Source organism: Saccopteryx leptura, chromosome 10 (assembly GCF_036850995.1).
Source record: "Saccopteryx leptura isolate mSacLep1 chromosome 10, mSacLep1_pri_phased_curated, whole genome shotgun sequence".
In the NCBI taxonomy this organism is placed as follows: domain Eukaryota; kingdom Metazoa; phylum Chordata; class Mammalia; order Chiroptera; family Emballonuridae; genus Saccopteryx; species Saccopteryx leptura.
In genome coordinates, this window is record NC_089512.1 from 80,158,653 (window position 1) to 80,230,741 (window position 72,089).

Here is a 72,089-nt window from a genome sequence, read left to right on the forward strand (position 1 = left end):
AGGGCGTGAGCCCAGGAGAGGGGCTCCGCAGCGCGGGGACCTGGACCCTGAGAACTGACTCCGGCCTGGGAACGCGAGTTGGTGGCAGTTTAGAAAGATGCTGCCCTGGACGGGTCCCTTGCCCAGGGTATGTCGAGGTACAAGGTCAAGTGCTGCCTCCCCCTTCTCTGACTGCAGTGTGAGTGGAGGGACAAGTCCACCCAGGACTGAAACACTTAAATAACTAAGGACATTTGTGTAACTTGGACGTGGCCATGGAACTTAGAGCAATCAGAAATCTCTGAGAACACTGGAAGAACCCCTCCCGCTGCGAGGATTTCAGGTGGACCGTGTGCCTCACTTGTTCCAGGGACTGTGTCCCCAGAACCCCGCCCATTCAACTTTCTGATTGCTTCTCCAGATAGTTCCTTGGAAATAAAAATTTTGAGAAGCATTTATAGCACAAAAATGGTGTTACTGGATCTTCTGGTAAGCTGAGGTAACAACACCAAAATAAAGTTTCTTCTTATTTTTAATTTTTTGGGACTTCTCACTCTAGGGGTTAAAAAAAAAGTTCCTGCAACAAAGGCAGACACTGGTGAGTCAAGCAAGTCCGAATGGCCCATGGTCGTGACCTTGTCAACCACTGAGGTCTTCAGAGAATTCAAATCAAAATGTGTGACTTCTCCTGTTTACAAGGCTTCCACCTGCTCTCCGGGTCTTTCAGGCTAAATGCCCTTCAACACAGCTCGTCAGGCCCCGCTCAAAGGAGAGAGCCACTGGCTTGCTTTTCCTCGCGCAAGACTTTGAGAGCCTCAGCATGTTCCTGCCTGCCTCTCCTGCAGGCTCCAGTCTGACCAGATGTCTATCCCAGCAACACCCATGCGCTCCCTAATGGTGGGCCTTCTACACAGACAGCTCTGTCACCCCTAAATGTCATCTGTACACCTACCCTTGACCAAGCTCAATCCACTCAGCTTTTGGGCCTCTGTGTAGAAGCTGTTTCTTGTAGGGAGCCTTCATGAACATTACATGCCTCTGACGGGCACCTTCCCATATGTGTAGACCCCCAGTGTGACGGCTGCCCACTCTGAGTGTGGCTGTGTGCTTTTCTCGTTATGTTTCCCGCATCCATCATCCCCAACAAAGGCAAGGACCTATGCCAGCTCTCACCTCCATGCCTCCGTAGAAGTTCTGGAATGACTGTAAAGACTGGAAATGGCCCAGTTCAGAGCACCTCTCTATCAAGAATGAAGTCACAAAATTTTGGAAGAAAAAATTTAAAAGACAACAGAAAAGGTCAGAAGTTCAAGTGAGTGAAGGTGCAGATAAAGTAGCTGCAGGTGACCAGTCCAGGGGAGGCCATGATGTGAGATCCCAGGTGTGAAGGGGGGGGGCAGGTTTGGGCGTGACCAGCTTCACCACCACACAGGAGTTCTGCTGGGAATTTCTGCTTTCGAGTCCACGGTTCTCATCATGGCTCTAAGCTCTCTTGATCTGTCTGTCTGTCTGTCTGTCTCCCTAAATACAGCTTCTCATCTTTACTTCCCTCCTACAAATTCACTGTTCTCCTTTCCTGCTCTAGAGTCTGGCCCCTTGGTCTCTACCTAAATGGCACAGAGACTCTACTCTTCCCCAAGTTCACATGATACATGCCAGCCAGATGCCAAGACTGGTGAGCAGATGCTAAATTTCAAATCTAAGTCCACAGGAAAAAGAACGCGACTGGCTCTCTTTGGAACAGATGGTCAAACATGGCTGTAGGTAATCTGGCTGAATGGATGCCAAAGAAGAGGTGATTGTGTGAGAATGGCAAACCCTCTCACTATGGCTGGGCACCTCTGAAAAATGTGTTGAATGGAATGGAAGTCAGCTAATTGGGATATGTAATTTACATTTCATAGTGTAAATTGTACTTTCTTCTTGAGGGCACCTACACATAAGAAACAGAATAATTATAACAGCATTTTAATAAATTAAGTAGTATTAGGCTTAACCCAAGCCATGGCTGAGTGGCAGCACAGCAGGGATTTAATAAAAACTTGTTAACTAGCTAGAACTCTGTTGAATTTAATTTAGCTTGATTTAGCATTTCCTATATTCAAAATACTTGACAACAGTTGCATTTCCTGATATTTGCAGCATTCCTGGGAACCTGAAATGCTGCAATGCTATTTTACCATTTGATAAATGAGAAGATACTGGTTCCCAGAGAGACTAATTTATTTGGGGGAGGGAGGCACTGGTGGTTAAGAAGACCATATTAGGTCCAGATTTTGGCTTCTCCTCTCATCTTGTTCAAGACAATAATCTCTTTGAGCTTCATTTTCTATCTCTTAAACTGATGTAATAGAATTTACCCGACCACAGATTTATGAGGATTAATAGGGAATTTAGGACATAGAAAGTGTTCAACATGTGAGTTTTGGGCATAATAGCAATGATGCACCTTCAACCTGGAGATTATACAAAAGCAATTGGTGGTTATGGTCCCAAATCAGAAGGAAACAAGTGTTCTGCAAAGGTCTAGTGTTCACAAAAAAATGCTGTCTTGAAAGACAGTTCCCAAACTGAGGTTCTCAAATCTGCCAGAATTTACATACCTCAATCCCAGGTGAGAGTTCATGGTCAGAGATATTCTTTATAGTATAAAACAGTGTTATAAGGGGATTAATAGCATTGGACAGTGGCCTTATGATTTCCTATCCTGGAAGAAATGATAATTGAAGCAAACACTGCTGTCCGAAAAGTTCTTTATTCATCCCTCCAATCTCAGCACCTACCACCTAAGGGACCAGGAGGAAGCTCTGAATTATAGCAATACAAGATAATGCCTCTCCGCAAGAAGGAGAGAAGCAAGTGGTCAGTAAGAATATAGCAGAGGGAATTTATTCAGTATGTACCATGTGCCAAACTCTTAAGCTATATAGTTGAGATACTATGTGGACTGAGAACTTTGCCCCTAAAAATTTTACTGAGACAATGGATAAACAAGGATGCCTTTAAAATTAGGAACTGACAAAGTGGTATTATGAGGGATCAACCTGTACTTTATCATTCTTTTCTATTTTGGGAGGAAGCTCTATAATTTTAGACCATGTTTTTAGAAAGAATTCCCAGGCACTACCCATTTTTTATTTTGCAAAACCATTGTCATTAACACCCTAGATGTTGCTAATCACAAAATGCACACAGGTTTACCTCTCCTGGCTCAGTGTATACACAGCACACACTCTGCAACTCCATGAAGCATACTGCATTCCTCCCCTCAATCCAGACCTCAAAGACACTTGTTCAGTATTCCAAATTCTTGGGAAATATTAAAAAGGGATAAGACTTAGAAAAACAAATCATCCCTAATTTGCTTCACAGAAAGAATGAGGACTTAGTTGTTTCCACATTGGTGTTTCTTTTCACATGGTGAAAGAATATGTCATTCTCTGTTTAATTAATGATGGGAAATTTAAAGCACACTGCCAATAAAACAGTGTTGTATACTAATGGGAAAGGAAACGAGACAAAAAATATGCCTGTCCCATTATTCATTTGTATCGATCTAGATGTACAACCCTATGCATCACAATTTGACAAAAGGTTAAATATTAACAAAAGAATCATTAATCTAACAACACAAATTAACACAGCAATAGCTCTCCTGGTTGGCTTTGTATATACCATGAGGCTCTGGATGGACTGAGGAACCCTTCAGAATAGTGTCTCATACCTCTCTTTACAGATTTGAAACCATACTGGACTGAATCATATGATCAACAGGAAGAGATTGTTAATTGCAAAGGTCTTATAAAGATGAAAGGCTGTTACTATGAAGTGTCAGACATATTAACTCCAGAGGGCTCTTACAAATAAAAACATGAAACATCTAGCACAAGGCTTGGCACAAATTTTTAAAAATCATTTAAAATATTTTAGTTATTCTAGTGCTTTTCAGAGAAAAGATTTTTTTCAATGAATTTTATCAGTTCTTCCAATTTTATTTCAGTATACTTCTCTTCTGTTAAACTCATTTTATTTTTAAAAAAGTATGTTATTCTGTGTTACATCACCTTCCTTTCTACCACCCCTTAATCCAGGTTTTGTCAACCAGCAATTGAAAACCACTGCTTTAATCCATTAATTTATCCATACATTCAACCATTCACCCAACCCTGCATCCATCAATGAACCGATCCATGCACCCAACCCTGCATCCATCTATGAACTTACCCATGCACTCAACAATGTATCTATCCATGAAACGATCCATGCACCCAACCCTGCCTCCATCCATGAACTGAAACATGCACCCAACCCTGCATCCATCCATGAACTGATCCATGCACCCAACCCTGCTCCATCCATGAACTTATCCATGCACCCAACCCTGCATCCATCCATGAACTTACCCACACACCCAACCCTGCATCCATCCATGAACTGATCCACACACCCAACCCTGTATCCATCCATGAACTTACCCACACACCCAACCCTGAATCCATCCATGAACTGATCCATGCACCCAACCCTATATCCATCCATGAACTTACCCACACACCCAACCCTGCATCCATCCATGAACTTACCCATGCACCCAACCCTGCTCCATCCATGAACTTATCCATGCACCCAAACCTGTACCCATCCATGAACCGATCAATGCACCCAACTTTGCATCCATCCATGAACCGATCCATGCACCCAACCCTGCATCCATCTATGAACTTACCCACGCACCCAACCCTGCTCCATCCATGAACTGATCCACGCACCCAACCCTGCATCCATCTGTGAACCGATCCATGCACCCAACCCTGCTCCATCCATGAACTTATCCATGCACCCAACCCTGCATCTGTCCATGAACTGACCCACGCACCCAACCCTGCATCCATCCATGAACCGATCCATGTACCCAACCCTGCATCCATCCATGAACTTATCCATGCACCCAACCCTGCATCTGTCCATGAACTGACCCACGCATCCAACCCTGCATCCATCCATGAACTTACCCACGCACCCAACCCTGCATCCATCCATGAACCGATCCATGCACCCAACCCTGCATCCATCCATGAACTTACCCACGCACCCAACCCTGCATCCATCCATGAACCAATCCATGTACCCAACCCTGCATCCATCCATGAACTTACCCACGCACCCAACCCTGCATCCATCCATGAACCGATCCATGCACCCAACCCTGCATCCATCCATGAACCGATCCATGTACCCAACCCTGCATCCATCTATGAACTTACCCATGCACCCAACAATATATCTATCCATGAAACGATCCATGCACCCAACCCTGCCTCCATCCATGAACTGAAACATGCACCCAACCCTGCATCCATCCATGAACTGAAACATGCACCCAACCCTGCATCCATCCATGAACTTATCCATGCACCCAACACTGCATCCATCCATGAACTGATCCATGCACCCAACCCTGCATCCATCCATGAACTTATCCATGCACCCAACTCTGTATCCATCCATGAACTTACCCACACACCCAACCCCGCATCCATCCATGAACTTACCCACACACCCAACCCTGCATCCATCCATGAACTGATCCACACACCCAACCCTGTATCCATCCATGAACTTACCCACACACCCAACCCTGCATCCATCCATGAACTGATCCACACACCCAACCCCGCATCCATCCATGAACTTACCCACACACCCAACCCTGCATCCATCCATGAACTGATCCACACACCCAACCCTGCATCCATCCATGAACTTACCCACACACCCAACCCTGCATCCATCCATGAACTGATCCACACACCCAACCCTGCATCCATCCATGAACTTACCCACACACCCAACCCTGCATCCATCCATGAACTGATCCACACACCCAACCCTGTATCCATCCATGAACTTACCCACACACCCAACCCTGCATCCATCCATGAACTGATCCATGCACCCAACCCTGCATCCACCCATGAACTTACCCACGCACCCAACCCTGCATCCATCCATGAACTTACCCATGCACCCAACCCTGCTCCATCCATGAACTTATCCATGCACCCAACCCTGCATCTGTCCATGAACTTACCCAGCACCCAACCCTGTATCCATCCATGAACCAATCCATGCACCCAACCCTGTATCCATCCATGAACTTACCCACACACCCAACCCCACATCCATCCATGAACCGATCCATGCACCCAACCCTGCATCCATCCATGAACCAATCCATGCATCCAACCCTGCATCCATCCTTGAACCAATCCATGCACCCAACCCTGCATCCATTCATGATTCGATCCATGCACCCAACCCTGTGTCTATCCATGAACTGATCCATGCACCCAACCCTGCATCCATCCATGAACTGATCCATGCAACCTAGCCTGTACCCATCTATGAACTTTTCCAAGTATCCAACCCTGCTCCATCTATGAACTTATCCATGCACCCAATCCTGCATCCATCCATGAATTGATCCAAGTATCCAACCCTGCTCCATCCATGAGCTTATCCATGCACCCAACCCTGCATCCATTCATAAATTTATCCAAGTACACAACCCTGCATTAATCCATGAACTTATCCAAGTACCCAACCCTGCATTCATTTATGCACTCACCCATGCAGTCATCCACACACCTTAAACTGTCCACATACTCAATCATGCATCTATCCCACCCATGCACAAACTCACACACACTCTCTATTTATCTATTTAGCCATTTGGCTTTTGAGAGGATAAGTTTTAAGTGAAAAATGTGTTAGATTTTGGACAGATGGAGAGGCAGAAACCTAAAGATGTTAAGTGACTTATCTAAGTCACTTCAACCAATGTTCAATCTAGAAAGAAAACATTTGATAAAATCTTTTAGGCATTCCTATTATTTTTTTTACTCACAGCTTGTAAAGAAGATCACATGATTTTGATAAATTATTAAATAAATTAAGTATTCTCTAAGAATGCCTGACCTGTGGCAGTGCAGTGGATAAAGTGTCTACCTGGAATGCTGAGGTCATCGGTTTGAAATCCTGGGCTTGCCTGGTCAAGGCACATATGAGAGTGGATGCTTTCTGCTCCTCTCCACTTCTCTCTCTCTCTCTCTTTCTAAAAACATAAATAAATAGAATCTAAAAAAAAATTACATAAAAATAAAAGTTTCGCTAAGAGTTGAAAGAGAAAGAATAGTCAGAATTTCAAATGACATCTAAGTAAGACCTGACCACCATAAAAATTATAGTTTGAAACTTTGTAGAAGAGAACATGATAATTTTCTATAAAATCTTTCACTGAGATATCTAAACTCAGTTGTTTGAAAAGGTGGTGACACTCACCTTTACTAAGGCATGCAAATCAGCCCCAATCAGTCCAAAGACACCCACTGTGAAAAGGCATTACATTTTTCAATGGTCCTATGGATCTTATTTTGGATTAGCCTTAAAACTCTTGCCCGTATCATCCAAAATTGGATACTCCACATATACAACACAAATACACACCCCAACATTCAGAAGAGAAGATAAGATTATCTACAAAATATGTTGGTAATAAAATTTAAAGGACCACTTCTAACCTAGATTTGACTGTGTATTTTTGCAGCACTGTTCTCAAAATACCTATGTAATTTGAATTTATTTTATTCATCAATATAAAATTCTTATGAAGTTAGTAACTTTTCACTCATCATTTAAACAGCTCTGAAAAATTCCCTTCCCCACAAAGTCTTCTAAGGCAGAGTACACTGTTTTCTCAGGCTTCATCTTTCCTGCATCTGAAACATATCCATGGCTAATTTCTCTACTCTGTAGCCTTAAGCATGCACCTGACTTTCAATATGAAATCCTTCCATATTCCTGGGCAGAGGTCCAAGTTCATTTATATCAATTCTGTAGAACCCCAAAACCTCCAGGACAGAGACTAAATCAACAAGTAGATGATGGGGAAACACAGAATTCTGATAAATCTGTAATGCAGCACAAGTTACCACATTTATTATTAAATCAAAATAAAGAATCTGAGGTTGTATGAGCCACAGATGCACAAGGAATCACAAACCATGACAAAGAAGATTTTTAAATTCTTTGAGACATTTCAGAGGAGAAAGCCAGTTCAATTTCCCAGCCGTGTATATTGGACGGGAGAGTTCTGTCAGAATCTAGGTGTTCTAACAGGTACCTTTCAATCTCTAATTTATAGAGGCCCCTTTTGCTTGCCTTTTGACGCTATGCAGCCCCAGCCAACTTCAAAGATTGATGAAACCTGAGAGTGGTGTTAGATTTAACACCATTTCAAGACGGGCTTTAAGCTGAGTAGGAATGAGTTGGACAGAAAAGAAAATAGAAAGGAAGGGAAAGGCTCTACAGATGAAACTCTTGACCTTATAGCAAATTGGAATATTATTATTGTGATCTTCTCCAGAAACTTCTGAGGTGATCCATGATGCTCTAAGATCAAGCTGCTTCCCAAGTGGCATCTAAAGAAATATTATGGGGTGAGATATATTGTAAATGTATGTGCCATCCAAACAAGATGAGGAATCCCCTAAAATCAGTGTCATTTAATAGCTTGCTCCCTGTTTACCCTGCTGGGAATATCTGGGCTGTGCTAAGCAGAGAACTCAGTTACATAGGTCAGCATCTCAGTATTTTCTGTTACTTTATTCAAGAAGTTCAGCTCCACAGTACAAGGGACCAGTAATAGAATCCTGATAACAGTTTAATGATTTCTCACTTTGCCTTCAGGGCATTATCAAAATCTTCCTGTTCTGATTGTATCAGGAACCAAGATTTTAATAAGTAGCTAAGCAAAATTCTCTATAAAATGAGAGATGCAAAATAAGACTGAAAGTGATAAAATGTTTAGAAGCAGTGGTTGACAGTTCTCAAAACATAGAGCAAGAGTTAAAAATTATGACCTCCCTAGGGAGCCAAAAATGAAGATTCATTTCATGTAAATTCTGTCTGATATGCTGATGGTTCAATGCCAACACCATTTGATGAATAGTGTAGTAGTAATCCCAGACCACTCTTTCTAGCTTTATGCCTGGATAGTAACAAAAGACATATTAACACAAATAGCCTTATAAAGTTCCTAAATGATAGCATTAAGGTTACATTGTAGACTTCTTAACAGACATTTCAGATATAATTTTTTAGATGATGTAGCTGAAAATTATGGGCTATGGGGTTCATAGGCCTGGCTTAGTACATTGACTCAGCTATATATTAGTTAAGCATCTTGTGCAATTTATTTAACCTGTCAGTGTCTCTCTTTAATTAACTATAAAGTGGGGATAGTAGACATGATTTTACAGAGTAATTGCAAAAATTAGAGATAATAAATATATGTAAGGTTCTTATTACAGTCCTAGTCACATGATAGGCTTTTCATAAAGAATAGTTATTTCTGCCAGACCAGGAGGTGGTGCAATGGATAGAGCTTCAGACTGCAATGCAGAGGACCCAGGTTCGAAACCCCAGGGTCTCAGGCTTGAGCGCCAGCTCATCTGGTTTGAGCAAGGCTCACTAGTTTGAGCCCAAGGTCACTGGCTTGAGCAAGGGGTCACTTGTTCTGCTGTAGCCCCACCCCTGTCAAGGCACATATGAGAAAGCAATCAATGAACAACTAAGGTGCCACAATGAAGAATTGATGCTTCTCATCTCTCCCCCTTCCTATCTGTCTGTCCCTATCTGTCCCTCTCTCTCTGTCTGTCACAATAAATAAATAAATAAATAAATAAATAAATAAATAAATAAATAGCATAGAATAGCTATTTCTGTCATTGTTGTGAATTGAATCTTCAAATCTTTCTTCAATTTTTTATGAAATTGAGGTTTTAAATCATTTCAGAAGTTTTCAATTAATTCTTAATTTTTCTACTCTGTTTCCAATATACAAGCAAGATTCAAAAAGTTCTTCTAGTTGAGATGTTCCCTGCCCCCATTTCTGGCCCTTAGTATGTATCCATTGAAGAAACAGTGACCTCTGACCTGTGTTGCACTGTCTGGGTTTTGTTGATTATACACACAGAGGCAATTAAACAAACTCCTCTGTCCTGAGTATTTCTCGCAAGTTGATAGCCACACCCCGAGGCTTGGCCAATCGGGATTGATCCCTTTAGCCTGACTGACTGACGATGGTAGTGTGCTGTTTCCCTTGGGGATGCCTCTTGTTCTGTTTCTGCATTTTGTGGTGTTGGTAGTCATTAACGCTCAAAGCCTGACTCTCTTATTAATTTATAATGCTATGTTAATTCCAGTTTGAGACAACAGGAATTTTACTTCATCTTCCCAGATTACGTCTGTATATACGTGAGTCTTGGAATAAGAATATCACACAACAAATTATTATTTCTGAAAATAGTGAAAACATTTTATCAGTTCTCTAATTTCCCTCATTTTATGGTTGCACTATATCTGCATTATCAGATCAGAGAGCCACTACTTACCATAATTTTCCCATCTTCAGTCACACAATATACAAGTTACAACACATTTCATGTCCATTGCCAGTTTATAGTGATGTCCCTAGTCATTTTGGTGATGTGAAGCTGATTCTCTAGCGGGTCCCTTTTGTAAAAAACTCACAGAATGATATTCTCTAAATGTTTATATGTTATTATTGTGTGTGACTGAAAGATCCTTTTAAGGAGACACTATCGTATTCTTCACATCTTCTTTCTTTTATTCTGGATTACAGTGTGGCTGTTCCAAAGCCTGATGAAATCTAATGTTCTTTTCTTTTCCATGTAAATCATGTTCCTTTTGCCTAGATAGTCAAAGAATTTTTCTTCTTTTCTTTTTTTTTAAATTCTAGACATTCCACTACAATATGCCTTGCTGCTGGTTTATACTGAAAAATGTGCCTTTTCAAGATGTACTTTCATTTTTTTTTAATCTGGAAAATTGTTCTTAATTATATGTTTTAGTATTTGCGCTGCTCCTTTGCTTCAATTTCCTGTTTCAGGAACTCCAATTATTCATACATCAATGTTTGCCTATCCTCAATATTTGTTAATTTCATGTGAATCTGTATTCTTTCTTTTTGATTTTTAAAATTTCCCTCCACTTTCTTATATTTTTCATAAGGCATTATTTATTTATTTATTTTTTTTACTATTTTTTTCTCTCTAGTTTGATCAATATTTTCTAAACTCATTTTCTTTTTGTTTCTAATTCTTCCTTGAGCTCTGTCATCTAATTTGAATTTTTCTAATTTTGATTTTGTTGTGTTCTTTTTCATGATTTGGTATAAGTTTATTACTGTCTTAAGATTGTTTTAAAATAAAATGTTATAGTTTTGACCTGTTTTCTGAAAAGTTATTTCTGCTATGCTTTCATCCTCTATAGGGACATATTCTACTTATTTCCTTTTTTCTTCAAACAACTTTGTATCAGACTTAAACTGGATTTGCTCATTTCTGTGTGAAATAAGTTTCTTTGAAAGAAAGCTTGATTTGGGAAAGGTTTTTAATTTAACAGCACAGTTATACTACAATGTTCACCAAAACTACTACTTCCTGTAGGATGAAGTACTTTCAACTGCTATTGAATATAGTATTAAAATATGATGGTCTGATTTTGTGAGATTTCCTGTCTCTATTTCTCGCTCAAATTTCTATCTGGACATCCTCCTCCTTTTGTATCTATGGACCGGGTCCTGTTTACTTTGGATTCTACTCCAAGAAGTTTCTCCTTGGTGTGGATCCCTGACTCACAAGCCCCCAGGGGCCAGCTCTAGAGTTTCTGGGCAAGGCTGCTCCAGCACCTTCACACAGGTGGTCATGCCCCTGTTGAGAGAAGCAGAGAAAGCACTCTGTGTCTTGGCTGCCTCCTTACAAAGGCCTGCTGTGCGTTCCACCTACTATGTGTTCTGTGCACTCTTTGCTGTGCTCTCAGGTGTGTCGGCTCCTCCACTGCTCTCATCTCTTCTCTCATGTGGACTCTAGTGCCTGCTTGTGTCCTAAGGACTGTGGATACCTTGTCACCCTCTCCCTTCACCTCTCTCGATGTTATGTGAACATGTGGAAAGATCCAGACATTATGCTGCCATTGCCCATCTTTCCCAATCTCCTCATTCAATCGTTTTAACAAGCGACGTTTATAGGTCAGGTCAAGTAGGAGGAACTCAAGCACAGGAACCTCAGGCAATAGAGAGACAGAGAGAGAGTAATGAGAATGAATAGCCCATGAACAGTGATGTAATTCAACTGTCAGAGTGCTTTCAATGATATAACACTGTAGTTTTGTTTTGTTTGGATTCGAGTTTCTTGCTCTATGTGGAGAAAATGTATCTAGAGTCCCACCATAGCTGTTTCACCACCCCTGATAGATTTCAGCTGAGAACTGAAGCCTATTTACTATAGTTAGGGTGAATTTCAGTTAAAAGAAAACCATATTAGTTTGTAGTCTGAATCTCATTCATTCATACCAATTTTATCTAAAATGTTTCAAGGTGACAATGCATGAAACTTACTCCTCTTCAGCAACAAAATTTTAACTGTATAAAAAGGACCGAGTTAAAAATACAGAGTACTTTAGAGCAGTGGTTTTCAACCTTTTTGCACTTGGAACTGGTGAAAATAAGGAAAATTATTTCAGGGACAGCTAAAACAGAAATCACCCTGAGCATAAACAAATTTGACTAAGACCATTGAGTCTGTAATCTTCATACAACATCAGGTGGTGAGCTCTTCCGCAGATCAGCTCAAATTTACTGGCAGAACAGGCCATGGACCAGCAGTTGAAAAACACTGCTTTAGAGAATTGTGTATGTGTCGCTAAATACTGAGATGAATTAATATGAAAATTGGGGATTTTTTTCATGGAGACCTTTCAAACTCAGATGGCACACAGATGTCGGAGTTGACCTTGCTGTCTGCAGTCACTGCTTAGGGGTCCTCATCCTCATCTCTGTGCCCGCACTCCTGACACGACATGGAAAAAACACCCACGTGAAACTATGCACGTGATAGCATTAAAGATTACAATTGTAAACAAAAACAGTAGTTTTAACAAACAGAAATGATTGTTTAATTTGATTTACCATAAAGTGTGTTTTGAAAGGAAGAAGGCACATCAGAAAGAGTGAACCTGGGTGTTTGCCTGAACACTTTGAATTTGTTTTCAATAAGGCAGTGCTAGTGTGAGTTTGAATGTTATCCAAACTATATTGGGAGACCCCAGGTGTGGATTCAATAAAAAATAATAAGAAAATGTTTTTATTACAGTGATATTTGCAATTGATCCCCTAGTCTTCTCTGCTCTCTTGATTCTATTTTCTGCCTTAACCCCCAGTGGATGGTAGGTCCCCAAGCACTCAGCATGCTGAGCCTGGCCCCTGATGATCTGATTCTACACAGACCAGAGAGGGAATCACCAGACCAGGGCAGATTCTGTTGGGGTGTTTGTGTTCTGGGTACTTTATTCATGTTTTCAACACAGGGCAGATACAAATCTTGCTGTAATTCTGCATTAACTTAGAAAGCACAGGTAGGGCAAATTGCTTTATTAGAGAAAAAATTAATTTAGGAGAAAATAAATACTACCAGATACTTCAGAATGTTCCCTTCTAGTAAAATCAGGCAAGCATAGGAAGGCCGATATTGAGCTAAAAGTACATTACTTATTTCAAATTAACAATTTTTTAACTACAGCTGTTATTTTCAGGGCTCCCAAATAAAAGGTGTACACTATCTAGAGCAATTAGTATATATTAATTAAGATACTATTTTCAGTAGTTCTATGTATCCTCATAATGAGTCCATTCCAGCAGATCTTTGGGGTTGGACATCAGCCAGATTCAACATCTTTACTGCTTCACCTGAGAATTCCCATGCCCTACCATCACCCGGGTGAGGGGACATGGTTTGTGTCACCTGCATGGGCACGACTGCTCCCATCCAGCCATAATCTAGCCAACAAGAAACTGAGCTTTATTGGTGCCAAACCAAACCCTTCTACCTTATATTTTTAAAAATAAATTCAGTCATAATAATAACTCAATCCTGATACTTTGGAATGATCATATTTATTGTTATGGTTAAGTGCTTAAGCCTCCCTGGACAAAGATTGAAAAAAATCCATGTGTAGAGCCATGTAGATATAGATATCTACACCTAGATCCTGACCTACAGCACACGATGTCTTATTGTTTACAGGTAAGTATTATTGACTGAGAATTGGGAATCACCTGGAGCTGGATCCAAAGTTTCCAAAGAGAAAATGATTCTAAAATCCTTCTATTTAGAGACCAGTTTCTATAAGAAACTTTACCATAAAGCACCCAGAGGAAGAGACTCCTCTCTTTCTCACCACCCCTTTTTGATCAGAGCACAAAAGATCGGAATATGTTAGGATTTAAGTGATCAAACTATGCCAGATATGAGTTGATAAATCCTAGCCAAACAGGTTTCTGTCTGCATGTGTTATCTGCGAGATGATTCTACTTGAACTCATTTAGTCCTTAAAACAAGACCCCACAAGCTTCTTCCACCTCTGCAAAAGTCACAAAACCTACACTCACCACCCCCTAACATCTGCTCTGCTGCCATTTACGCCTTTGTCCCTGACCAGTGAATGAGGTGCGCCAAGGCGCCACGGGGGAGAGGTCACTTAATTTTCGTTTGCAAAGCCAACTCTCCCGTGTGCTCCATAATTACCAATCAATTTTACATAAATAGCAAAATTAAGCCCCATTATTCTCATTTACCACAAAATTAGAGGAATTAATTAAACATGGAAAAAGTGCTGATGCCTGCCAAATTACTATTCCAGTAGATTGAAACAAAATCAGGAATTATGTACAGGCAGGAATAAAAAGCATCACAGCATCCAGAAATGTGGTGAAGTTGTCTATTTGAAAAGATTGTGTAGGTAGTACATGTCTGCCAGCACCAATGTGTTCCTGAGTTTCCCTATGAAACTGGGATGAGGGAAAAACATGCATCCTTACATAGATGGGATCCAGCTTCTTATAATGCCAGGTGAGGCTCCTTTGGGGGGGGTGTTGTTTTGGGAAGCTGTGGTTTGTGAGTGGTTCTGGGTTTGAACAAACCCAGAAAGGAAGGCGAACTTCAGATGTGCTTTCAAATCTAGATTTGGGGGAGGAATTCCATTCCTGTGACTGTTGCTAATGAGCTCAGCTAAACTCCAGAAAACAGGTCTAGAGCATCAGTACTGCTACATGAAAGGTCAAGTTGTGTTTAAGACCAAGTCCCTGAAATAAATGAGAAGCAGAAAGTAACTCAAGTATAAGAATGGGTATTAGGACTTTCACAGTTTTTGATATTGGGCTCAACAGTGCACAGATGCTAGGAAGTTTAGAAATTAGAGACTGAGAATTGTTAAGTAGATTCATAAACTGGAATAGAAATATTCAAAAATAAAAGTGTTCTTCAAAGATTGTCCAAGAGTCCTTTGCAATTATCTTTATTATGAAACAATGAAATATATACTATTCTTTAAATAAACCCACCAAAATGATACCTATTTCCAGTCTTGAGCTGTAGTAAAAAGCTCTTCAAACCTTCTTTAATGAGATTTTCATTGCTTGTGTAAATTTGTCTACTGATGTATTTTTGTCTTGGGAACTCTAAGTTATGTTACCTTGAGATGTTCCTGGTAAGCATGCAAGCATTCACACAATTTTTGCCGTGAAATGACTCTTTCTGGCAAAGTGAAAGCAATTGCAACACAGTTTAATTAGCTGCCTTCTGCAAAGATAGCATCATTCATTCTTCTAGCTCCTTGCTGGAGTTATATTTACAAAGGGAACAGATAGCAATAATTATTTGAGGTTGTAGTTAGTATTAGTTAAGGCCGGGGCATAATTGAGGGAAAATTAAGACAAAAACAGATTATGAGTACAAAACAGAGGACAAAGGACTGTCTGCTGGAACAGAAACACACCCTCTATGTTCAGGCTTGGCTTGGGAATCTGCTGTGGCAAATGCCAGCCTCCCACCTGACACCTAAGCAAGGAGCACGTGCAACTGACATCATCCACTTTCGGGTGATCCCATGGTGGGCATGCTAGTATAGATGCTCACTCCAATGCCAACTCTTTCTGGTGACTCTACATGCTTTCAAGTCACTCATATTTCCTCAGACTCAGTGGAACCCAGGAAAGGCAAACTCGATTTCACGTCAGCCAGAGCCAACAAAATAAAGGAAGAGAGGTTGCTCTTTCCAAAATATTCAGTGTAGTTCTAGGTCAAATATAATAGGTAAATGAATTAGCTGTTTCACTGGCTTCTCTTATATTATTAAGGGATGACTCATTTTTAAAACTTCATCCTTAAGATTTGTAACACAGTCATGACAACTCAGAAAGGTTTTGCAACCTCTCCCAGTGGGTGTGGCAGGGAACAGGTCACTTGGGGCAGCCTTCCCCAGAGCCCAGAGGCTGGAAGCCAATATTACCCCCAACATCAGTTCTGCAGTTCAAGGGAGGGGAGCAAAATCATTGAGTAAGTTAAGGACACAGGCATGGGGATCAGGCATTTCTGGATAGCTGTTTGGGGCACAGTGTCATCGTGGGTGACTTCCCCTCCTGCTTCTCTCATGTGAAAGATGGGCATAGCACTAGAACAAGAGGGTTGCAGGGACAGAGTGAGAGGAGTCGCGTAAAGCACTCAGCACTGCACCAAATGCAGAGAAGGGACTCAAATGCAAGTTGGGATGACTACATCCTGGTATTATTTCTAGTCTACCATCATCTCCTGAGAGCTGTTTAAAAGCACTGTTTAAACAAACAGGACAGGTTTTTGTGTTGTGTCTGGAGGCAAAGAAGAGTTTGGGTTGGGAAGAAACACCCAGGGGAGGAAGTAGAAAGTGGTTTGTCCTCAGTTGATATAATAGGCCGAGTCTGAGATTCAACTGTCAGAGGAGTGACAGGCAAAACCCTCTTGTCCCTCTGTTTTGTTTTTATTTGTGTACTTATCATTTCACGTGTGAGACTTGGCAAATTTCTAGCTTAAAGCAGAATCTCAGTCCCTGAGATAAACAGAGATGCTCTGAGCATGAGCTGGGTAGCCTTGAGGTACAAGTGACAAAAAAAGACAAGCTCTTATCACCACTGCATGGCACCGGCCACCCCGTGGCATCCCTGGGACTGAGAGTCTGGGAGCATGCAGCGTAAGCCCCACCGGAGTTTCCACAGTAGACCCCAGAAGTTAGGACCTGCACCCGCTTCATGGTCTGGCACTAACTGCTGTGGAGAGCTGGAACCAGGCATGGGCTGGAGGACTCAAGCTCCAATCTGTCTAGAAGAGGCAGGTTTGGGGGAATAGCTGGGTGGCCAATTTCTAATTAGGGGGCACAAATAATCACAGAAATTGAGAGTTTATTTTGATCGATTATGTTTTTATGTCATACTCTTAGAATTGGGAGATCTAAGAATGCTAGGTTAGAATTCATACACTATGTACTAAGGTTGGCATTCATAACAACAAGCATCACTCCCCTGGTGAGGTCGAAGGATTGCCCAGCTCCCAGCAGAGCCACGGCTGTGCATTGCTGACCTGGCTCTTTTCCTCCTCTTTGTTTAGTCTGAGTTCCAGCCATTGGGCCTTGCTCTCCTCTGAGAGTCTCTGGGGAGAGCCTGCTAAGCCCCACTCTGTGAGTCTGCTCTAGATCCCTGGTTTTTTGTCCAGCCCCAGAGAAGGCCCCACAGAGTACTGGGGCTGCCAGTCTGGGGTCTCTGCATGCATATGTGCAACCCAATTTCTGCAGGTTCTCAATTTGATTGGTAGGGGTTGGCTTGTTCTACACAATCAGAGCTGACTCTTGTCTCTAAATACCCTCTGGGACAGTATTTTGAAATAATTTTACACTTACTGAAAAATACAACAAAAATACGAGAACTCATCTACTTGTCACCCAGATTCACCCATCTTTAACATATATTTCTTGAACATACATATTAGTGAGTATTGAATATTCATGTTCCTTAATTCCTTAATGCTTCAGTGTGTGTTCCCTAGACTAGCAGCCCCATGAAATAATCAGCCAGAAGAGATTCCTAAGCTTACAAAACGTGGAAAATCCTTTCAGCCACAGCCCCTTTTTAGAACCAAGGGCTCTGAAAGAAAGCATTTTAACCCAATGCTTGACCAGGAAACCATGTTGCTTTCTGGTGGTAGTTGTGTCTGTGTGTGTGTGTGTGTGTGTGTGTGTGTGTGTGTGTGTCTGTATGTGTGTGTGTGTGTGTGTGTGTGTGGAGGGGTGCACACATGCATGCACGCTCACGCACGTGTGCACGTGATACTCAATAACATCACATGAAACAGAAGAGGAAGTGAATCTGCTGTATCTTCTGTATCTCCTGCATCCTCTGCTTCCCCTGCATCCCCTGCATCCCCTGCTTCCCCTGCATCCTCTGTCCCCTGCTTCCCCTGTCCCTGCTTCTCCTGCATTCTCTGTCCCCTGCTTCCCCTGTATCCCCTGTCCCCTGCATCCTCTGCATCACCTGCTTCCCCTGCATCCCCTGTCCCTGCTTCCCCTGCTTCCCCTGTCCCTGCTTCTCCTGCATTCTCTGTCCCCTGCTTCCCCTGTATCCCCTGTCCCCTGCATCCTCTGCATCACCTGCTTTCCCTGCATCCCCTGTCCCTGCTTCCCCTGCTTCCCCTGTCCCTGCTTCCCCTGCATCACCTGCTTCCCCTGCATCCCCTGCTTCCCCTGCATCCCCTGTCCCCTGCATCCTCTGCATCACCTGCTTCCCCTGCATCCCCTGCTTCCCCTGCATCCCCTGCTTCCCCTGCATCCCCTGTCCCTGCTTCCCCTGCATCCCCTGCTTCCCCTGCTTCCCCTGCATCCCCTGCTTCCCCTGCATCACCTGTCCCTGCTTCCCCTGCATCACCTGCTTCCCCTGCATTTCTTGCTTCCCTTGCATTCCCTGCATTTCCGGCCTCATCAGGCCTCCTTGAGCTCTGGGACATGCTCTGCAGCTTCCTACTTGGAGGACAGCCCTGAACCAGGTCATTTTTCTGGACACAGGACATTCTTGCTCTGGCAGCAGATAGGAAGGAAGTGGCCCATCTGAGCCTCGGGAACTGGGCTGGAGCCACTGGTGAAGTATGAAGGGTGACAGGGAGGCCAGCAACAGCCCATCTGCAGAGCAGCAGGGTTTCTAGCTGGGCATGAGGCACTCTTCATTTAATGATTAAGAGACAGCTCTCTTCTCCAGGTAGAAATTTTTACCAGGCCTGAAAATGAGTCCTTCTGACAAAAATCCATCCCATGTGCCATGAGGTGCTTTCAAAATCCATGTGCCAATGAGAAAAAGTTTGATGGAACATGGGGAGCTGAAACACACCTCACCAGGCCTGTCGCATCCCAATGTGGTGCCATGCATGTGTCTGAAAACAGAGCGCAGGAAATGAAGGAAAGTGGAGCACAGAGAAGAGGCAGAAGACCAAGGAGGAAGGGAGAGAACAAACACGAGTCCTCAGCTGACGGTGCAGAACGTCACCCCCTGGGCCAGCGCCCCTCGCTCCTGTGACAGAGGAGGGTGCTGCGAGGACAGAAGAGCTCTGCCAAGATGAGCACCTAACACCCCACACGCCCATTTGCTTTGCCAAATAATCAAGTTCCTGTAGAATTTCAGAAATCCAGGGTTATCCTGGGGTATTGAGTGTGTCCCAAACACTAATCTGGACTAACCCACTGGGGCTGTATTTTTGGCTCATTAGGCTATGTGTCTATGAGCTAAGAGGCGAATGCCACCTCAAAAAAATCCCACAGAGGCAGAGAACAGAGCTCTGGGAAAACACTTTTATGAGCGAAATCTCAGGCTAATGAAGAAGCTGCATGAAACCAATGAAAACAAGCAAATGAATTAACATGTAACCTGTCCTCTGTCACATTTGCCCATCAACTAACCAGAATATGGGGAAATAGTAGCAGTATTACAGCTTAAGCCGAAGGGGTGGGTTGCCAAGTTTTTGAAAAGATGAGTTTTGCTTCAAGCTAACTCCTGTCTGTTGAAACTGGTTACTTCTGAGGTGGGGAGCGTGAGCCAGCCACACAGTCTCCAGATCTGTCGATGCAATCATGGTGTGGCTCCTGCCTCGTGTTGTTGCTTTATGGCTTTAGCAAGATAATGCCCAGAAAATGCTTAGTATGTAGTGGCATTTAATAAATAGAAGCCATTATTTCTGTTATTCTCATTATCAATATCATTACAGCTATAATATTGCCAAATAATCAAGGGTGGAATGATTCCATTAAAAATCTTACAATCAAATGCAGATTAAGAACTCAGATATAGCCTTCCTATTTTCTGAAAGGGGGTTAGAATCTATTTTAATCTTTCCTTTCTTGGGGGGGGGGATAAATGTAAAAATGTTTTCTAAATTCTAATGTATATTTAATCTGTGTCTGTAAAATAATAATAATAAAAAAGTAAGTCTATCCGAAACTGTGCCTCAGAACATACTGTGTTCACAATGTTAAAGGTTTTCAGCAGTGAAAACACAGCCTGTTGAGAACCTGACTAGAACAGGAGAAATTGCGCCATCTGTTGGCTTCTTTGGAGAACTGCTTAGGGAAAGCTTGCCACAGCCTAGAAACTTCCCCTGGGAGGTAAAGCTGCAATGGGGCTGAGAATCCTCTGCACAGTGGTTTGAGATCCAAGGGGCATGTAGGGCTCAGGCATCATTGAGGGCCTCTGACAAGGCACTGCTTGAATCTCATTGCTGTGCTTCTGGACATGTGGCATCTGGTCCTGGCCCATCTCTCAGGACAATACCTGCCTTTGCAATCCCTGAAGCAGATGACAATTCAGCAGGGAGTGGGCCTGCTGCACAAATCACGCTGCTCCTTGGCATTCTGTCCCATTCCTGGCCTGGTGGCTCATCCTAGCCTGTTGCTTCCTGGCCTTGACTTGGGCTCAGGCCACCACGGGCATCAGGTCTTCTCTGCTGTTTTCTTTCCTCCCCGAGGGTCCTCAGCCATCTCTCAGACCACACAGCCACCAGGAAGAGGCACGTGAACATCACGGCCAGTGCCCTGCCCACAGAGCTGGGTGGAGGGAGCCCACCCCAAGAGGCACTGCTACTATTATCAGAAGCTAGATCACTACTCCTCCACAGGGAGCAGCTCAGGCCACGTCCTCATTTAAACAAACCATTACAGGTATAAAGACAGCCTCAGACATAGCAGAAGGCTCCCAGCACCAGGAGAGAGTACTCTAGGAAACTGTTCCTGAGCCGAATATACAAATACACGAGTGACAAAGAAGCTGACTTGTGTTGAGCACCTACTACTATATGGCCGGTATTGTCCTACATGCTTTCACATATCATATTATTTAATCCTCACAGCACTTCTATGAGGAGAATACTGTTGCTATCCAGAGGTGGATTTAACAATGGGCACACCAGATGCACGCCCTGGGCCCTGACTTCTGAAGGGCTCCACAAAACCCAACTTTACACTTTTTTCTAATGACACTAAGTTTGGTTTCATATATGCAATTTTTACATTAATAGTACATAATATTTTTTTATTTATTTAAAAATATGGTTAACATGTATTTTTATTTTCCCTGTCTCTCACTTCTTCTTAAGGGGCCCAATATTTTCTTCTGCACCCACCGCCTCAACCAACCTTAATCCGCCTCTGTTTACAGGTGAGGAAACAGAGGCACAGAAAGATTAAGCAGAGTACATGGGACTCGCAGCTAGTTAATAGTGGATCTGGGATTCAAACCTGGCTGCCTGACTTCAGAACTCATACTTCTAATCTCTATGTGTGATTTAAATATTTGCCTAACATTGAAAGACCAAATAATGCAATGGGATGGAATTGTCATGGACATGATGAAGTCTCAGAGCATTAGATGAAGAGTCCCAGATACCTGGCTGCTGGGATGATAACAGGGACTCAGCATCAGAGATCATGGGCCAGGGGTAGCTGGGGTAAAAGGAGGGTTCTGAGAAGAGGGAAGATGCAGAATGCAGGGAGAATGAAAGATAAGTCACTGAAGTAAAGAGCGTGAGAAAAAGAGAACAGTAGGAAAACAAAGAGGAAGGCACAAAAGACTTACAGAGTTCTGCACATCCAAACTCTCAAACTGAGTAAGCTGAGCACAACCGTGGACCCAGGAGACAGAGCTGCTGAGCAAAGAGCATGAGGAAAAGCATGGGGTTAATTATTAGAACAAGTGGTTGGCTTTGGTGTAGAAGTACTTCCCAACCTGTCATGGCCACGCACTATCTGAAAGCTCTCAGATGTTGGGGACAACTCACAGACATCCATCCACACCACCAGAGAAGACTGTCACTCACACACATAGGATCTACTGGACACTAGGCACTGAGGGTACTGGGGTAACCAGCTACATGTAGTCCACTTTCAGGGAATTTGCAATCTTGTGGGAGGAAGAAATAGAATACAAACAGGTAAACTAAGTAAAATCATTACAAATCAGAAAACATTCTCTAAGTAAAATAGACAGGATGCCATGCTGAGGAACAGTGGCAAAGATGGAGACATACTATACTGGTCCCAGAGAAGGATCAGGCTGCTCATTTCAAAGGGCCTCACGTGTCCCATGCTGATGGCACCTCCAGATGAGGACCCCAAGGGAGGGCCAGAGTGAAATGGACAGGACTGAGCGGTGATGACATCTGACAGCTCTGCTGGCACGCTCATGCCGGGACCCCCCGCCAACCACAGGACTCACTGTGCTGCGCATTCTTTTCACAAAACGAATTCTCCATCATCTTGTGAATAAGTGAATTTGAGTTTCATTGTATTTTACATTGTTATATATAAATAATATAATTTTAAATATTTTAAATATTCTGGAATCTGGCCACTTGTTTTGAGGTTTTGTTTAGGGGGGTGCTGACTGGGAGCCTCAAAAACAGGCCTGGCCAGCACCCAAAGCTGAACCAAGGCCCCAGGGATGGGGGCAGACAGACTGTGAAGCTGACCAGGCAGAGGGAGGAAGGGCATTGCTAGCTGTATACGGAAGCAACTGCGCACTGGGAAGATGAAGCCACTTCTCTGTGACTTCAGTTAAAAAGAAAATTTAAATACCATTAGGAAATAAAAGATCCTGGTAAGTTTGGGCAGGAAGGCTTAGCATTAAGTCCCACACACTGATTCTAATTTAGCCCAAAGTGGGAAGAACAAAGACCTCCTATCTGGTTTAATGCCACCCTTAAGCCTGATTCCTTGAGTCTCACCAGGAGAAATTTTGAAATGAATCACTGAATTATAAGAAGTTCAGTCAACCAGTAGATTGAACATCTCAGATTCACCCTGTGTCTGAAAATAGGCATTAAACTGCAACAACCTGGAAAAAAAATACAAGGTGAGTCAGCATTTCAGCTGATAATTGGTATGCCATGCCGTGTGGTGAGACGGGGTGGCTGGCTGCTGGTGGCTGACCGTGGGCTGAGCCCTTTATGTGCCGGTATCCGCAGCCTCCAGCCGATTCCTGAAGAGTTTCCATGGACCGCACAAGACAATAACCTTTCTCGCTGAGACTGGAGTTGGGGTTGCTAAAACATTTTATTTTGTCCATTACAGCTGAACATTGAGGACAAGGAACTGAGGATTGACTTAGAAGAGATGGCTCTATCTGTGCCTGAGGCAAAGATAACTGGCACACTTGGGGAGGACTTACCTGTCACTTGGGGAAGGTATCTGTGTGCTGAGAATATAAAATTAGAGCACATGCTCCCTTTCGTCACTTCCTCTCCCCACCACGGAAGAGGTGTTGAACTTTCACCAACATCTGTTCAGTTTCTCCCCATGTTAAGAAGTGCTTCCCGGGCTAAAAACGGCTACACTCTCCCTTCCCCCCAGTGGGTTTTCAGAGGGAAGCATTCCACCAGTAGCCTTCCCAGGCACTTAAACCATTGTCTAAAACATCACCCGTCCTCACTAATTATTTGTTAAATGGCTGAATTACCAGATTATCAAAATCTGTATCTACTCCCATAGAATACCTCTGGTGGTTATTAAAGATTGGTTTCTCTTAGCTCAACCAACAATCACTGGGACTCAACCATCACTGAATAATACATTTACACTACTCACAAAATTGGGGGATATTTTAAAAGGAATATGAAGTGATAAAAAAAAGCATTTGATTTTTTTTTTTATTAAACAAGCAAACAAGTCAAAGAAAGTTGTTCAATTATGCATATGCAAATACAATGATCATGATTGAGCAGCAAGTGACATATTGGGGGGGGGGTGAACAGAAGCATGTCAAACTGGACGAGAGGGCCACACATTGACTGTTCAGTAGGGTGTATGGTCACCCAAGACTGCCAAAACACTGACAGCGATGGGGCAGGACAGGATCAGATTGTCCAGCAGTTCTTGTGGGATCATCTGCCACTCTTGCTCTGGGACAACCTCCAGCTCAAGAAGTGTTGTGGGAGGCACTGGATGGTTTGTCAGACATCTTCCCAGTGCATCCCAAGCATGGTCAATGGGATTCAGGTCTGGAGAATGTGAAGGCCAGACCATGCATTCAATTCCTGTCTCCTGAAGCATGTTGTTGATGAGATGTACACGGTGGGACCTTGCATTATCAGCCATGAAAAGAAAGTAGTTTCCAACTGCTCCAGCATAGGGTACCACTATAGGGTGCAGGACCTCATTTCAATATCTGACAGCAGTCAACCATTTCTGATGACATGGAGGTCAGTAAGACCACCAATGCTGATACCACCCCACACTGTGATTCCATCACCACCAAAGGAGTCCCTTTCTCTCATGAAATGTGGATTCTCCCATCTTTTTTGTTCATGCCAGATCAGGACACGATGACTGTCAGGTTGCATACTGAATCGTGACTCATCAGAGAAGAGGACAGTTGACCACTCGTCATGCGTGCAATGATGGTGCTCATCAGCCCACCTCCTACGGGTTCTGTGGTGTTCAGCAGGTAATGGAATGCATATCACTGATTGCTGGGCATGCAGTCCAATACAATGGAGTTGATTTTGTCTGGTCTGGGTGCATACACATCGTCTAGTGGCATCAAGAAACTGTCCCGCAACTCTCTTGCATTGCGTGCCTCTTCCTTCTTGCCAATAAGGTCAAGTATCAGTCATCCCTTGCTGTTGTGGCAGATGGGTGACCCTGTCCTTGTCTTCTTCATACTGTGCCAGTCTCTTGAAAGCGATTCCACAATCTGCTAATCATACTTTGGGATGTTCCAAGTGCTGTTGCCACTGTCGTCTGTGTTTGACCAGCTTCAAGACGTCCTATGGCTCTCCACGCTTCCCATTTGGGCAAATTGTGTTGCAGGGGCATTGCAAGGGCTGGGAAATTGCAGGATGTGCACTTTCAAGATCAGAGAATGTGCAGATACTCCAGTACTTTCAGCCTTTTGTATCGTGCATTTTCACCAATGAAATAAAAGTTGGTCTTGCATCTCACTTGCATAATTGAACAACTTTCTTTTACTTGTCATTTGCTTTTCTGAAGTTCTTGTTTAATTTAAAGCAATCAAATGCTTCTTTTTTATCACTTCATAATCATTTTCAAATACAGTACCCCTTAATTTTTGTAAGTAGTGTATTTTACTACCATATTATCTGCTGGGGAAGTTCTAGCTGGCAGGCACCATGTAAGGTTCTCCAGATCCAGCAGTGAATAAAACAGATAAGATCCTGGCTTTCAGGGAGCTAACAATGACAAGAGCAGGGCCCAACAAACTTTCTAGAAAGAGCCAGACAGTAAGTACTTGAGGCATGGCAGGCCCTGTGTGGTCTCGGTATCGTATTTTTCTTTACCTATTTTTTTCCAATCCTTAAAACTATATAAATTATCTTAACTCAAAGGTCTTTCAAAATAGGTCAGGGGCCAAGTTTAGCCCATTGGCCACTGTTTTTCCAGTCACATGTCATACACGAGATACCCAAGAACCTCAATAATTATGCGAGCATGGACGTGAGGAGCAGGGGTGGGGGAGAGAGACACACAAGCTGGACAGCAATGGTTTTGGAGGGAAAGCCTCTTGGAAGAAGAAAATTCAGGGTGTAATTAATGGAGGTAGGCTAAACTGAAACAGAGATTGGGGGGTGAGGGGTACAGTGGGGCAAGGAGGGCCATCAGTAAAGGGGCCCGGAGAAAGACTCTTGTGGGCAGTGCTGGTGGCAGCCTTGTCACCCAGGACCTTGTCTGCCTCAGGGAGCCTGGGCTCTGCCTTAGGTCCAACAAAGCCTTTCAGAGTGCCAGGATCTCATTCAAAATTGGAACAACTCCTCTGGCGATGGTGCAGAGAGAGAGGTCCAGGTGGGGGGCCAGTCAATTGTAGCCTCATGCTATAGGTTGAATTGTGTTTCCCCTACACCCCCAAAATATGGTCAAGTCCTAAACCCGAGTACTTTAGAATGGGATCTTGTTTGAAATAAGGTCATAGGTGTGAGTGTGAGTGCGAGTGTGGGCATAGGCTGAAAATAGACCAGTTAGATTTAGAAGGCAGGGAGGTATGATATGACAGGCAGTTTGCCTTGCCTGGAGGGGTCTCCATGAGTTCTCACCACAGAAAGCAGACATGGCTACAACAAGCAGATGCAGAGATATCTGGAGAAGGCAAGAACACATGACTTAAAAGAACAGCTTCCTAACACAGACCCCATGAGCACAGGGGGCTCGGTCTATCTGGTGCAGGGGGGCAGCCTTTCATAGCAATGCATTAACCGTGGGCATCTTCTTTAGAGAAATCACACCATGGAAGAAATAAAAAGGTTGAATGTTATTTTAATTGAATTTGTTTTCAATTTATTTTAGCTGTCTAGGGAAAAACCTTTTACACTCACATCATTTTATTCCCTTTTACTTCATGTCCATTATCCTCATAATGAGCTTTTAACGCATTAATGCAGCCCTGTTTGCCAAACGATGATTCACATTGGGAAAATCAATAAATAGCAAAAGCATAAAAACACACCAAACTAAGACACAGAACCAGAATATAAATGGAACACTTGAGCTCTCATTTTCTTATGAGCAGACTGTATTTTGATATGCTGCCCCATAGCATCTAGGAGAGTGTCACAGAAATTCCTGTACTTTCCAAATTTCAAGTCCCAAGTCCAGGTGCCATCAGAGCTGAACTCTGGAGCCAACAGGATGCTCTTCTGTTGGCCATTGGCAAGTAGTCTCAGCCCTTCCCCTGCATCCCTCCCAGCAATGTGTTGTGTTTGAAATACATTTTCTAAATGTATTTATGAAGAAAAAAAATCAAAATGCAGGCTCCTATGGATAGCTTTTGAAGGTTGTAAGGAAGCTGAGAGGTGTGAGAACTTCTGTCATCTAAACTGACAGTTCACACATCTAACATCTACACTGATGACATCCAAGGCCAGTTTGTAGTGCCACCTTGGGCATACAGAAAACAAATCAGCTTTTTGATTTGTAGCATAGGAACTCCTTTGGAGAGCTTCATGTGCTTCTTGATTCCAACAAAAAGGAGAATTTTCTCTGACACCCCCTTACACACACACATACACACAACAGGGGCAGAGAGCGGAACATGTCTTGGCATTCAATGAATGAAGCCGGAGCTCTCCCCTGCCCTCCTCTGCTGGGATCTTACCCGAAACCAACTGAGCAGTTCATAATAATCTAGTGTGCGAGTTTCCCAACTGTCTCCTAAGGAACACTGGTTTATCTGAAATGTAATCAAATGTCCCCAAAACAATATTCCTTGGTAAAGGAACTTGGGAATCCCTGCATACTCAATTCTTCTCTCTGATACTCCAAAGCGCACCAGCCATATCGGTGCTGAAGAGTCCTGCAGCCTGTTCTGTTTAACTTGGCGTTCCACATTTTTGTTTGACTAAAATCTTTAAAAATGTTTTTAAAATATTTTAATTAAAACACCAATTCATAGGGTGGAACACAAATATCATACTTAAGAATCATTTTAGGAAATCTCATCATATTTTGACCTGAACAGGGTTTTCACAGTCCATGGAACACCATCACCCTCTAAGCAAACTGGGTCCCTGCTGCCTCTGTCTCCCTGTGCAGCGTGGGGTCCTGTAGAACCAAGTCTGGGCCACTCACCCGTACTCCACTTAGTAACTGGTTGTGAAAAAAAGAAGCTATTCAGAACTCATTTTATCACAAATGTCACAAACCTAGATCAATCCAGTTTAAGAGAATGGGTATTTATTGGAAGGACATTGAAGAAACCTTACAGTTGCAGACATACTGAACAGCCAGGTCTCAGGAAGGCAAGAATCAGGGCAACCAGGTATGGGACTGTCTTAGGGACTAAAATATCCTCTGACCTCTGGCCCCTCCTTATCTGGCTATTTCTTGTCCTTTCTGCATGTTGCTTTTATTCTCCCAAACGTCCAATCTTTATAGCTGTACAACTGGAAAAGAAAACCCCCAAGAGAAAAATTCTGATTGGCTTGACACCTGGCCTGGGTCTGCTTTGATTGGATTAACAAATCTTGTTGCCCATGCCTGAGTCTGGGTCCTGGGATTAGCAGCCCTTAGAATCACTTAGCTGATTTTAATGTTTGAAATAGCTCCCTGAAGAGAAAGAGGTGCTGGGTTCCAATGGAGGGGAAGGTATGTGGGGGCTCACACACATGTGTACCACAGAAGGAAAGGAAGGAGCACTGGTTCTGGGGAAAGAGCCATACTTAATTCAACTCTTTCCTCATACTCTCAGTTTGGTTCCAGAAATCAACCAAACTGCAGCGCCATTGCCGAGGACCCGAGGACCGTGCATCCAGGTCAGCTGGGGAGCCGCGCTCGCCCTCTGCAAGTAACCTGGGTAGTCTTCTCTAAGGAAGAAAGCGCATGGGCTAACTGCTTTAGCAGGCCCATTACCTTGCTGCTGATTCTGTAACTAGGTCTGTTTATTATGCTGCTTACATCTCTTTATAAGTGGAGAAAAACTGTGTTATCACAGAAGAAATAAGCTCTCTTGTTTCTTGAGAAATTATTTTATATCTGGACAAAGAGGTTTTACACTTATCAACTTCCCCTTTGTGGTACCCTATTCTAAATGATGTATTTATCATGTTTTGATTATACAAATCTATTAAAGATGTTTTAAAGTTTGGATTAATCTAATTAGATATTTGGTAGGACTTCATATTTATTTAGATTTACTGTGTTGACTTTTAATAAATTGCAAATAAGTGTCATGGAGAATATATATTATATAGCTATGCTCCTTATAAAATCTTCCTTTGGCCACATAAATTCCTGCACAGTTTTATCCATCAGTCTGTCAGTCAATCTGTCTGCTATCCACCCCCACACCTTCCTACTGATGAAGCCTTTTCATCAGTGCCTAAGTGGGTTCCTATAAACAATACTCATGAAGGACTGTGATCATTCAGAGTGAGGAGATGGCAACCACCTCCCACATTCTCCTGCCTAAGGAATGTAGGTGGTTCCTGGCTCAGTGTTTTCAAGGTGCCTACATAAGAACTGACCACAAGGGAGGGCAGTCTAGCAGAAGAAACAGACCCACAAATCAAGTGTGCACCAATGTGCCCTGGGAATGTTTTGCTAAGAATCACTGAAATAAAGTCTATTGACTGATCTCAGTTCCTCTGCCCAGCAAGCCCACTGCACCACTGTGATTCACTCATCGACCACAAGGTCTGCTAGAAGCTTGGGTCCCCAGCACTTTCCTCACCAACTCTGTTGATCCTTATTTCTTAATGTCTCCTTCAACTCAGTTTCCTTAACCGGGTGATGTTTGCAGCACAGAACAAGGAGTGAAAGGTTAGGGTCCCTGGTGAACAATCACTCGTGGAAATACTTTTTAAAAGCAAAACAGTAGCCTGACCAGGTGGTGGGGCAGTGAATAGAGCATCAGCCTGGGATGCTGAGGACCCAGGTTCAAAACCCTGATGTCGTTGGCTTGAATGCAGGCTCATCCGGCTTGAGCATGGGCACACCAGCTTGAGCACAGAGTCACTGACTTGAGCATGGGATCATAGACATGACCCCATGGTCGCTGGCTTGAGCCCAAAGGTCACTGGCTTGAGCAGGGGTAACTCACTCTGCTGGAGCCCCCAGTCAAGGCACATAGAAGAAAGCAATCAATGAACAACTAAGATGCTGCAAAGAAGAATTGATGCTTCTCATCTCTCTCCCTTCTTGTTTGTCTGTCCCTCCATCTCATTCACTCTCTCTCTCACTAAAAACAACACAAAGCAAAACGAAATGAAAAACACTGTTCTCATGCACACCAACTCCCCACTGAATCTGCCTGGACCACAGAACCAAGCATGTTCTCAGTCAGCCCCTGCCCCGCCCCATCCTGCAGCCCTCGCCAAGCTCTCCAACATCACAGTTGCTTATTGTTTTTAAATATTTATGTCTACATGAAAACTTTGTGATTTTTTTTGAACTCTGAAAACATACAAAACTATTACTCATATTTTATAGTGTAGATAACTCATTCCATATATTTTTGAAAGGTCAAAATCTTCCAACAAATGAAATATAAATATTTGGTGCCCAAAAGAGCCTATTTTCAAGATCAAGTCTTTTATTCCAGGGTCTGGGCATTGTTTTCCTTTGCCCTTGGATAAAAATCCAACATTCAGTAACTAATGGTCAAGGGATATTTACTATGTACCAGATACTGCTTCGCAAAGTGCTGAAGACCCAACAGTCAACAGTGGATCTAGTCCACTGGAGACAATCACACATCAGAAGATTAAATATAGTTTATGAAGAGAAGTGACCAGGGAGGTACAGAGTGCTGTGAACCAGAGGACTCACACCTAGTTCATAGTCAGTGATCGGGGAAGGCTTCCTAGAAAAAGTGACTCCAAGCTGAGGTTGAAAGAGTGAGGAGGAGTTAGTCAGGCATAAAGATGACTGGTGGCTGACCGGTGCTGGTTAGAAGTAGGGATTCAAGCAAAAAGACAGCCTGATAACTAAAAAAAAATAGAGAAACTGGACAAAAGTACAGAGAAGGGTCCTAGTAGGAACAGCAGGAGATAGAAATAGGTCATTTCTAGAACAACCTTATAAGCATATTAAATCTGCTCTTACAGAAAACCTTTAAAAAACTTTCCAGAAGGGCTCGCCCCCCCCCCCACTGCCTATGGAGAACGGATCGGAGGGCAATGCCAGTCCAGGGGCAAAACAGCCATCTAGACAGCAGACAACTGGGGCAGCACCAAGCAGCCTGTACATGAGCAGAAGCATGAGGATGGAGAGATGTCAGGCTTGAGAAGTGGAGACACAGTACTTGGTGACTGGTGGGAGGAAGGAGGAGGAACAGAGATAAAGATGACCCCAGATTCCTTAAGTAAAGGGATATATTCACAGAGGTGACAACACAGTATAGGAGGCAACCCAAAGAAATACTGTGTACCTGGGAAAGGTGAGTCTACACATGTTGGAGGTATGTAGCCCACATACCATATCAAGTCAGGATGGGCCAGATCACGTGAGGGTAATAGCCTGAACAACCCCAATAACAAAGGTGGCCCACACTCCCTGTCTATCACCAGATGGCTATAGCTCTGTCCCACATTGTCTTCCCTTTGAGGTTCACGCTGACATGGAAACCTCTGCCCAGAATATCACCCATCTCATGGCTGAGAAAAAGACATACCAAACCTTGCATTGACTCTTATGTGACACATTTCACTTCACTCATTGCGTTGGCCAAAGCCGGTCATGTGGATTACTTGAGTTAAAAGGGGCTGAGATATACAAATCTCTCACCAGGATAGTCACTGGGAGAGAGGATGGGAAAGTTAGACAATCCGTGCCACCCAGGACAACTGCCTGGAGACCCATTTCTAATACCAACTAAGACAACAAAACAAAAACTAGCTTCTCTCATTCCAAGTTGGTGAAGCTTTTATGTGCCAGCATTTGGGGATGCTTGCTTCAAAGGGGCAAATGGAAGGGTGAAAGGGCATAACACACGAGGTTCTGGGCTCCACCTGAGCAGCTTAAGCTAGTCCATTGCCCCTCTGCACTGCAGTTTCCCCATCTGACAAAATGAAGGCATTAAGATATTCAGGCACTTTAAAAATTTTTTCGCCCTGGCCAGTTGGTTCAGTGGTACAGTGTTGGCCCAGAGTGTTGATGTCTTAGGTTTGATTCCTGGTCAGGGCACACAGGAGAAGCAACCATCTGCTTCTTCACCCCTCCCCCTCTCCCTTCTCTGTCTCTTTCTCTGTTCCCCTCCTGCAGCCATGGCTCAATTGGTTCGAGCACATTGGCCCAGGCACAGATGATGGCTCTGTGGAGCCCCACCTCAGGTGCTAGAAATTGCTCTGTTGTAAGCATGGCCCCAGATGGGCAGAGCATCAGTCCCAGACGGGGGTTGCCAGGTTGATCCTGGTCAGGGCATATGAGAGAGTCTGTCTTTTTATCTCCCCCCCCCTTTCTCTTGGTAAAATAAGGAGAGGAAAATAAAATAATACTTCTTCCAGTTTTAGATTACAGTGGTTCTAACCTCTACTCTCCCCTTGTGATCTAAACATCTGATTCCCAGGCTTTTTACCTTTGAAGCTTCAAAGACATGGCTCTCTCTCAGTGCCAGAGGGTCATGCTGCAGGAATCAAGACTCAAAAGGGGCCTCAGGCCTCTGTGATTCCTGGGAGGTACACTCCTAATTTATCACTGCCAAGAGAAGTCCTGCTCTCACTACCTGGCCCTGCCTGCTGCATCGCATTAGGAGCTAACCGTTTATGCCTGACCTGCTTCCTCACCCCCCCCCCAGTGGAAAGGACCTGGGGCCCATTGGCTATGGCTGGTTAGTTCACACACTGGTGAGGAGGCCAGGGCGGGGACACATGGGCTATGGCTGGTTAGTTCACACACTGGTGAGGAGGCCAGGGCGGGGCCACACTGGCGATGGCTCGTTAGCTCACACACTGGTGAGGAGGCCAGGGCGGGCACTTGGACCTTAACCCTTCAGTTCTAAGTCATCATGCTTCACTCAATTTACCTTTTTCTTGGCTGATTTAAGAGCCATGGCTGCCGTCATCCCCACCTCACCCCCTGCCCACTTCTGCTTTATTTTCTGTCCCTTGATGCTCATCCAGTGAACAACGATGCATTCCAATTTCCAGGTGCCTGGGGTTACAAATTCTTCCAAGATATAATCAGCTAAATATAAGAATTTTTGCAAAGATTGATGCCAATATAACTACACAACTATTACACAACCTATATGATTAAAAATGAACAATTTAGGCCCTGGCCAGTTGGCTCAGTGGTAGAGCATTGGCCTGGCATGTGAAAGTCTTAGGTTTGATTCCCGGTCAGGGCACACAGGAGAAGTGCCCATCTGCTTTTCCACTCCTCCCCCTCTTGCTTCTCTCTCTGTCTTTGTCTCTCTCTTCTCCTCCCCTCCTTGCAGCTATGGCTCAATTACAGTGAGTTGGCCCCAGGAGCTGAGAATGGTTCTATGGCCTCCACCTCAGGCACTAAAAAGTGACTTCAGTTGCAGCTGAGCAAGGGCCTGGATGGGAAGAGCATCGCCCCCTAGTGGGTTTTCCAGGTGGATCCTGGTCAGAGCACATGTGAGAGTCTGTCTCTGCCTCTTCTCCTCTCACTAAAATAAAATTTTTTTAAAAAATTTAAAAACTAAAAATGAACACTTTAAAGGCACATGCATATATCAACATCACCTTGATGCAGAAAAATGTGAGATTAAAAAATTCAAGAATGGCCCTGGTTAGTTGGCTCAGTGGTAGAGCATCTGCCCGGTGTGTGGAAGTCCAGATTCAGTTCCTGGTCAGGGCACTCAGGAGAAGTGACCATCTTCTTTTCCACCTCCCTCCTCTTCCCCTCCCACAGCCTTGGCTTGAATGAGCAGGTTGGCCCCAGGCACTGAGGATGGCTCCATAGCCTCACCTCAGGCGCTAAAATAGCTTGGTTATTGAGCAACGGAACAGCAGCCCCAGATGGGCAGAACATCAGCCCCAGATGGGGGCTGTTGGGTGGATCTCAGTTGGGGTACATTTCTCTGCCTCTCACCTGATAAAAAAAAATTCTAGAAGTTATTTTTGAAATTTAGAAAAGACCCTACCAGAGGAATGGGGATAGCAGGTAGAAGAAGGAGAGGAGACTTCCCCCAAGGATTACACTGACTAAGTGAGCCCTATGATCGGAAGCCCACACTGCATCATGCAGGTGGGTTTGCTGTTAATCTGTTTAATAAAGGAAATGGCATTTTACTAGACTCACTGGGCCTGGGTTTATGGCCCAAATAAATGTAGAACATTAAATTCCAACATAAGCCACTCAAAGCTTATTCCAAAACTTCCCTCTGATAGAACATGTTGGGCATGTTCCACTTCCAAACATTGTGAGGAGGCTGTAGAAGTCAGCCTTGATCCTTGTGATGAGCAGCCACCATGACTGCCTGCTGGTGTCCATGCACTGGTGTAATCCCTTCCCACTGAGTCCTGGGCAGGAATTGTTTCTAGTCCTCAGAATATGGTAAAGGTGGTAGACTGTCACTTCCATAATTGTTATTTAATACTGTAACTCATATATTGCCAGTAGACTCTCATTGCTTGCATTAATGAAGTAACTTGTTATGTTTTGAGCTGCTCTATGAAAAGAGTCACATGTCAAGGAATAGACAGAAGTCTCTGGCTGACAGCCAGCAAGGAACTGAGGCCAACCGTCCAACAATGAGTGTGAATTCTGCCGACAACCTGAATGAGCTTGAAAGTGGATCCTTCCCCAGTCAAACTTTCAAATGAGACTCTAGCCCTGGCCAGTACCTTGATTACAGCCTGTGAGAGACCCTGAGGCCCCCCAGGTAAGCTACACCAGATTTCTGGCCTCTAGAAACTGTGAGATAAATGCATTGTTTTAAATTCATGGTACCTTGTTATTCAACCAGAGGAAACTAATACAGATCCCATAGGTTTAGAAACCATAAAGTGTGCTGAAAAAAGGCTTTTTGTGTACAATAAAGACAATTTTCCTGTACTTACCTAGTAGATGCTTTCCTGGGTGGGGGAGGAAGTGTCTTTTAAAACCTTGGTGAAATATTTTATACTTTATTTATAAATTAAATCAAGTTCAAGGCTTGGGTAGATAAAAATGGTGTTTGCAGTTGCATAAAATTCTGAGTGATATCTGGAAGTCTTGTAGGAACTGGGACTTTCTAGTGCATAGGACTGTCCGTGGTATTCATGACAGTTAGCATTCCAGTCCTTCCCATACTATATGAAAGTCACTTCACCCTGCAACAACCAACAACAGCCACACAGGTTTTCATCATAGCCTCTTAGGAACAATACAACCCTTCTGGAAATCCTAAAGGAGTACCTCACTCTAGGAGAGAACAAAGTCCTCCTCCCTGAAAGGGTCCGAGAGCAGGCAAATAGAATGACACAGGCAGGAGGAGGCAATTCAGGTGAGGAGGTGCAAGCATGGCTTGCAAACATGCAGTCCCCTCTCCAGAGATCCCAGGGCCAGAGACTCTGGAGTGAGACAGCCCTGTGCTTGACCCTGCCCTGGTTTCTCACTCCCAGCGGGAGACAGGCAAGGGCTGCCTAAACATCACCATGCTTTAGATTCCTCACCTGTAGGAAGAGGGGCTCAACACCTCCATCACAGGGTTGTGGAGGACAGGTGCGAGCGACAGAACTGAGTGTAGCACCCTGCAGGAAGCACATGCTTCCATACCTCACGCTGCCTGATCTCTCTGGTTCAAGGTTTTGTCTTAGAGCCCAGAAATCCCATGCCCTTTTCAAACAGGTCCACGTGGCTCCTGGACTCAGTGCTTGCTCTAATGGAGAAGGCAAACCAAACTTGACCTGAAATCTGACTTGTCTGTGTCATTACAGGGTTCCAACGTCCCCAAGTCTAGTGTTCAGTCCTTCTATAATGGGAACGGAACTGATGTCTCCTTACCCCTTGTCTCGAGAGAGGCAGGCTAGAGTAGTGGTTAAACAAGCAATTCAGTCTGACTCTTAGGTTGAAGTCTAGCTCAGTCACCTACTGACTCTTACTTGAGTAAATCTCTGTTGCTTTGAAAGGTACCAAGTAACTGTGTTCACTATTTGTTAAAATAAATCTTTATCCCTAAGACAATTGTGGACAAATAAGAAAAATTCTCTATAAATATTTGAAGAGTAACCATAAAAATGTAAAGTGACCCTTGTATGCAGTGGTCTCTAAAATGTGAGAAGGGAGAGCTCGCTGTCATGTGAGAGGGGATTGGATCTCAGAGTGTGCAGAGCCTGTCGCAGATGGAAGGCTTGACTCTGCCCTGGCACAAACTCACAGACCCTGCACAAGTCCAAGAAGATACTGTTTGAACCTAGAATAGCTAACTATTGTCTCAGCTGTACTTCTTGTATGACTGGCAAAGCAGGGTTCTAGAGATTCTGGGAAATACACACTCATCTCTATTTTTGGAGTAAAAGCATTAATGATCAAGTTCTGATAGAAACTTCTTTTCTTATAAAATTTGCTGAAAATTAACATGGTGTTTTACTTACAACATGTAGTCTCTCCCCAGGACCTGGCTTTCCAGGGAAAACAGTTAATACGCTCAGCAGCTATTGAAGGCAGAACCAGGTAGATGCCACGTGCGTGCTTCTGCACTCCCCTTCCCCTTTGCACAGAAAGCACAGCTTTAATGGGATGAAATAATGGCTCTTCAGGTGGTAATTCCCTCATGACTGCAGCCGTTTGGAGCTCAGTCATGCTTGTGAAAGCTGATATTGACCATGTGTAGAAATAACTGGAATAAGATGCTTTGCCACCGACATCTTTCATTCATAATTACTGCAAAGTCTGTCTGTCTAGGCCTTGTCAATGACCAGTCAGTATTCCCATTATAAGCTGGAGCAGGGTGAATGGCTAGGGCAGGAACATGGAATGGAAGTGTATTCCATGGGGCCCACAGGCTCAGGCATCAGCATTGGCCACAGAGGGCTTCGGGACTTAGGGGTGTCAGAAGGACAGCACATCATGTGGATGCTTTCCTATATTCTGCTCTGTGGGCCTGGAAGTGAGTCTCCTCACAATGACTTGTGCATGTGATCTCCCTCTGTAAAGTTACACTTCTGTACAGAGTGAATCATTCCTCTCTGAGATGTGGTGCCATGCTTATTGTGGCTCCTTTGGGTTGAGTGGCACTGCCTACCTTGTCACCAGAGAACACGTTTTTCATGGCCATGGGTGACACAGTTACACCCAGCCAATAAAAAGTTCAAGTTAGAAAGAATGTACAAGTACTGCTCCGCTGAATAACACATCCCAGCTCTGGCCTCGGTGCTGAACCCTCTTGGGTCACAGAGAGGCATCTGTGAGTGATCATGAAATGGCTCATGAATGCTAGAGAATGGTTTGGCCTCCCATGGGCTGCTGGGATAGTGTTAGCCTGCCTTGCAATCTAATTTGGCGATGTCTATTTTGACAGCCTGGCTTGACATCTGAATTCTCCTACAAATCCTAAAAGTTAGTTAATGTTGGGTACTGTATAAACTTGGCACAAACTAATGAGGGGAATTTTCCTTTGAATCACCATATTTTAAGAGTCATCCACTACAAAAGACTAAAGGAAACCAGAGTTTTGGTTCTCTGGACATCGCTCACTCCCAGTGTTTCACAAAAAATCCTTATAGACCCCATTATTTTGGGCCAAGATGACTATACCTGAATCTAATTGAGGTAATTTCCCTGACACTCTAGTATATGAGCACAGAAATGGGTACTGGGAATGATGTCAGAGTAATGGCGCAGTAGGAAGCAATACTAATAAATCTCCCCCAAAACTCAACAAGATCTTCAACCAGAAACAGAAAAACCTATCCTTGGAGACTCCAGATGTTTTGCAATACACCCGAAGGTATGGTCGAGAGAAAAATTGGCTAAATATATAATCGAACCCCGAAAGAAATAGGGAGTAAGAAATGCTCCGCCTTCCTCACTAACCTAAATAGGGTTGCTTTCACTGGGAACTGAGAGTATAGAAACTAAGGCGAGAAAAGGGGGTGAATAGATCCAGGCCGCGGGCACAAACGGCCGAACCAGGCTGTAGCACGGAGATCCAAGCCGAGGAAAAACTGTGCCTGTGGCAACCCAGTCAATACAAGCTAACACTTGCACCAAACCCAGACAAAGAAAGACAAGTGGGGCAGCCATTTTCCCCGATCTCCTGGTCGGCACGTGCAGATAGTGGGCAAGAAATTCCTTTGAAATCCCCAGGAGTGGGCACCTGTGTTATCCCACAGAGAGGCAGAGTCAGAGGCCTTTGTGTGGGCTGAAAGCGGAATCTCAGGCCACCCCAGTGCCCTGAAAAAGGCGCGCATGGGGAGGGAGCAAGAGCCAATTCCAACGCTGGAACTTATCCGTGCGGGCAGGGGTTTCACTCAGAGTGTGAGACTGCCAGCCTGATATCCTGGTATGCGCGAGCAGATAGTGAGCGAGAGTTTCCTCCAAGCACCCATGTTACTGGACAGAGTGGCAGAGCCATAGGTCTTTGAGTGGGCAGAAGCCCCGCCTGATTATGCTAGCAGCTCTGACTGACTGAGCCTTACCCAGAGCCCTCTGCTGAGTGGGAATAGAGTGGGCAGTTGCCAGCTCTTTGAGACTCTTACTATCCAGGCAGAGGCAGTAGCAACCCCATAGCTGGATTATCAGGCTACTAATTGAGGAAAGACAGACTAGGAGAGAGGCTCCAGTAACACGGACTCTCTCACTGTCGGAGCCTATAAATGCTAATGAGCCTCGACTGCCAATGAGACTGAAGCACAATACATGACATCACCATAGAGACTTATCAACTGCAAACCTCTACCTGAGCGTGAGACTCAGAGGGACTCCCTCCCCATGTGTGGCTTTTTCAGGGCACTGGGGAGGCCTGGAGATTCCGCTTTTGGCCCACACAGAGGCCTCTGACTCTGCCCCTCTGTGGGATAACACGGGCGCCCACTCCTGAGGTGCTCAGAGGAATCTCTTGCCCACTCTCCGTGCGCGCCAACCAGGATATCAGGCCGGCCGCCTCACCCTCTGAGTGAAACCCCCGCCCGCATGGAAAAGTTCCAGCGTTGGAATTAGCTCTTGCTCCCTCCCCGTGCATGGCTTTTTCAGAGCGCTGGGGTGGCCTGAGGTTCTGCTTTCAGCCCACACAAAGGCCTCTGACTCTACCCCTCTGTGGGGTAACTCAGCATGCCAAAGGGGCAGAACCTGGGGAGCAGAGTCACCGACCAGGAAGAGGGAGAGAAAAGAAAAAGCAAGAAGATAACCTCCCAAAATCAAGAATAATCCGCAGACTTTATAACCTATCCCTTTTCATTATATTTGTTCATTTGTTTCTCTTATCTTCATTCTTGATTTTTTTTTTTCCTCCTCCAATTTGGTCGTTTAACTCTCTGCTGGTCTTACTCTCTCCTCTCCTTGAACTACACTACCCATAAGTGTTACATCTCCCGTTATCTTTCCTTTCTTTTCCTTTCTCTCTATGAGGGTTGCACTCCAAAACCCTTAACTCTCTCTCTCTCTCTCTCTCTTTCCTCTTTTTTTTTTCTTCTTTTAGTGGTTCCCTCTTTTTTTTTCTCTCTCCCTTTCTTTTCTCCCTCTATATTAGTTTCTTCCTTTCTCCTTTATGTCTCCTCTCATTCAAACCTCAATAAGCAAATTATCTTATCTGGGACTCAAACTTATCTTTGTGGCATTTTGGGGGAGTTTTTACTTCACCTTTTTAACTCACTAGCAGTGTTCCTATCCCTGGCTCTCCGTTTCATCTGGTTCTTGTACCACTAAATACAATAGTAATTTTTTAATTTGTCCCTCCATTTTCCTGTTTCCCTCTTATTCCTCTCATCATAACCCTTAATCAACCAACACCTAAAAGCAAATCATTTTATTCTTGACCCAAATTTTTTCCTTATTTGCTTTTTGTGGGTCCATACCCCCCTTTTTTTTCCTTTTTTTGCCCCTTTTTTACTTCTCCCCAATTTAGGCCCTCCATTACAGGCATTTGTTTGTTCTATTTAGTACAATATAATTCACAGTTCACCACAAGATTTTCTCAAGGAAGAGGGGAGAGGAGAGGAGAAGAAAAAAGGAGGGGGAGGAATAATTTCTTTTTTTTTAATATTTTAATTTTAATTTTATTTTATTTTTCTTTATTTAATTATTAATATTTTTAAAAAAAAACTCTTTGATTTTTTATTTTTAACTTTTTATTCTTTATTAAATCTCATTAATACTATCAACAAAACCACCCTCAGATGCCATTAAGGAAGCGAAAATCGAATATCATGGATACAAAAGAAAGAGAGGTAACACAGATAGATGAGGAAAAATCTATGGAGAAAAAATTTACTATATTGGAAACCTTGGAGTTAAACGACAGAGAATTTAAAATAAAAATCCTAAAAATACTCAGAGATATACAAGAAAACACAGAAAGGCAATTTAGGGAGCTCAGAAAACAACTCAATGAGCACAAAGAATATATTTCCACGGAAATTGAAACTATAAAAACAAATCAAACAGAGATGAAAAACTCAATTCACGAGCTGAAAAACAAGGAAACAAGCTTAGCTAATAGAACAGACCAGATAGAAGAGAGGATTGGTGATAAAGAAGACAGGCAACTTGGGGCACAACAGAGAAAAGAAGAGAGAGACTCAAGAATTAAGAAAAATGAAAAATCCCTACAGGAACTGTCTGACTCCATCAAAAAGAATAACATAAGAATAATAGGTATATCAGAGGGAGAAGAGAGAGAAAATGGAATGGAGAACATACTCAAACAAATAATAGATGAGAACTTCCCAAGCCTGTGGAAAAAACTAAAGCCTCAAATTCAAGAAGCAAACAGAACTCCGAGTTTTCTTAACCCCACCAAACCTATTCCAAGGCACATCATAATGAAATTGGCACAAACCAATGGCAAAGAAAAAATTGTCAAGGCAGCCAGGGAAAAGAAGAATACAACATATAAAAGAAGGCCCATTAGATTACTATCCGATTTCTCAACAGAAACTATACAAGCTAGAAGAGTGTGGACCCCAATATTTAAAGTCCTGAAAGAGAGGAACTTTCAGCCAAGAATACTATACCCATCAAAGCTATCCTTCAAATACAAAGGAGAAATAAAAACATTCAGAGATACAGAAAAGATTAGGGAATTTATCATCAGAAAACCCCCACTCCAGGAATTACTAAAGGGGTTTCTCCAATCAGATACAAAGAACTAAAAACAAAAACAAACAAACAAACAAAAAAACAAAGCCACAAGTAAAAGCTCCAAAAAAAAACAACACAATAAAACCAAATTTAAACTGTGACAACAACAAAAAGAAAGGGGGGGAGAAGATGGAGATTAACAGTAGCAAAGGAAGATGGAGTGCAAAAGTACTCACAAAATACTGCACTACAATGAACAGGGTAGGATCCCTTTTCATTATTTAAAGGTAACCACCATTGAAAAAACCACCACAGAAGCACATGATTTAAAAAAGATAGCAACAGAGGAAAGATATATGGAAAACAACCAAATAAAAACAAAAGATAGAAAAACGAAAAAGAAGAATTAAACAAGACAAAAAACTAACAGAAAGCAATTTATAAAATGGAAATAGGGAACTCACAAGTGTCAATAATTACAGTAAATGTAAGTGGATTAAATTCACCAATAAATAGACACAGAGTAGCAGAATGGATTAAAAAAGAAAATCCAACTGTATGCTGCCTACAAGAAACTCATCTAAGGCCCTGGCCAGTTGGTTCAGTGGTAGAGCGTCGGCCTGGCGTGCAGAAGTCCCGGGTTTGATTCCCGGCCAAGGCACACAGGAGAGGCGCCCATCTGCTTCTCCACCCCTCCCCCCTCCTTCCTCTCTGTCTCTCTCTTCCCCTCCCGCAGCGAGGCTCATTGGAGCGAGGATGGCCCAGGTGCTGGGGATGGCTCCTTGGCCCCTGCCCCAGGTGCTAGGCTGGCTCTGGTTGCAGCAGAGCAGTGCCCCAGAGGGGCGAAGCATCGCCCCCTGGTGGGCATGCCGGGTGGATCCCGGTCGGGCGCATGCGGGAGTCTGTCTGGCTGTCTCTCCCTGTTTTCAGCTTTGGAAAAATACAAAAAAAAGAAACTCTTCTAAGTAACAAGGATAAAAACTAATTCAAAGTGAAAGGCTGGAAAACAATACTCCAAGCAAATAACATCCAAAAAAGAGCAGGCGTAGCAATACTCATATCTGATAATGCTGACTACAAGACAGCAAAAGTACTCAGAGACAAAAATGGACATTTCATAATGGCTAAGGGGACACTGAATCAAGAAGACATAAAAATTCTTAATATATATGCACCAAACCAAAGAACAGCAAAATATATTAGACAGCTACTTATTGACCTTAAAACAAAAACTGACAAAAATACAATCATACTTGGAGACCTCAATACACCACTGATGGCTCTAGATCGGTCATCCAAACAGAGAATCAACAAAGATATAGTGACCTTAAACAAAACACTAGAGCACCTGGATATGGTAGACATCTACAGGACATTTCATCCCAAAGTGACTGAGTATACATTTTTCTTCAGTGTACATGGATCATTCTCAAGAATTGACCATATGTTGGGCCACAAAAACAACATCAGCAAATTCAGAAAAATTGAAGTTGTACCAAGCATATTTTCTGATCATAAAGCCTTGAAACTAAAATTCAACTGCAAAAAAGAGGAAAAAAATCCCCCCAAAATGTGGAAACTAAACAACATACTTTTAAAAAATGAATGGGTCAAAGAAGAAATAAGTGCAGAGATCAAAAGATAGATATATACAGACAAATGAAAATGACAATACAACATATCAGAATCTATGGGATGCAGCAAAAGCAGTGATAAGAGGAAAGTTCATATCACTTCAGGCCTATATGAAGAAACAAGAGATAGTCCAAGTGAACCACTTAATTTCACACCGTAAGGAACTGGAAAAAGAAGAACAAAAACAACCCAAAACCAGCCAAAGAAAGGAGATAATAAAAATCAGAGCAGAAATAAATGAAATAGAGAACAGAAAACTATAGAAAAAATTAATAGAACAAGAAGCTGGTTCTTTGAAAAGTTCAACAAAATTGACAAACCCTTGGCAAGACTTCCCAAGGAAAAAAGAGTAAGAACTCATATAAACAAAATCCAAATGAAAGAGGAGAAATCACCACAGACACTGTAGATATACAAAGAATTATTGTAGAATACTATGAAAAACTTTATGCCACTAAATTCAACAACCTAGAAGAAATGGATAAATTCCTGGAACAATACAACCTTCCTAGACTGAGTCAAGAAGAAGCAGAAAGCCTAAACAGACCTATTAGTAGAGAAGAAATGGAAAAAACCATTAAAAACCTCCCCAAAAATAAAAGTCCAGGCCCAGACAGCTATACAGAGCGAATTTTATCAAACATTCAAAGAAGACTTGGTTCCTATTCTACTCAAAGTCTTCCAAAAAATTGAAGAAGAAGCAATACTTCCAAACACATTTTATGAGGCCAACATGACCCTCATACCAAAACCAGGAAAGGATGGCACAAAAAAAGAAAACTATAGACCAATATCTCTAATGAATACAGATGCTAAAATACTAAACAAAATACTAGCAAATTGAATACAACAACATATTAACAAAATAATACCCCATGATCAAGTGGAATTCATCCCAGAATCTCAAGGATGGTTCAACATACATAAAACGGTTAATGTAATACACCATATCAACAAAACAAAGAACAAAAACCACATGATCTTATCAATAGATGCAGAAAAGGCTTTTGATAAAATACAACACAATTTTATGTTTAAGACTCTCAACAAAATGGGTATAGAAGGAAAATATCTCAACATGATAAAGGCCATATATGATAAAGCATCAGCTAACATCATATTAAATGGCACAAAACTGAAGGCTTTCCCCCTTAAATCAGGAACAAGACAGGGTTGTCCACTCTCTCCACTCTTATTTAATGTGGTACTAGAGGTTCTAGCCAGAGCAATCAGACAAGACAAAGAAATAAAAGGCATCCATATCAGAAAAGAAGAAGTAAAAGTATCACTTTTTGCAGATGATATGATCCTATACATCGAAAACCCCAAAGAATCCACAAAAAGACTACTAGAAACAATAAGCCAATACAGTAAGGTCACAGGATACAAAATTAACATACAGAAGTCAATAGCCTTTCTATATGCCATCAATGAAACATTTGAGAATGAACTCAAAATAATAATCCCCTTCACGATTGCAACAACAACAAAAAAATAAAATACTTAGGAATAAACATAACAAAGAATGTAAAGGACTTATATAATGAAAACTATAAACCATTGTTAAGGGAAATCGAAAAAGATATAATGAGATGGAAGAATATTCCTTGTTCTTGATTAGGAAAAATAAATATAATCAAGATGGCCATATTACCCAAAGCAATATACAAATTTAATGCAATTCCCATCAAAATTCCAATGACATTTTTTAAAGAAATGGAGCAAAAATCATCAGATTTATATGGAACTATAAAAAACCCTGAATAGCCAAAGCAATCCTAAAGAAAAAGAATGAAGCTGGGGGCATTACAATACCTGACTTCAAACTATATTATAGGGCCACGACAATCAAAACAGCATGGTATTGGCAGAAAAACAGACACTCAGACCAATGGAACAGAATAGAGAACCCAGAAATAAAACCACATATATATAGTCAAATAATTTTTGATAAAGGGGTCAACAACACACAATGGAGAAAAGAAAGCCTCTTCAATAAATGGTGCTCGGAAAACTGGAAAGCCACGTGCATAAGAATAAAACTGGACTATAGTTTGTCCCCCTGTACTAAAATTAACTCAAAATGAATCAAAGATCTAAACATAAGACCTGAAACAATAAAGTACATAGAAGAAGACATAGGTACTAAACTCATGGACCTGGGTTTTAAAGAGCATTTTATGAATTTGACTCCAAAGGCAAGAGAAATGAAGGCAAAAATTAATGAATGGGACTACATCAGACTAAGAAGATGTTGCTCAGCAAGAGAAACTGATAACAAAATAAACAGACAGCCAAATAAATGGGAAATTATATTTTCAAACAACAGCTCAGATAAGGGCCTAATATCCAAAATATACAAAGAACTCATAAAACTCAACAACAAACAAAGAAACAATCCGATAAAAAAAATGGGAAGAGGACATGAACAGACACTTCTCCCAGGAAGAAATACAAATGGCCAACAGATATATGAAAAGATGCTCATCTTCTTTAGCTATTAGAGAAATAAAAATTAAAACTGCAATGAGATACCACCTCACACCTGTTAGATTAGCTATTATCAACAAGACAGGTAATAAATAGCAAATGTTGGAGAGGCTGTGGAGAAAAAGGAACCCTCATCCACTGTTGGTGGGAATGTGAAGTAGTACAACCATTATGGAAGAAAGTATGGTGGTTCCTCAAAAAACTGAAAATAATGACCCAGCAATCCCTCTCCTGGGTATATACCCCCAAAACTCAGAAAGATTGATACGTAAAGACACATGCAGCCCCATGTTCATTGCAGCATTGTTCACAATGGCCAGGACATGAAAACAACCAAAAAGCCTGTCAATAGATGACTGGATAAAGGAGATGTGGCACATATACACTATGGAATATTACCCAGCCATAAGAAATGATGACATCGGATCATTTACAGCAAAATAGTGGGATCTTGATAACATGATACAAAGTGAAATAAGTAAATCAGAAAAAACCAGGAACTGCATTATTCCATACGTAGGTGGGACATAAAAGTGAAACGAAGAGACATTGATAAGAGTGTGGTGGAAAGGGGGAGGGGGAGGGGCACAAAGAAAACTAGATAGAAGGTGACAGAGGGCAATCTGACTTTGGGTGATGGGTATGCCACATAATTGAACGACAAGATAACCTGGATATGTTGTTATCTTTGAATATATGTATCCTGATTTATTGATGTCACCCCATTAAAAAAATGAAATTAAAAAAATAAAAAGAAATGGGTACTAATTTACTCCTAATTTAGTGTGCTAACCCTTAATTAGCAACAAGCCTTGTTTGAAACAGATGATTTTGAAAGCAAAGTTTTATCCAAAATAAAGCCGCATTCACACTGAGGAGTCCAATAGGCAACTCAATCTCTGTCTATTGCACTTTGGAAATATGCTACCTGAATATTTACTTAAAATAACAGTATTAAACTTAAATGATACCATAATAGTTCAGCTTATCTAAGAAGCCAGGACTTGGAGATAAATGTCTGACTGAATACATTCTTAGAAAAAGCCCACTATTCAGGTTCAGGGAAGCTTGAGGAGCTCCAAGTGAAATTGTATTTCTCTAACGATGGAGTCAATAGAGTCTTCTATAAAACATATATTCTTTTACTTAATCCTCATCATGACTTCTAAAAGTAGTCTCTGTTAACCCCTTTCATTGCTGTAGAATCTAGGGTTTACCATCCATCCAACAAATATCTGAGTGTCTACTATGGGGAAGCTCTCCTCTGGGGGATGAGGACACAGTAGTGACAAAGCAGACAAAGCTACTGCCCTCACAGGAGTTTACATTCTAGAGGTTAAATAACTTTCTGAAAGTTATACACTCAAGCAGGAACATGGCCAGATTTCCAAGTCATGGCTGCTTGATTGCTGAGCCTTGTTCTTAACCAATACATCATGCTGCTCTATGACAAGAGATGATTTAGGAGTAGCTAAATATACTTGCCTAGTATTTAATGTTTGATTTGTCCTAAAGAGAAACCTGGTTTTGCCATGCCATAGTCTAGCTCTTCCATTAAGCCAGGCCATACTATATGTTTCATCTCTCCTTACTCTCTCTCTCTTTCTATCTCTCTCTATCCCTCACTACCTCACTATCTTCCCCCCCCCCCCCAACCCATTACTAAGGTCTTAAACATATGTAGGGGCAGGCAACAAGTCATTCTTAATGTTGAGCTATAGCAAACATCGCCTATTTAATGCCTATTATTTCGTTACTACCAGAACAACAACTTTGCTTGAGGCAGCAAATATTCCTAACTAAAAAAGACAGTTTCCCAGGTTCGCATGTACAATAATGCTCATGTAACCAAACTCTGGCCAATGAAGTACAAGAGTAAGTTTACTAAAGAGATCTTCTAAAAAAGTTTTGCTTTCCTGATTAAAAAGGGGAAGGGGAGTGGTGGACAGGCTCATCTAGCCCACATCTTCTGCCCTTTCTCTTCTTTCTACTGGAGCACAGGTGTGGCTCCAAAAGGGCGGGAGAATCTTGCCCTTATGAAGGTTAGAGTCACATGCTCAGAGTGACAGGACAGGACTGTGGAAGGAGTGCTTGCGGCCTGACCCATCAGCCATACAGGCCCTGTGGTCTCTCCTACATGTCAGAAAACTATACTGCAGTTTGGTTAAGCCACTTAAGTTGCGTGTATGTGCACGCAACTGTTTATACAACTGTTACACAAACACAAAACCTACAATATTAAATTCAATATAAATATCAATGTAGAGTAATCAGCACCTTGACACCACTGTCACCATTTCCTTAGTACTTCACACCATTTAAGTCACTATGGCAAGTTTTATTTCATTGTATCATTTATTCCTCACAGGAAAATAATGAGGGATGTGTAACTGCCACGTTGTATACATGAGGGAATTGAGGCTTGGCATGCTTAGGCAATTTGTCTAAGGTCACGCAGCTAGAACACAGGGAAGTTTGTATTCACACCTGGCTCCAAAGTCTAACCCTTAAGCAGCTAATCTGCTCATGTGTCTAGTTTTATAAACCACATAAAGTAGCTGATTGCTGGAATTTGAAAAATACTATTGTATTGATGTTTAGTACAATAATGATCCTGAGAGCAAAAATTAAGATGAATCTGCATCTCTAATATCTTTAGACTTACTGTTTTGATAAAACATTCTTCCCAACGTATTCAAGCCTAACAATTTCCAATTCCTTTCCTTTCTGCTTGTAACCTCAAACAGTATGACAAAAATGAAACACAAACCTCCAAGTTCTATGCATATCCAGACCACAAGTGAAGGCTATCTGTCCACCAGCCTCAAATCTCACATCTGGCATTACTGAAAACCTAGTCCTGGAGCTCTCTCTCCCCTGAACTAATTTGGACCATATCAGGATGGAGACTGGATTAGATATATAATAAAAAATGAGAATTTCAGAAACGTGAGCAAGTTCAGGGACGAACATCAGTAAGGTCGTCAGGTTAGAAAGGCTCAGAGCAAACACCACCTGGCTTACTCTCCCTACCTCTGCCCCCTCTGCTTAGGTGTCCTTCTTTACACCTGCAAACATGCCCCCGCATCCCGGTATACCCAGACTCTAGCTTTTCTTTCCTTCCCCTTCAGAGGCTAATCCTCTCAACCACTTAGGTATTTTTTATTAGAAGCCATTTGATATTTAACCAGAGAGAATTGGATTGTTTTTTTTCACCTTGTTCAAGATTAAGTCCATAGTTTGTAGACACTGCCTTAGCCCTGTCCCACTCGGGCTCCACACTGCATGCATGGCCCCTGGTCCAGCTTTCCGGCCTTCTGCAGATACCTGGTTTGCCTGTCTGGCATTAAGCCCCTTTCTCCTTTGTTTGGCTCACTGGGAGATGCATTCATACTGTCAGTTTTAAATGATTACCTGTTCAAAGCACTGGAAGGATTGTGGTCCTTACTTCCTCCATCCACAACCTCCTTACATGTAGTTCTGAATTAAATCAACATCACAGCATAAAGCAGAAGTCCAAATGATTTTTCCTGATTATGATGCTTTTACTCTTTTATTTGAAATATCATGTTTAAACAATTATGCATATATACACATATGTATGTGTATACATATATATTTGTGTGTTATGTGTACTTATATCTATTATCATCTATCTATCTATCATGTTCCACTGTCACACAAAGCCCATACTCAAGCTGTCAAACTTCCAACTGGACAATCTGGCACTGAGTACTCAAATTCTTACACTGGGACATTTTCTTTCATATATGAGGAAAATGGTTCATTTTCAAGTTCCTGACTCCCAAACAAAGAAAAGCATAAAATCTAGAGGAAAAGACACCTTCTCAGAAAGAAATATACTGTTTAATAATAGAAAAGGTCTAGGAGTTAGGAGCCTGAACTATCCATACTCAATTAAATACTTAAATACATGAATTTTAATGTATTGATGATGTGCATGAAGAAACATGCTTTCAAGTGTTCGATTTCAAATAGTAAGACCAAACTTGAACAAATTAAATTATATTTCACCCATAATAAAAATAAATAATGCTTTCTAACTAGATTTTTTGTTCTTATAAATTAGAAAATTATAGAAAAGTAAAAAGAAAGGAGTGACATTCACCCATATGTCTGTGACTCAAAATTATCATTTCAAATTTGATACACCTACTCTTTTGCATTCACATTGCTAAAATAATTATGACAGCCATAGACACTTTCCCTTTTAAAAGAAATATTAGAACATTACAGATAAACCGAATAGCTCTTTTCTACCATTCTTGGTATATCTCCATCTGTCTCCTTTCAGTTTCTTTCTCTCTCTGTGTCCCAAAATATGTAATATTAAAGTCTTTTTTTAAGTCTTTATATCTATCTCTGTCCACAGGAAGTATACAGTATTAATTTTTGTATTCTTTAAGTTCTGATTTTACTCAGACAGAGAAGTAGTCTTCAAAGAGCTTTCAGTTTGACCAGGCAGTGGCTTAATGAATAGAGCATTAGCCTGGGATGCTGAGGACCCAGGTTCAAAACCCTGAGGTTGCCAGCTTGAGTGCAAGGTTGCTGGCTTGAGCATGGAATCATAGTCATGATCCCAGGGTTGCTGGCTTGTGCAAGGCATCACTCTCTCTGCTGTAGTCCCCCAGTCAAGGCACATTTGAGAAAGCAATCAATGAACAACTAAGGCACTGAAACTATGAGTTGATGCTTCTCATCTCTCTCCCTTCCTGTCTGTCTGTCCCTATCTGTTCATTTCTCTCTCTCTCACTAAAAAAAAAAAAAAAAAAAAAAAAAAAATTAAAAAAGCTCTTTAGAGAAATCATGGGGCTAAGGATCAGATACAATTCAACACATGTTATTTAATTAAATAGAAATCTTTTAGCACACTAGAAAGAAAGTGATCTTCTTTCACCTGAAAAGAGAAATCAACAAAAACCCTATAGTGAAAGTATGCTCAGTGGTAAAACATTAGAATATTTTTCAGCCTGACCAGGCGGTGGCACAGTGGATAGAGCATTGCACTGGGATGCAGAGGACCCAGGTTTGAGACCCCAAGGTTGCCAGCTTGAGCATGGGCTTGTCTGGTTTGAGCAAAAACTCACCAGCTTGGACCCAAGGTCACTGGCTCGAGCAAGGGGTTACTCAGTCTGCTGAAGGCCCGTGGTCAAGGCACATGTGAAAGAGCAATCAATGAACAACTAAGGTGTCACAATGCACAACAAAAAACTAATGATCGATGCTTCTCATCTCTTCGTTCCTGTCTGTCTGTCCTTCTCTCTGTCTCTGTAAAAAAAAAAAAAAAAAAAAGAACATTTTTCAGAGCTAAGAGGACGTGACCATCACCATGTCTGTTCAATAAATTTGGGCCAGTGATTCAAGAGAATCTACAGACACAGTTAGAACTAATAAAACAGTTTAGCAAGTTTTCTGGATATAAGAATTATTATATTCTTATATAAGAATATAAGAATTATTATATTCTTTTGCACTAGAAGATTAACTTAAAATGCTATTTTTAAAATGCCACTTTAAATGACAACTCAAACTATACCATGTCAAGAAAAAAACAAAAATGTGCAACAAATTTATGGAAGAAATAATAAAACATATATAAAATGTTTATATATATAAAAGCAAAAGAATATGTAAAAGATAACCTAAATAACAGGAGACATATATCATGTTAACAACTGGGAAGATACAATGATAAAAGTGACCATTTTGCTCATATTAATCTATAAATTCAGCAAAACATAAATATCTTTAAAGGTTTTTCTGTGGAGCTTGACAAAATTATCTCAAAATTCATACAAAGTATTGAAAAATCTGAAATGCCCTAGCCAAACTTGAAATAAAACAAGTGAAGAAGACTAATCTTGCTAGAAATCAGGCCTTACCTTAAAGTTGTTTTAATTAAGACAGTTTTGTTTTGCTCATGGATACAAATGAGACCAGCAATTTTCAACCTTTTTAATCTCATGGCACATAAAAATTAACTACTAAAATTCTATAGCACACCAAATATCCATTTTATTTTTTGCAGATCTGACAAAAAATAGATACAATTTTGATTCTCTCACAGGAGATGGCCATTGCTGTTGTCATTTATTTATTTGACAATAGAAGGGAAAAGAGGTCAGTGCTCCTGACAAAATCGTCAGGTATTGTATATTTTAAAAATTCTTGTGACACAGGGTTGAAAATCACCAAATTAGACCAATGACTCAGAGTAGTTATTCTAAAAATAGATTCACACTAGGAGGAACCAACACAAACATGGGAACTCTGCTATATATAATGAGGGTAGAAATATATATATTTTTAATTTTAGAGGACTAAAAATGGCCTGGAACAATTAGTTATCTTTATGGAAGAAAATGTTAAGATACCTTTATGACACCATAAGCAAAATAAGCAGGGAGAACATTAAGAACTTAAATATGAAAAGTAAAACTAGAATTTTTAAAAGAGAGTATCAAGGAACATGACTCAGGATAAGACAGGATTTCCTTGAAGAAAACACAGTGCTAACTTTAAAGGGAAAGACTGACAAGTGTGTGTATTAGATTTTAAAACTGTATCATAAAAGATACCACAAAGTAGAAAATTAGCCACAGACTAAAAGTGACATTAGCAATACATATAACCGATAAAAGTTAATACCCAGAATACACAAAGAATTCCTAAAAATGAATTAGAAGGATAGCCATTTGGACAAAAACAAATCCAAAAAAGAAAACCCCAGAACAATTCACAGGAAAGGAAACAAAATGACCAAGAAATGTATGAAAAAATGCTCAAAGACTTGAACATTAAAACCACAGTGCAAGTGTTTGCTCTGGTCAACTGTCTGCCTCAAGGTCTATTCTCCTCACTCCCCTGTTCCTTTCACAGCATGAGTAATTCTGGCTGCCAGGTAACCGTGCCAATGGGAGGCAGTGGGGGAAGCTGGGAGCACAGGAGGGGGAGAGCCAGACCTTTCTCCTCTTTCCTCTCTGCTTTCTGTGGGCTCTCAGGAATCCTCATGAGACTCTGCAGACTGTGGCTCCAGGTCCCACCTCCTACCCCTTATCCCCATTTAGTTTCTGACAGGTGGCCCCAGATTCTGCTCTCTGGCGATGCCACCTTCTCCATTTGTCTTGCCAATCCTAGGACAGTGGCCTCCTACTATCAGGGATTTTGCAACATCATTGTATTTAGTTTCTCAGCTGTCCCATTATCTGTCCAGGCAATCGCTTTGTAGTAAATGTCCTCAGTTAAACTACCCAGCGTGTTCCTAGCTGGACTCTGATTACAATGCCATTTAACGCTCATTTGGTTGACACAACTTTATGTATCTGACAATACTATGTACTGACAAAGACAGAGAGCAATGTAAACTTTCATAGCCAACTAGTGGGAGTGTACACAATAAGATTACTTTGGAAAGCAGGTGGCAATATTTAGTAACATTGGAGAGGGTAACATACATAACCAACCAACAGTTCACAAGAAGGTAACTAAAATAATACTCACTGCAGCCATACTTGTAATAGCAAAAATTAGTAAAACAGTTTAAATGTCTATTAACAAAAGAAATTGCCATTGAAACATAGTATAGTAATATAAATATAGAAATACTACAGAGTAGTTTAAAAAGATCAACTATTGCTGCTTGTATGAACATCAATAAATACCAGAGCATGTTCAGTGAAAAAGAATGCAGAATGGTGTCTAGCTCTAGTACATTGCCATTTATACACAATTATAAAAATGTCAGTTCTGTATATTCTTTAAGCATATACCAAATGTAGTAAAATTATTAAAACATACATACATAAAATAAGCACCAAATTCAGGATAACTGTTCCCTCTGGAAGGAAGAAGGGGGATGGGACTGGAGACTGGTGTTCATAGAAATTCAACATATCTATGTTTTATCCCTTTAAAATATCTTATGCAATTTGGTAAAAGTCATATCTGATAGAGCTGGCTGAAAGGCACATTCGTGTTTGTTATGTAATCCTACAAATTCTATTGTATCATCAAAGTATTTCATTTAATTTTTTGTTTTGTTTTATATTTTTCTAAAGTGAGAAGCGGGGAGGCGGAGAGACAGACTCCCGCATGTGCCCGACCAGGATCCACTCTGCATGCCCACTAGGGGGCGATGCTCTGCCCATCTGGGGTGCTGCTTCATTGCAACCAGAGCCATTCTTGTGCCTGAGGTGGAAGCCATGGAGCCATCCTCAGTGCTCAGGCCAATTTTGCTCCAATGGAGCTGTGGCTGCAGGAGGGGAAGAGGGAGAGAGAGAAAGGAGAGGAGAAAGGGTGGAGAAGCAGATGGGCACTTCGCCTGTGTGCCCTGATGGGAATTGAACCCGGAACTTCCACAAGCCAGGCCAATGCTCTATCACTGAGCCAATCAGCCAGGGTCTCATTTAATTTTTTAAAAGAATGTATCTTTCTCAAAATAAGTAGCCATTATTAACATAGAAGAACCAATAGTGGCTACCTTTCATGACCCCCAAATTTATGTGTAGAAACTGTTGGGAACTGATGAAGCATTCTAGAACCTACCTGATTTTCTCCAAAAGGAAGGTGATGTTTTATGTACACACACTCACCTCCATCCACCCTCAGAACAATAGTTTTCCATGTTCATCTTCATCAACCCTGTCAGCCTGTTGAGACCTGCTCCTGAATAGATGCTGCTTCAAAACACTCGCAGCCGTTTTCCAATACACTACTATCACTGCTGCCCTACCTGTGGCTGCAACAGGAAATTCATCTTGGTGATGTGCAGTTCGTCCGCCTCAGGTGAAGTTTCTATTCATCAGCATTGACACTGAGTTTCTCACTCGGTTTTGAGCTCTAGCCTCACTGCTTGGCTTTCTGTCGTTTGTTCTGCCCTACCATGTTAATTATTGAAGCCACTCATTTCTGGGCCAGGACTCAGTGTTTTCTCAGCTCTCATCACTCCACTATAACCTATGTCTAGCTTATTAATCTTGGACTCACTACAGTTGAACTTCTTTACACCTTCAGGCGTCCCAGGGTCCCCATTACTTCCAGCACTTGCACAGGCTCTTTCTTGGTGTAGAACACTCTTGCCCCAACCCTTACTTTTTCTGCTAATTTCTTAATCTTTTAAACCCCAGCTTAATCCCTTCTCCTGGAAAGCTGTCCTGGCCCCAGAGACTGTCACCCCCTACTTGCCCTGCTATTATATTTGCCCAGCAAACAAGATAATAGCCTGCCCAATATAAGCTTCACTCAGCTAGGGAATGTGGCCATTTCATTCATCAGACACTAACTGTCAAGCACAAAGCTTGGCATATAGTAGTTATTCAATAAGTATTTTAAGAATAAATTAAGGAAAATCAAGTCAATCAAATGGTCTACCCAGTAAATGATTCCTTTTCTGGTAATGGGTATAGTTTGCATCCATGAAGTCAAAAGTCTCCTAGACAGCTTGAAGTTGCTTGGTAACTCATTGCTGATCAATCTTTTTTATTTAATTTATTAGGGTGACATTAATAAAATTATATAGGTTTCAGGTGTATAATTTCAAAATGCATCATCTTTGTATAATATTGTGTGTTCCTCACCCCAAGTCAAGTCTCCTTCACTGGGGGGAGGTAGAAAAGTATAGATCAATTTTCCATGTATCTCTAATTTTCAGCAGAACTTTCTTTTTAATAAAAAGAAATTGGCATTTCTGAGATAACAAATTCCATAAGACTATATCTTACAATGTAAAGTTTGCATTCTTTCATTTGTTTTTAATATTTTTCTTTCAAGTCTAATGTCTTTAAATCTAAAATATTTGCCATGACAATTCTTCAGCCTCTTTCTTCCAGCAAAAAGTAATACAGAAAGCTTTTTTTTAAATCTCCACAGCACAGTAAAGGAAGAAATAGTGGAGACTGAGGCTAAAATACACAAGTGAAGTAAAAGCTCAGGGAAGGCAAATCAGGCACAACTAGCTACCACAGACTCCAGCATTTGTGTATCAGTGATGATCATGGGTTACTGCCCTGTTCTATTAGCTTTCAGGTGTTTGCCTTTGCTAAACCTAAAACAACATGTAAACGTAAGTGCAAAAGAAGGACCTCTTATTAATGCAGCTCGTTTGCTAGTCGTTCCCATGCCAATTTAAGCTCTCTCTTTAGTATGCTTCTGCAGCACCAGCTGGGAGCAATACTTTTTTAGAATTATCACACAATTTAGTGGTATAATGTGATCCAAGGGAAGGCAGAACTAGCTACAGCAAGAGAAAAGCAACAAACATGAATATAAACCAGTTCTGATCTATTATAATTGCACCAATTTTAACTTTATGAATATTTTATAGAATATATATGTATTTGCACATTAAGTATATATATAGATACATTTCACTTTATATGTTATATATGATTGTACTCTAAATATATGTGTATTTCAGAAGTGAACATATTTTGCAATTACTCTTTATTAGAATATAAGCTGGGGTTTTATTCCCTTGGAAATTTTTCTTGACATTTTTATAATAAACTTATTTTTAAATATTTTTAAGAATACTTGTAAAAACATTTTTGCTTAACTGAGGCTAGAAACTCTCCAAATGTTTATGTTTTAAGTCTCTAAAATGTTTAAAATTTTAAAGTAAACCACATAGCATTTTCCTAAACAAGCATTATGAGATGATTTGACAATGCCCACCAGAGAATGCCAACTGATATATTTCAGCATCCTTATCCCTGATTCAAGCACTATTAGTCTTCTATTTCTTTCTTCCTGAAAGCTTTCAGTTATATTCCTAAGTGGGGCTTATTACTATGAATTTCAAGTAGATGAATTAATGTTTAAATATTTAAAATGTGTCCCGTAAATACAGCTGCAGGTGCGGGTAACTAATGCAGTGGTTCTCAAAGTGTTCTCAAAGTGAATATGTTCACTTCTGAAATTCACTGGTGTGCCCTAGAAGATTTTCAGGTGCTCCCTGTGGTATTCCAGAGAAATATGTGCCTGTTGGGGACCAAAAAACCTCAGGGTTTTTGGAGTTTAGATATTTGGAGGACAGAGGTGTAGGGTGTAAGCCAGGGGTCGGGAACCTGTTTGGCTGAGAGAGCCATAAATACCACATACTTTAAAATGTAATTCCATGAGAGCCATACAATGATCTGTGTACGTTAGGCAATATCCAATAAAAATTTGGTGTTGGACCTGGCCGGGAGAGTGTCGGCCTGGTGTGTGGAAGTCCTGGGTTTGATTCCCAGCCAGGGTGCATGCAGGAGAAGCGCCCATTTGCTTCTCCACTCCTCCCCCTCTCCTTCCTCTCTGTCTCTCTCTTCTCCTCCCACAGCCAAGGCTCCATTGGAGCAAAGATGGCCCGGGCGCTGAGGATGGCTCTGTGGCCTTTGCCTCAGGCGCTAGAGTAGCTCTGGTCACAACAGAGCGACACCCTAGATGGGCAGAGCATTGCCCCCTGGTGGGCGTGCCGGGTGGATCCTGGTCGGGCGCATGCACGAGTCTGTCTGACTGCCTCCCCGTTTCCAGCTTCAGAAAAATACAAAAAAAAAAAAAAAAATTTGGTGTTGTCCCGGAGGACAGCTGTGATTGGCTCCAGCCACCCGCAACTATGAACATTAGTGGTAGGAAATGAATGAATTGTAACACATGAAAATGTTTTCTATTTTTGATGTTATTATTTTTTTAATTAAAGATTTGTCTGCAAGCCAGACGCAGCCATCAAAGGAGCCACATCTGGCTCACGAGCCATAAATTCCTGACCCCTGCTATAAACTGACAGTCTGCCCAACCCCCCACCTCACTTGCCTGATTAGGTTGCAAAAGGTTGTTAAGCTGTGGTGCTGGATTGTTGACACTACCCCCCTCCACCATGTTCCCCAGAAAGACTGGAGGCAACTTTCTTCTATCCTTTTTTTGGTATAAAGTTAAGATGATATATATGGTGGGGGTTTTCTGCACTCAACATAATTAAGAGTAAAAAGATGAATTCTTCAATGTATCGATGAAGAAATGAGAATTTGCCTTTCAAATATATGCCCAAACATTGAAGAAATCACTAGGACACATCAGGCTCATGTTTCTCATAAACACAAGAATGAAAAATCTTAACACATTCACACCATGAACTGTCAAATTTACTAAATCTTACTAAGAATGTATCTATATATAAAAAAATAACTTTTTTGTTGTTATTTTTATTTTTAATCCTTTTTTTACAAATTCTAAAAAGCATAACTCAAAAAATGTAACATAAAAAATGTTTTTTAATGTCTGAATAAATTTAATTTTATCATATTTACTTTGTTTAATTACCATAAAAGCACACTTGGACTTTATATATTTTTTCTTTTAATATTTGACTTAATTATTATAACATATTTCTCAGAAATTTGTATATAGTGCGCCTACAATTATTTGTAAGATTTTAAATGCACCCCAACTTCAAAAAGTTTGAGAACCACTGGACTAATGGCACAAGAGTATGTGCTGAACACTGGATACTAAGCTTTGAAAGTTAGACTTGACCAGAATGTATCTGGCAAATATCTCTAGGGCCACTTATTTTCTTTCCTGAAAGCAACATACTGTCCTCGAAAACAAAACAAAACAAAAAATAACTATTGCTCTGAGTATGACTCTAGCTGGCTGCAGATATAACTTTGGGTGAAACAGCAACTAGAATTTGGTTGATGTATGATCAGAAAATAGCCAAATGTTGAAACTGTAAACTATATCCCCTACTTCCCCAACTCGGCTCCCACCCACCATCCCAAAGGTCACTCCCATTCCTTTTATCATAGAAAACAAGCCAGCATGTCTCCCTTTCAAACTCTAGTTTAAGCTGATGAAGTTATGGCCTGTTTCTGAGACTGTCTTACCCATAATTCATTAAAAACAAACAAAAAAACAGGAAAATAAACCTTGTAGTCCTATTTTCTTTAAAGGTCTCAGAAATATTTTTGAATGTGGATGGCTATTCAAAAGTCAGAAGTAGAACAATTAAGTTTACACCAGGTTAGGATCCAAGTTCTGAGTCAGACAGCTCCTTGATTCCAACCCCTATCTTATCGTTTCTAGCTGTGAGCTGCTCAACAAGTTACACAACCTCTCTGGGCCTCAGTTTCCACATAACCAGGATGGTAATAATAACAATACTTAGGATCAGTAGAATAATTCAACCAAAATCTGCTGGGCTTTAATGCAGTGCCTGGCACAGCCTGATATCTCAATAAATGTTATTTGTTGTTGCTGCTGTGATTACTTTAATTTTTTATTATAGCAAATAAACTTTTATTTTTCTCCAGTGTTGACCAAGCACAGTGAGGTTAACTGACCTTGACAGAGATAAACCACTAAATTGCACCTTATATTCATAGAGTAGGTTTTAATTACAGCATTGCTCTAGCCTGACCACATTTTGAGCCCTCTGGGATCAAGAAAAATGAAGTCACAATATTTTATCATTTTTGCAAGAAAAATAAAGTCACAATATTTCATTTTTAGTTGCAAGGAAAAAACAAAACAAAAACTAGATTCCAGCTGATAGAAGCAGAATAGCAATTATTTTAAGTATGCTGGGACACTCCTGCAGAATTGTGGGGAAGGCCTGAAGAGGTAGGGTCAGAAAAACGGGAGGCTGGCTGGCTGGATCCAGGTTCATGTCACACCTCAGGACCACCTAGCAAGGGCACAGTGACTTTAACCTCTGGACCGCTCACCTGTATGAGCTCATGTCGCTGTCCCCAGATTCTGGGCGAAACCCCTGCTAATACCACTGCTGCTGCCAGCAAGAATTTGTCTGTGTTCATCATTTTTTATGGCCTTCATAAACCTTAACCATGGGTTTCTGTTCCTTTCTGGGATACCAGACAACCAAAAAATGTATGATCAGAAAATACACAAGCTACTCAATTAACAGCTCGGGTGACCAATAGTGACTAGCCAGTTGTGCTTACAGAAGCAATGGCATTCCCTGACTACTTGAAAACAACATATACCAAAGTGCCTCTTACTAAATAAGGAGCTAGAAAGAAGTTTGAACTTTTAAAATAAGTTCTTAACTTGTTTTATTTATTTATTTATTTATTTATTTATTTAGAAGAGAGAGGGATGTTTGAAAAAGCATTTCATGAAAAATTCCAACAAGCCCAGAAAATGAGTCTTGAGACCTTATAGATATTTCACTTTTTAGCCTTTTATCATTACCCTTTATGAAATAATATTTAACAATGCTTCCAAACATGTATCTCTGATGCAGCAAGAAAACTTTTCTTAGCATCTATTTAGAGAGTGACAGGTGTCATCAAGCTGCGATGCTGAGTTCTGCAATTCCAACAACTATACTAGCTTTCTTTACTGAAAATAATCAATGGCTGTGACAGAGAGAAAGGAGAGGCTATAGTGGCATATTTTGATGCATCTTGACAGCCTATTTCAGAATGGCTGTCCCTGTCAGTTTCTGCTTTCTGATTTTTTTTTTCTAATTAGAACCCAAGGGAAAGTTCTTAGGGTCTTAACACTGACAATCCCCAAACATAAAGGGCAACAAATACCTAGAATTTCTGTTTGTTCTTTTTCTAATCCACTGATGAATTTTATATTTTAACCCTTCTTTTAAACCTGGCACAGTTTCAGTAGAGTTCTAAAACTTGGAAGGCCTCATGTGGGCTTGTGTGCATGCTTCTTGGTAATAAGAACATATTTGGATTGACAACTACACATCAGCTGCATTTTATTCTGTTTTTTTTTCTATAAGTCCAAGTAATTTAAAACTTTATAAGTAGAAATGATAAAATATTAAAATTCAGTGACATAATAAAGAGTTAAAGGCATAGAGCATTTTCATTATAAATCATTACATACACTCAGAATTTTTATTATTATGGTTGCCTGAATCAGTACAGTCTTTATTAAAACCTGCTACTCTTTAAAAGATTTTTCTTTATACAGAGAAAGATGAGAGTCACGCTGGTAGCTTGTCCACACATGAGCTTCCCTCTCTCCTCACAAAAGAAAATAATCTGCTGTGCTAAATAATTTCAAATACCATTTTGTTAATAGGTAATTAAATTGTTCAGCTAATGGGCTTCCTGAGACATTAAGCTAAAGTCACATGCTGTCATTTAAATGACTCCGTCAGCTCAGGTAGTTGTCAATCCAGGGAAAAGACCCTGAATCTGGAAACATCTCTCCATCCTCCAAATCGAGTTAGCTTCCAGCCTGGGTAAGACAGAGGGACACCCAACAATAGTAAGAACGTCTACTTCTCTGACTTGTGATGATAGATGCAAGTCAATACAAAACGCAAGACAAAGACAGTGGAGTGGCCTTCTAAGACCATGACCACTGCTCCTAGCCTTTGCAAGAGGTGTATTGTCCAGCCAGGTTGATGCAGTACCTTGGCTTCCTTGCTTAGCACCTCCTGATAACTTGCCTGACATCTCAAAGAGTTTCTTAAAATACTCTTAAACCTTTGGCTTCCATTCCCTCCCTGGGCCCCATGAATAAAACATTTATCTAGTCAGCAGCTTTGGCAGAGAGGAAAAGCCAAGTTCCATCCATCAATGTCAGAAGCTGAATTATCCAGTGATTGCAGATCCTTTAATAATGCCGTTTCTTTATGACAATGTTGGTAAATACTCAAATATTGCCAGCCCCTGATTCTTTGGTAAGTGTCTTTTCTAGCCTAGAAAGCATTTCTTTTCAAGCCTGGTAATGTACCACCACCATGTGAAAACTATGAATGGCTGTGATGTTCCCACAACATATAAGTGTTTTGTGTTTGTCCATTTGCAATCTGTATTGGTTTCCTGGGGCTGTTGTAACAAAGTACTATAAACTGAGTGACTTAAACAATAGGAAATCATGTATTGACTCTCAGTTCTAAAAGCTAAAACTCTGAGACCAAGGTATCAGCAGGGTTGGTTCCTTTTGATGAGTATGAGGAAGAATGTGTTCTATGCCTCTCTCCCAACTTCTGGTGGTTTGCTGGCCAACATTGGTGTTCCATGGCTTATAGAAATATCACCCCAATCTCTCCTTTATTTTCACAAGGCGTTCTTTGTATGTGGTGTGTGTGTGTATGTGTGTGTGTGTATTCAAATATCACCTTCTTATAATGCCAGCAGTTAGACTGGATTAGAGGCCCACCCTTCTCTAGTATGACCATAACCAATCACATTTACAATGACCTGGTCTCCAAATAAAGACATTCTGAGGTACTAAGGACTAGTATATAAATTTTTGGAGGACACAATTCAACCTTAACAATAATTTCTATCTTTATCAAAGTGTATTTCTTCTTTCTATTGGTTAAATGAAGATCAACCAAACCTACCCACAAAGACCTAGTACATTTTTTTTCTTTTATTAAGTAAAAAATAAAGTCTAGACTCCATATGTAATCTGATTCATTTACCATAAGAGTCAATGCAATTTGTTATTTTGTGAGGTTAATGAGTAAAGCAATTTTGGTAGGAACGATAAACTCAATGTTATTGGCATTTTACAAGTAGGCTATTCTAAATTTGTCTAAATTGAGAGTAAAGGAAAAGAAAGTCAAATACAAAGTTTATCATGTAACATTTTTAAATTTTTATTTCAATAACATAAAATATTTCTTCTCATATTTCTATAGAAAACTAAAAAAAAAGTTTCCAGGATTTTGGAGTTGAAGTGATAATAGGAAAACAGTAATTTATTTTGAAAAAAATCATAGGTCCCATAAAATTATTAATAATTCCAGATGGCTTTAAAAACTACTAAAAAAGTTATCATATTTTCAGATATTTTAATGGACCAAGTCCCTTGCAAATACTCAGGTACATATGAAAAGGTAATATATTCTCAAGGAAGACAAGGACGCCATTCCTAAAGGGTAAAGTTGATTTATAGCAAAGAACTTCATTCACAGCATTATCATTTTATTTTATTTATTTATTTATTTTGTATTTTTCTGAAGCTGGAAACGGGGAGAGACAGTCAGACAGACTCCCACATGCACCTGACCAGGATCCACCCGGCACGCCCACCAGGGGCGAAGCTCTGCCCACCAGGGGGCGATGCTCTGTCCCTCCGGGGCGTCGCTCTTCCTTCTACCAGAGCCACTCTAGCGCCTGGGGCAGAGGCCAAGGAGCCATCCCCAGTGCCCGGGCCATCTTTGCTCCAATGGAGCCTCGGCTGCGAGAGGGGGAGAGAGACAGAGAGGAAGGAGAGGGGGAGGGGTGGAGAAGCAGATGGGCACTTCTCCTGTGTGCCCCGGCTGGGAATTGAACCCGGGACTTCTGCACGCCAGGCCGACGCTCTACCACTGAGCCAACCGGCCAGGGCCTGCATTTTCATTTTATATTACCTCTGAAATGAATTTCCTAGATTATCAAGAATAAAATCACACTTCTTCTAGACATCTATGAGGTCAGTCTTGCCATATATGTGGATTTCGTCACATACCCAAAAGTAAATACATGTGGTGAGTGTGTCACTACAAATTTGAGGTACAGTTCATGAGCTTCTTTCTATATATAAACACAAAGGCAATAGAATTCAGGCCAATAGAAAGTGAACCAAACTGAAGGGAAAAAGTTATTAGTGTCATTATAGACAAAACAGCAGACTTCAGATTTCACATCTCTTGTGGCCATGTTGCCTCAATTATATGTTCCTAATAATCAACTCATTTTTTATACCCTTCAACTGTCAGCAGTAAGCAGCCACACACACACACACACACACACACACTCACACACACTCACACACACACACAGGGTTTCCTATAAAGAATAACCAAATCAAACAAATTGTTTTGAGGAGCCTTCCTTTACATCATTTTTTCATTCCGACAAAGCTACTAAGAAAATAAAACCCTTTCTCAAGATAGTTTTTTTCTGTATCCATCCACCCTGGATTCTATTAATGAAACATATTTAGAGTTTGTATTATTGTTAATTCTCCCTCATGACACATTGGCTGATAAACATAACAAGAGCCTCTTCAGGGTAACTGACACCCAGGCTCACCCACTGTGCTGTCCATGGAAGCACCAACACAAAACTTTTTGTGACTGGTTTTGCTGTATTATTTTAAGAAGAAAAGACCCATCTCTTCCAAATAACATTTGTTTTTAGTTCTACAAATCACCATTTCAAGTAAATTTTATTACCTCTCTTTCCCTGAAAATCATATTTGATCTAGACAATAGTATAAACCTAAAGACAAATAATGTGTTTGGCTAGTAGAGACCTCTAATATAGAAGGGAGTACATTCCATCTATTTCTTACAAAGACACTTTTTTGCTTTTCCGTATGCTTTGTAGTTAAATTCAAAATATGCATCTGGGAAGCCAAAAAGACGAGGACTAAGAATTATCTCTGCAGAGTGCTCAGGGACTGTGTTCTTGCTCTGTCGGATTTTCTTTTAGGCAATTTTTCTGATAAGTGGGGAACTTTCTCAGAAAGGTCATCAAGTTATCACTGTCTTTAGCACCATGACATTTTATGTACCTGTATTAATGCACTATTAATTTTATTATCACATGATGTCTTCAGGAAGCAATAGTGCCTGCCCCAGGTCTCATAGTGTCCTACTGAAAATAAAAAAGGCTTAATTGTTTAAGCCCCCATTTTCCAAGGTATCTTCTTCTGGTTGGTCCACAGGAGATGGGGCAGTAGGGATTTTGCTGAGTCATGTTACCAGGCCAAGTGCATATTGCTTCCCCTGAAGAACCAGACTGGGGTTTCTGGAGCTCACAGACAGCTGTAAATATATGCCATTAGCCAATGTGAGCTGCAGCCTGCCACACATGCCAGAGGGAAAGGCACTCTCCATAGCAAGTTCTCCTGAATTCTTGGGAGAAGTTCAGGGGAGGTGTGAATCCCTCCCTGGTTCACCAGCCCTCATGCCCTGAACTTGGAAGATGTAGTCAACCAAGCTGGGCACTCAAAGCTCTGCTCAGAGAACAGAAAATGGCTCACAGACACCCACTTGCCTAGAGAGGCTTTAGTAAAGTCTGGATTGGGAAGACGTCTTGCAGATGAAGGTAATAAGCAACATTAGCACATAGCAGCCTCCACAGCTTCCTGTTAACCACAATCAGAGAATGTCAGGTCCTGAAACATAAGTATCTTTAATAAAAGCTAATATGCTCTTTTCAGCTTCTCTTAGCTTCCTCCTGAGACCAGAGGGAATAGACCTACTGTCACCACTGAGAAAATTTTATAACATGAATTGGAAGAGAGCCCAGATGCAGAGAAACAAAAGCATCCTGGAGAAGGTACTTGATAATGACCAGGGTGAGGGAATGTCACTCACAGTTACCATCACTCTGCCACATTGCTCAAAGTCCTGCACATGAGCAGAGGCTACAAAAAAGCTCTATTTACCCACTGTAGAGGCTTCGCTTATGCCTATTCTAGTGCCAAAACATTGTTTTTCTGGCTTGCATAGGTCTGGCTCTGTCTCATACATCAGATTTCAGCCCAGATATCAGCTCCATGAAGGAGCCTTTTCTCCTGGCCTATCAAGTGGCATTTACTATTGCCTCTCCCAGAAGTCCTGTTCCCATTGTCATTGATGATACAACGTCCTCTGCTCCTCTCATTTACAATCTACTTCTACAGTGGGCCAAGTGCACCTGAGGTCAGGACTGTGTCTTGATTTCCCTTTCTAGCAAATACCAGATGCCCAAGAAAAGGTGACTGAATGAATGTGTCCTAGAGTACCACTATCCAGTAGAACTTTCTGAACTGATAGAAGTGATCTATATTGTCCAATATGATACCCACTACCCACATAATATCATTAAGCACTTGAAATGTGCTTAGTATGAATAAGGAACTAAATTTTCAATTTCATTTACTGTAATTTTAATTAAGTTTAAATGTAAAGAGCCTCACGTAGCTATTGGCTGCCGTATTGGAGAGTGCAGTTTTAGGACAACCCTGCACCATTCCCAGAGAGCTTGTCTGACTCAAACAGGAGGGGTTGCCATGAGCCGAGATTGGAGTTTTGTGAGCTGCTTAACCATGCTGATGCAGCCAGGAAATTCCTATTATTAACCTGCCATATTTTTCTTGGATGTAGAATATGGTATGTGTTATAAACTTGAAAATTTGAACCAAATTTCTAAAAAAATAAGTTATCTCATTCATTTTCTTGATGCTGTCAGCATAGATACAAAACTCAAACATCTTTAAAAAGAGTAAAACAGGCAATAACTTAAGCTAATTCCCCAGTATCTGTTTAACCAAAGCAGCAACAAAATGAAGCAAAATACGGCTCTTCTTTTTTTTATTTTTTTGGTCAGGGACAGAGAGAGAGTCAGACAGAGGTACAGATAGGCACAGAGATAAGAAGCATCCATTCTTCATTGTGGCACCTTAGTTGTTCATTGATTGCTTTCTCACAGGTGCCATGACTGGGGGGGGGGGCTACAGCATAGTGAGTGAACCCTTGCTCAAGCCAGCAACCTTGGACTTCAAGCCAGTGACCTTTGGCTTCAAGCCAGTGACCTTTGGGCTCAAGCCAGTGATCATGGGGTCATGTCTATGACCCCACACTCAAGCTGGTGAGCCTGTGCTCAAGCCAGATGAGCTCACGCTCAAGTTGGTGACCTCAGGGTTTCAAACCTGGGTCCTCCACGTCCCAGTCTGATGCTCTATCCACGGCATCACCACCTGGTCAGCCAAAATATGGGTTTTCTTACAGATTCAATAGACTGGGCCTTCAAGGGCTGTGCCTGCTGATTCTTTTGTAGGTTTATCTCCAGTGGCCAGATACAGTGAAGAAGGCACTTAATAAAAATTTTTTTTGAATGCACAAATAAATCCTATAGTGTCATTCTGTTAGTTACTCATGTTTATTCACTGTATCATTTACTTTTTCCATTTATTGTATTTATTTTCTCAACTGAAGAACTAAAAGGGATGGATGGGGAAAGGCAAGTTATAGAATAAGAAGGACTTCCCCCCTATTCTCAAGTTTCTTAGATAGAGTGAGCAAAGCAATGGATCAGTATTATGAAACTAGGAGAGCCACAGGCCCAGGCAAGTTTCCATTTCTTGCCATGTCCAAGTGCCAAAGCATGGTTAGAGTGAGGGCACAGAAGGTCCCACTGGCCAGTGCCACTTTCATCCTTCTACCAAGAAGTGGCTGGCTATCAAGGCTTGTTCTCAACACAGGACTCTGGGGAATGCCAAGGATGGAAAAATAGAAGAGGAAGTAATTGGCAAAGACGAAACCAAGTGTGTGCTTCATAAACCTGATCTGAATTCAGTTGCATTTGAGGTTTGTACTTTTCTCTCAAAGAAACACAGAGCCACCACCTCCTCTAACTTCTACGCAGAGAATCACACCACTCTCCCCTTTAGGCGCCTGTGTTGCAAATACAATAGGTCCAGATGTAGTTTGTTCTTCTTATTTGAACACGCAGCTCCAGCAAATAATTCCCATGAGAATTAACAATCACCCTTTTATTTATTCTTCTCTGCTCTTTCTCCTTCTCCTTCTCTCCCTCCACTATTTTTCCTTGCTCTTTTCTGATAGAGAGAATCACAGTCAGAATTTCCTTTTTGATTTAGTTAGAAAAAACAGTTCCATTCCCTTAATATCGAAAGCAGCTGCAGCTGGACTGCCCCAGGCCAGAAATCCTTTGTATGAAACAAACAAACAAACATTCTGCCTCTCCCCATTTTCCCACAGAAGCCTATTGTTGCCTGCCTTTCAACTTGAAATCGAACCCACAGGCGTGTACATCAGGAGGCTTATTTTCGTAAGTTACAGCAATAGGCAAAAATGAGCATGGTTCTCTGGCTGTAAGGCAGATTTCCCAGTGCCTAATTTGTTAAAGATGACATTTCTGTTAATGCCCTTGTATTAAAACTGCATGCCCATATTTTAATTTCACCACATCACATCATGGCACTTAATAAGAGAGATCTATCAAGAAATATTACTAAAAAAGACGTTGTGAAGCTTTGTATGACTAAGTTGTATATTGACTTTCAGTTAGTGCTTCAAAATAATTACATTAAGTTTATGTTTAAAAAGAAAGGAGAAAAAGGAAGGAAAGAAGGGAGGGTGGGATAAAGGATTAAGGGAGGGAGAGAGTGAGGAAGAAAGTAACGGAGACAGTGAGTGAGGGAGGGAGGGAAGAAGTAAGATGGAAGGAAAAAGGAAGCATACAGAATCTCTGAATGGGAACTCCTGAGGAGAGAGAAACAAGATTTGTGTTTCCATTTTGTAATTTAATAGCCATTCCATCATGCCCTGTGTGCAGTATCATTTTTTTTAAATGGATTTGATATGAAATTTATTTTTCTGTTGAATGAGATATTATGTTCCAGCCAACTCAGGAAAATAGTTGTCAACATAGAGACTCTCTGTTGAATGACAAACTTCCCCAAAGCACAAAATAAAATTTAATCCAATCTTTTTAATATCCATGATGGGATGTCAAAAAAAATTTGTGACACCACAGTCAGGAAAATATTAATTTCAGATGTAACAAAACAATAGTGAAAATCATACACAGAAATTTTTTGCCTATTTTTATGGTTAATCATAAATAGAAGAAAAAGATCAAGTATGCTAGCTTTAAGTTGGATGTTAAATTTATGGAAAACAGTATATGTAAGAAACACAGCTTCACACCCTGATTTTAGAGAAGACAGTGGGTGCATCTCAAGAAAACAGCAATCAACTGCTTCCCTTTCACACGGTAGGAGCCTGGTCCAACATCATCCACAACACCTTCTCTTAGACTTGCTCAGAATTTTGCAACAAGTATCTACAAATCCTTCCAGAGCTCTTTGGTTAAAAAGAAAGTGATTGGTTCTCTCCTCAATTCTCTGACCCAGCAAAAATTATTGGTAAATATCGCTCCAGTTGAAGGATAATGATTCTCCTGTTGCCGTGGCAACTCATTAGTTGTCAGGTCTGGGTGTCTCTTATACCCAGTGCCTAATCTGTTCCTCCCAGTTTTTGAATTTGACACATTCTAATCCTTAATTAGATTATTTGATGGGACCAGCACATTTTACTTTTATACTAAGTAGCTATTGAAAACAGAGACATCAGAGTACAGATCACAGAGGTAAAAATCGGTGTGCTGTCAGGCCGACCAGAAACAACAAAGAACAAGAATAAAGTGGAAGGCACAGGCTCTACTACCTGCTCTTCAGATATTGGGGGAAATCAAAACAGGTTTTGCCATCTGTCACATAGCACAGTGTGAAAATTACAGAGCTATTTGTTTCAACATTTGAGAAACATTCTGCCACTGTGATCAGATCACAATAATATTACCTAATCACTAAAGGTTTGGATCAATGCTCTTCAATATTTTTCTTCTCAGATAATCTCTGTCTTAACTTATTTTTTTTTTCAGTGGGAATGTCTGCTAAGCAATTCACTTAGAGATAAATATTTCAAATGGGCAAAGCACTTAGAATGGGTGCCGCAGTACAGCTAATGACTTAATTTCAAAGAGCTAATAATAAAAGAAAACAAGGGGAAAATTTATAAAGGATGACAGTCCAGAACAAAATATTACTCTAGAGCAGTGGTCCCCAAACCCCGGTCCGCGAACCGTACCTGTCCGTGAGCCATTTGGTACCAGTCCACAGAGAAAGAATAAAGAACTTACATTATTTTTGTTTTATTTATATTTAAGTCTGAATGATGTTTTATTTTTTTAAATGACCAGATTCCCTCTGTTACATTTATCTAAGACTCACTCTTGACGCTTGTCTCGTAAGTTTGACAATTATATTTAAAAATACCACAGTTTTTACGCTGGTCGCATAATTTTATTTTGTGCATTTATCCGTCCCACCCTAAATGCTGGTCCATAAAAATATTTTCTGACATTAAACGGGTCCGTGGCCCAGAAAAGGTTGGAGACCACTGCTCTAGAGTAGCATTTCTCAAAAGGTAGCCACAGAATCCTCAGGTTGAAGGGAAGGGAGAGGAGTTTAGGTCAAAACTACTGTCATGATAAACCTAAGACATGATTGCCATTCTCGCTCTTTTAACCTAACCTGGATGTGGCATAAACTATAGTAGCCAACTGCTAAGTGGTTCAGCATGAATCATGTTTCTCTTTCTCTCTCTGGTAGGAAGAGGAGGAAAAGAAAGTTACATTTTAAAATATCCTTGATAAGGGAATTTTAAAAAATTAACTCTATTAAATCTTGGCCCTTGAGTACACGTCTTTTTAATATTCTGTGTGATATAGGGGAAAAGTTGAATAAAACACTTTGATGTTGCTGAAGTAGAATGGTTGTCACTGTGGGATTGTGTGAAGAGTCAAACCAATCAGTTTCTTAATGTGCTTTACTTGAAAGAACAATGGACAAACAATGGTATTGACACTTAGGGATTTGGCAGACATTTTCCCCAAATTAAAGAAAGAAAAGCTGTCATATCAAGGAGAACAACTTACAATATTTGTTACCAATGATAAAATGTGAGCTTTCAAGTGAAATTTAGATTTTTGAAAAAATTATTTCTGTGTGCTTAAAACTTTTCCAATAAAGATTTTTTCTGATAAGATGGATGGTGATATTAATGAATGTAATTTTTCATATGTACATTGGAATGTGTCAACATTTGGAAGGTCTTCACCAATATTTTCCAAGTAATCAATGCATGATGTATTTCTTGGGTAGTTCAGTTTGGTAGAGCATCTTCCTGACATGCCAGAGCTGCAGTTCAATCACCAGTCAGGGCACAAATAAGAATCAACCAGTGAATGTATAAATTAGTAGATCTCTCTCTCTCTCTCTCTACCCCTTCCCCTCTCTCTCTCTAAACATTAATTTAAAAACAAATAAACTTTTCATGGATAAAAGTCCTATTCAAAGTAAAAGACAGGCCAACAGATTTTAATGTAACATTTATAAAACATTATTTCAAATTTCAGATTTCAAATTATAAGTAGCTATGGGAAAACTACCACTTGCCAAACTTGGGTGTATTATCAAATAATATCCACAATTATCTCAAAAAGGACATTAAAATACTCCTCTCTTTTACATCTACACATTTGTGTGAGACCAGATTTTTCTTTACCCTTCTACCAAAATAAACATTGCAACAAATTGAAGGCAGAGTGGATAAGATAATTCATCTGTCTGCTATTAATCCATACATCAAAAGTTTGGCAAACTGTAAAACAATGCTATTCTTCTCACTAATTTCTTTGTGTTTTGGAAAATATAGCTATTATCCATAAAGATAGTATAGTTATTACACAATGGGTTTGTTATTGTTATTTTAAAAGTAAGTATATAAATTTAACTTTTTTAATCCTATTTTATAATATACTAAATACATAAGCAAAGTCCTTTGGAGTCCTCAATAATTTATGTGTAAGTGATCTAAGACCACAAAACAGAAGGCCAAACGAGGAACTGTCCAAGGTACCAAGACCACAAGTTGAGTACCTAGTCCACACTGAAGGGTGGGTTCTTAGAAATACATTTCACCCTCTAGGAGACAATTCAACAATTGCTTCATGACCAGGCTCTACCTTCTTATCGTCAAAGTACAGACAACAAAATACCAGAGCAAGGAAATGACAGCCCAAACTTAACCTCAAGACATAGACCTGTTTTCTTAGATAAGACATATTCCTCCTTCTCTCTCTTTTTTCCTCTTATGAGATTTTCTACTTCTATGCATTTCCACTCTACCCCAACAAAGAACATTTCAATATAGATTAAAAGACAAGATTATTTGGGATCACCAGAGAGTCTGTAGCACCACATATATATAAAAACAGAAAGCAAGACAAGAAGTGACCTGTTTCTCCTTTTAAAAAACACCAATCTTAATACTAATAATAAAAGATAATAGTAACATGCTGCTGCTGACATATCTTATGCTATTTAAGTAAAAATCACAAATTATAATTTCACTAATACATGACTAATAATAAAGTAGAGAATGTGATACTATGGCTACAACAGAGTTTGGTATCTGGGACCAATGTGACCATTCCAAGCCATCAGATTAAAACCTAAATCAACTAATATTCTGAGAAATTCTGAGAGGCAACACTTAGTAGAATTCAATGATTCAAACCTTCAAAAGCATAAAATATCCCATAAGCAGAACATTTATAAACCTGGAATAAGTAAAATCAAGTAAGTCAAAATAAGAACTCTGCTACCCATGTATCTTTTCTGTAGAATAAACCAAATAGTAACCACTTTTTAGTACAGACAATTTTGTATCCTAGCACTTCCAGTCTTGGAGGAATGGGTTCTCGATTTCCCCATCAGTGACTGGAAAAAAATGTTACCATGACCTACCTGAGTCCAAGACCATCCAAGCAGCTTGACAACTGGATCTGCCATCTCATCTTCCTACCATAGACCTAGGAAATAAAATAAAACACTTATCAAAATCCAGCCTGGAACACTTCTATACATCCCTATAGACTCTGCTTCTTCACTTCCAAAATAAATGGCAACTACAGAAAAGAAAACACAAGGGAAGAGACCACATGCTATTCAGAAGAAATAGCCCTGGGGAGCTCATCTGTCCAGGTAGAAAACCAGCTTTTGATTGCCTTATTTATTTATTTATTTACTTACTTACTTATTTACTTAGTTACTTATTTTTTTCCCAGGATTATTTTTTCTCTCACAAGCTACAAACCCAGTGAGGCTGATTTTGTAATGGCAGTACCAAGGTGAATTTTTTTAGACTACAAATCAATTTTACTCTACAAAATCAAGACTTTCAACATTGCTGAGTCTATTGAGGCTAAAAGTAACAGCAGCAACAACAACAAAATATCTAAAGAATCTTTATTTTAAATCTTTCATAAAAATTCTTAAATATTTAGTTTTACATCACCATTCCTCCCCCC